Raw genomic sequence first — 72089 nt, forward strand, 5'->3', positions numbered from 1 at the left:
TAGGATAGGTCACTGTTTTTGGTATCAGCTTGAGATCTAATTTCATTGTCAATCACATAATCTTTGCCATTATATTAAATAACCACTGAGGTTGGCAAGGGACTCAGGGGTCTTGAGTAACAGATATTGTCATGATGATATGTGGCTTAAGGTAAATTAAGAAACAACTGATGTGGTTTGGGACCAGGGAATTAGAAAGCATAAGCCAAAGGGAAAATGCAGAAACCACAGATTAGTACAAGTTACGGGCAATTTTCTTAATAAACCCCTTTATGATAATGTCAGACAAGACATTTCAAGCGTCTTCCCTATCCTCTATGGAACAAACAAATTAACAATCACAGCCAAACGTTACCTTTCAAAGACTAGTCACCATCCTAAAAAAATTATATTTTTTTACAACTTATTTGTCTTTAAACAAGCTAACACTTAAAGAACAAGAAAATAATCTGCTAAAAAATGCCCATTGATTAATAAACTCCTTTTTCAGTTTAATCTCTCCAAATTTTCAATTTTGATGTATTTTAAATAAAATAAAGCATGATGTGACTAAAAATGTAATATTGATTCCATAGCCAAAGATATTATTTACAATTCTAAAGTAGGAGGTCTTTATTTTAGCTTTCAATGTGATTGACTTATGATTTAATTTATAATGATTATTGTACTATGGGACATAGAGATATTCAGACTAGAAATGGGAAATAATGTTAGTTAGATTTTAAGAACTGATTTTGAGGAATTTTAACATCTCACAGTCCTGTTACAATAAGAAACAGTGAACCACGGAAGAACAAAAAATGGTGATGTAATGATGAATGAGATGCTTTAACAAAAAACTGGCAGTGGTAAGCAGTGCAGATTGGAGGAAAGCAAAAGGCTGTTGAAGATGCTGTGCTCTATATTCGTGACAGGCCCTTGGGCAAGGAGAGCTGAAATAGGACTAGATGGAAAGAGACAAATATGAGATATATTATTAAGGACTGAATCAGATGGCTGCAGCTAATGAAAGGAGAAATTCAAGATGATAATGCCAAATTGGCAAGCTTGGTAGCAAAAACCATGACAGTGGCAAAAGTGATGTGAAGACAAGGATATTGGAAGTCAGTTTTTTGACAGAGGAAATAGTATAGTTTTAGTCAAATTAAACTTGTGGAGTGATATGCACAATGGGAATAAGTATCTGACAGGTCTAGGTTCTGTTCAGCAGAGGGGGAACATTTTAGTCTGAGAGTTACTGATATGATGAGGATTGCTGGACATGTGTGAATGGTGCACTCTTCAAGGGAGGGGATATAAACCAAGAGGAGCAATATGTCATGCCTTAGGTGTTAATTCCCAGGATAGAGGGGCAGAAGGGAAGAAGTTAGGAATGAGAACATAGGAAGAGAGCTGAAAAGAGTCAGGTAATGGAAACTACTAGAATTAGTGAAATCCTAAAAAGCAAAAAAAAGGTAAAAACATCTCGTGGAGCATTAAAAAAAATGGCTAAAAGTCCGGTTAAATCCAATTAAACATCACTGGAAGTTTTCAAATTCCATTTCTCAAATATGAGAGCCAGTGTAGTCAAAAGTATGGAGTCAGTGTTATACAGAGAGGCAAGATTTTATAATGTATTATTTACTAGTTTATAACCATGCTTATTAGGGGAATGGGTCAATAATTCTCCTTTCTTATGCTTTTCTTGTTCTGGTTTGGATATGGCAGTTATACTAGCTTGATAAGATGAATTGGGGTATCTTTTCTCTTTTTCTCTTCTCTGCAACTATCTGCAATAAACTGAGATTATTAGTTCGTTGAAAATTGGATTAAAAATTCGCCTATAAAACCATCTGAGCCCCAGTATATACGTTAGGCTTTTTAAAAATTTTTTATTTATTTATTTGTCAGAGAGAGAGCACAAGCAGGGGGAGCGGCAGGCAGAGCAGGCAGAGGGAGAAGCAGGCTTCCCACTGAGCAGGGAGCCCGATGCGGGGCTCGATCCCAGGACCCTGGGATCATGACCCAAGCCGAAGGCAACCACTTAACTGAGTGAGCCACCCAGGCTTCCCCCCCAGTATATATGTTAGAAGGGGATTTTCAACTATGTATTTAGTTTCTTTAAAAGTTATCCAGTATTTTGAGTTATTTTTCTCTCTTGAGTCATTTTATTAATTCATATTTCTAAAAGAGTGATTATTCCAAGTTTCCAAAGATATTTGCATTAATAAATTCATAGTATGTTATGAGTTTAAAAGATTTATTTATTTACTTGAGAGAGAGAGAGCATATGGGGGTAAGGGGCTGAGGGAGGGGGGAGAGAGAGAGAGAGGGAATCTTTTTTTTTTAAGATTTTATTTATTTGAGAGAGAGAGAGATAGAGAAAGCATGAGCAGGGGGGGGGGGGGAGGTGCAGAGGGACAAGCAGATTGCCTGCTGTGTGCAGAGCCCTGACCAACCAACTAAGCAGGGCTCCATCCAAGGACCCTGAGATCATGACCTGAGTTGAAGTCATGCAGGTGCCCTGGAAAGAGAGAATCTTAAGCAGACTTCCAACTGAGCATGGAACCTGACATGGGGCTCAATCTCAGGACCCTGAGATCATGACCTGAGCAGAAATCAAGAGTTGGAAGCTTAACTGACTGAGCCACCGAGGCACCCCAGTATGGACCTATATATGTCTATTGGATTAGTTTCTTTCAAAAAATTACTATTGAGCTTGTTGATTAACCAGATATTTTTTCAGTTCTTTGTTGTAATTACTCCTTTTCTTTCTTTATAATTCCTTTTCTTCTACTTTTTAAAATTCTACTTTATTCTGGGTTTTTTTTTTTTTTTTAGATTAAAAGGTTAATGTGTGATTTTTCTTGTTTCCCAGTATTTTCATTTAAGCTTGTGAATCACAATTCTAAATCTTTATTTCACACACATTTTTATGCAAAATTATTTTATTCGGTTCTAAACCTTTTATGATATTTGTTGTGATTTTTTTCTTTAGCTTATTTATTACTTAGACATGTAGACATGGGCTTTACTTTTTTCAGGTGTATTGGCTTTGGTTTATATTCTGATTTCTAGTTTTATTAAAGGGCCAGTAAATTGCTAGAGATTACTCACTAATCTCTGAGTTCAGCAAGGTTAAAGAGTGAGTTCAGCAAGGCTAAAAACTGAATTGTCCAAGATAAAAAAATGACAGAAGCTTGGACCATGGTGGTGGGGTGGGAATGGAAATAATTGGAGTCTTAGGAAGTCATTTAGGATTGAGACTTCATGACTGACAGTAGAAGGTGAGGGTGAGGGAGGAGTCAAGTATGAATTCCTTGATAGATTCTGGCTGGAGCGGCAGAATGGTGGTGTTACCCTTTATCGACCTGGAGAAGGTTGAGAAGGATAGCAACAGTTGCGTTCAGGTTTGGACAAGTTGTGCCTGTGCTACCTCCAAGATAGCAAGTAGGAGATAGCAAGAATGCAATAAATATACAGTCCTTGAGATTCCAAGAATTGCTCAGGCTAAATATATAAATTTTGAAGTCATCAAGATGTAGAAAATCATTGAAACTATGGCGGTAGATCAGTTTGCTCCAGAAAAATTTGTAGACTAACAAAAGTGATGAGACTGAAAGCTTGAGCAATTCCAGTGGTCTGCTAGAAGAGGAGTTGGCAATAGAGATTCTGAAGTCACAGATAGATTGAAGAGGAAGAGGACTTGTGGTATCCTGGTACACAAGAGAAGGAGGTATTTTGAGAAAAAGAAAATCGTGAGCAAAGAGATGTCATTAACAATAAAGTTAAGATGAATAATTGAAAACTATATTAATGCTTAATATATATTATAGTAAATTGAATTATAAACCTATGATTTTCAAACTGAAGTACCCTTAGTATTATGACTAATACTAATTACGACTAATACTAGTATTATGACTATTACTAACAAGGATTTTAATTTAAGAAAGTCCTATGAATTGTACATATTTTGTTGACAGGATTAAATGGAGTTGTCAGATCATTACATCTAGTAGAAATTCTAATAAGAAAATACCATGTAGTGAGTGTCTACCATGCTTCCACAAGAGTGATAATCACTTTACACAAAGCAACTTTGAAAAAATTGTCATTTCTGGAGCACAAAATGATTTTAAACAAATGCTTTAATATAGTAAATCTCTCAATTTTGTTTTGCGATTTCTACTTTGCCAAGCACTTTTCATGTTGCTTAATTTGTCACTCTTGTTGAAAGAAAAAAAGAGATCTCATCTTCTCTTCTCTTCTCTTCTCTCTTCTCTTCTCTTCTCTTCTCTTCTCTTCTCTTCTCTTCTCTTCTCTTCTCCTCTCCTCTCCTCTCCTCTCCTCTCCCCTCCCCTCCCCTCCCCTCCCCTCCTCTCCTCTCCCCTCCCTTCCCCTCCCCTCCCCTCCCCTCCCCTCCTCTTCTCTTCTCTTTTCTCTTCTCATGTATCTGCCTTAACCCTAGAGAAGGACACTTCTGTCGACAATTCTAACTTCTTTCTTCAGTCCCTTTCTTGTGTCTGCCCATAAGAAGAGGAGTTGGTCATTGACTGTACTGAACATGAGTCAGCTCATATTTTGCTGGTAGGCAGTTTCTTTTCTGTAAGAAGGAGGCAAATGCCCTGCTTTCTCTTTAACTTCTTGAAATCAGGCGCCAAAATCTTTATACTTCCTATTCCCATGTGAAAAACACAGCTAGTCACATAGTTATGAGGGTCTAACTTTGCAGTGCAGGCCATACATTTACTCTCTCTCTTCTGTCTGTGCTACAAGGTGAAGGAGAGCAGCTATAAACAATCATGTCATTAGTTGAATAAGTGGAAGTTGTTCCACAAAATAGCCATTCTAGATTTAAAGAAATCTCACTTAGATATCCAGTCCTAAGTACATTCTCTCTTCATATTTTACTGGAGTAACCCTGTGTTGGAGTTTATCAGGTGAACACCCAAATTAGCACATGCATGTGCACACACACACACATACACACACACTCGTTTCCTCATTGGCATATTATTTTTGTATGTGTGTACACTCCCTTAGCAAGTAAGCTCAGGAGAAGAAACAAATTATTATTCATATATTACAAATTTAAAAACTGAAGTCCTGAGGTCTTAGAACTTAACCAAGGTCAAACTGTTAATAAAAACCAGACCTAGGATTTAAATCCAAATCTTTTCAGTTTACTTTTAGTCTTCTTATACCTAATCTGTATTTTTTCACACAGACATTATGTAATTAGTTAAATTTGATTAATCAAAATGTCTGTAGCATTTTTTACATTCTTATATAAGATCTTTGTCATTTTTATTCATCAAGAACTCAAGTATATTATCTATTTTACTAACACCCAGTAATATATGGACTTTATGGATTTCAGAAAAAAACAGTGTTCCAAACTGGAGGAACAGCATTTTGAAAATGGGAGTGGAGTGAGAGAGAGGGGAGAACAAACATTAAATGTTAACATAATTTCCATACCTGAATAGGAAATGAAATATTATCCTATAAGTCACTGGCTTGTCATCTTTACACAAACATTATCAAAATACGAGGTCCTGGCTGATGTTCCCACATCAAAACCTTTACAGATCAGAAAAGACAAGGAGAACAAATGCAGAGTCACACTTAACAAATAGAACAAAACTACAACCATCTCAACCTTGAAATATTATAGTCAGAAATGGCAGCTGATAGCTTCATGGGAATGATAATGAGTTCACAGTAAAAATCCATGCACCTTCTGAGGAGTGTAAACATTCTGGGAGATAAAAAATGTATTATCTGATACTAGAGAAGATAGAGCTAATGGAACAGAAAAAAACAAATATTTAAAACATGGATATAAATATTCTTTGAATTCTAAGGGAGGATGTTAGAAAACAAGAAGCAAGAATTAGAGATATTGGTTGTCAAAAATTTAATAGCTGAAGTAAAAAAAAACTGAAAGAATTAGATAAGAGAATGATACTGCCTAATATTGATATGGATGTTAGGCAGAGACATGTCAGTACTTTCATACTAGGAATACAAGTAATGAAGGAAAATAATGCAAAGAAAGCAGTAAATTAAAAGAATAACTGAGAATTCCTTATATTGAAGCCATAAGATCTTAGACTGAAAAGCTTGGTAGAGTTTCAAGCCTTACAGGGAAAAAAAATCTCAACATCTTAAAGACATACTGATATATAAGAATATCAAAGATAAAACCTAAAGGATTCAAGAGCATAAGAAAGTAGTTTTTAAAAGCAGCAAAGAATCAGATTGTTAGCTCTTCTCGATCTACAGATATGTTGGACTATTTCTTAATAAAAATAAAAATACTAATTAACTTTTCATCTTAACCTATCTTATCCATAGGAGCATGGGTAGATCTCTCTCTCTCTTTTTAAAAGATTTATTCATTTATTTGAGAGAGAGAACATGCAGGGGTGAGGAGCAGAAGGAGAGGGAGAGAGAAACCCAAGCAGACTCCGTGTGGAGTGTCTGGAGCCAGAAGCAGGCTGATCTCACTACCCCAAGATCAGACCTGAGCCAAACCAAGAGTCAGTCACTTAACTAACTGTGCCACCCAGGGCCTAGGAAGATTGGTAGATCTTTATTTGTTCACAAACTTCCCAAAACTGCTTTTTTGGGGATTTAAGAAATAAGCTCATAACATTTTAATTTGAAATGGGTCTTTATCAAATTGCACTTCTTTATTTTTTATAGCATGTTCTTCAAAAAGTACACAGGGACATCATAACTCTCCTTTATAATACCATCAAACAAAAAAGTATCTTAGTTGTGAATAATGGCTTTCAGAATCCTACTCTTATGATTGTACTTCTCTTCCATTGGCTTCTAAAACTGCTTCCTCTTACGTCCACAAATTTGAAGGATAGACTATTCTAGACCTGGTTGGTATTTAAAGCAAATTAAATTAGCCTCATGCTAGAAAGTCATATTAATACCAAATGTCATATTTGCTGAAACATATTTTTTCACGTTTATTTTAAAGTAAAAAGTAGAATCACAATTCTCAATCAGAATGTGGACTATTATTAAGAGACACATATCCCTTACTTAAATCTGGCTCCATTAAAAAAGTCTTCAGGAAGCCCCCTCTAGTGTCTGAAGGATGCAACAGCTCACTGGCAGAGGATTTGAGAGACACACGGATGTGAGAATTTTAGATTGTCTCCTCTAACTTGGCTCTGTGGGACCACGGAGATCATCAACCCCAGTATCCATTCTGTTTACAAATTGGAAAACTAAATGTCCAGTAAGAAAGTGCCTTGTCTAAGGTCACACTGAAAGTCAACAGTATTTATCATGTAGTAGAACTCAGGTCTCCTGACTCAGAGTTCCCAGAAAAATCTATTCTGGCCTGCAGACTTGCATTTGGGTCAAGCAGGCCCAGAGCGAAATATAAGTAAGGAGTTTTGAAGATGTGGGATTTCTTTTTTTTTTTTTTAAGATTTTATTTATTTATTTGACAGAGAGAGACACAGCAAGAGAGGAAACACAAGCAGGGGGAGTGGGAGAGGGAGAAGCAGGCTTCCCACGGAGCCCGGAGCTCAATGTGGGGCTCGACTGTGGGATTTCTTTTAAATGGAAAAGATATAAAAATGAGGAAAGAGCCATTGGGATAAAGGAGATAAAGGAGAAAAAAAGAAAGTTAGCAAAAAGGGCAAAGGAATCATAGTTCTTTAAAGAAGAGAAACCCAGGGATGGGGGAGAAGGATGATGAGTTAAGATTTAACATACTTCAGAATTCATTGGTAGGTGATTGGAAATATTCTTAAAATATTTTATTTGTGGTTCTGAAAACAAGATCACTAATGAAATTTAGCTACTCATTTCCCACTTATTAAAAGTTGTCACCTAGGGGCACCTGGGTGGTTCAGTCGTTAAGCGTCTGCCTTCAGCTTGGGTCATGATCCCAGGGTCCTGGGATCGAGCCCCACATTGGGCTCCCTGCTCTGCGGGAAGCATGCTTCTCCCTCTCCCACTCCCCCTGCTTGTGTTCCCTCTCTTGCTGTGTCTCTCTCTGTCAAATAAATAAAATCTTTAAAAAAAAAAAAAGTTGTTACCTAGCAATTATTTTTATTCTTGTCACCTGTCTCAGTAGAGTTTACTGATAATGCAGAACATGCAAATGTCATTAACAAGCAAGAAACATTGATTTTCCACCCCACACCAGTTCATGATGATGGACTGGCAGTGGTGGTGTGAGCTAAGCTAAAAACAGTCCTCATATATTATCATTGAATAGAATCTGCAACTTTTGGTCTCTTCATCCTTCCCTGAAAATGTATAAAGGGCAAGGCTCCTCTGGAAAATACTCCAAGAATTACCCCTAAAAATGTCAAGTTTGAAACACCCTAGTTACTTTATCCCTGAGTATGACTTTTCTCTGCATACTATTGCTAGGATTAGTCTGCATAAAATATTTAACTATTTCTTGTTAATGAGCATTGAATGTGATAGTGTGCTGTAGGGGTAGAGATGTGCACTGGGGAGGTCATGGTCTCATGGGCAAAACACAAAAGTATGGAAGAGAAGATAGGAACATATCGTGTCTAGTACCTTTTAATTCCAGCCTTTTCTATGCCTTAGAAATGATGGAATGTGATGCTGGAGCACTCTAGTGATGTGTTCCCAATATTGCCAGGTACTAAGCACTCTAGTGATGTGTTCCCAATATTGCCAGGTACCTTACATATGAGTTCCTCCTCACCCATGATACTGGTGTAGAAGGTGAGTGAACAAAGAAGATACATCTTGAACAGCAACTTGACAGAAAGATAAAAATGTTTTAGAGAAAAAGCTGCCACATGGAACAAATAGTATGAGCAGTGAATTAAGAAAGTGCTAGATATGTTTGGGGAAGAGCATGTAAATGGATGAGAATTTCTCAGTCTCTATAATATATTTCATGGGATGGAATTACAAAACTCCTTAAGACTGGCTTATTTACTCATTAATTGAGCTGGTCTGTGCCGGACAAGAATGGTAGGGACTTGGAAATAAATGAACTGTGGTTGCCTCTACTGAATCTATCTATAACCACTCTCATCATTTGCATCACACTGCTGTAAAGTCCCTTTTAAAAATAAAAAGGACTTCATAGGAATTTCATTCTCCACCTCATCTTCAATTTTCATCATCATTATCATAGATGAAGTTAAATACCAAATAAGTAAATTATACTGAGAGCCAAACCTGTGCCATGCACTGTTCTGGGTACTTTCACATGCATTGTCTCATCTTATTTTTATAAAAAACTCTCATCAGTGGGCAGTCCTATTGGCCCACTGGTAAAAGAGAAACAAATAAAGCATCAGAGCATTCCCAGCAAAGGTTCTCCATCATATCTCTTAGCAAGTTGCTATATTTAAGATAGTATATACAATATTGTATGATTCCTATATTTATGAAAGATTTTATTTATTTATTAGCAATAAAAAGCACAAGTTGGGGGGAAGGGCAAAGGGAGAGAGAGAAGCAGGCGCCCCACTGAGCAAGGAGCCTGATCCAGGACTCATCCCAGGACCCTGGGATCATGACCTGAGCCGAAGGCAGAAGCTTAACCGACTGAGCCACACAGGCACCCTTGATTCCTGTATTTTTGTGAATCTCACAGAGTTATACCTATGAAAATTTTATAAATCTAATTGGAATACCATTAAAACTAAAATGCTATAAACATTTTTCCAACCAGCGAATGACTCTATCGTGCTTTAAGATATATGATACCTACTTGCAAAGTACAAGGAAAGTATGATGGGTACACCCACCCTGGTGGAAGATGCGACACACAAGAGATCTAAGTTCAAATTGCAATTCTACCCCTATGGCAAATAATATTTCCTTCAAGATTCCATTTTCCTACTTTTTATTTTTTTAAAGGTTTTATTTATTTGAAAGAGAGAGAGAAAGCATGGGGCGGGGGGGGGGGGGGGAAGGAGCAGAGGAAGAGGGACAAACAGACTCCCTGCAGAACAGGTAGCCCAATACAGAGTGAGGACTCCCCACTGAATGAGGACCCTGAGATCATGACCCAAGCAGAAGTCAGAAGCTTAACCGACTGAGCCATCCACGCACCCCTCCATTTCTCTACTTTTTAAAACACAGTGGAATAACCACCTCATCTCTAAACCACATTATAAAAGCTCTAATTACATCAAATATTGTTGATTGTTTTCACTCTTTGCCACAGCTTCCCTTTCTTACCCACACTCACCATCCTACCCAGAAGCATTCATTTAGTCATAAGAGGGACCCAAATCCAGCAAATTATTCTACAAACGAGTACTCTGAAGGGATGGCTAAAGTAAGTTCTACACTGTATTCAAGAGGAAGAGATCAAAATACATTTAATTAGCTTTGGGACATCTTTCATAACTTCATCTTGTCACATTATCTGACAATAATCCACATCTTTCCAGTATTTTGCTCACTTATTCTTACTATGTTTGATTTCTGCCTTCCATAAGGCATCTAGTTTCTCAACTGTTCTCCCCAATTCTTTCAGTTCTCTTGAGACATTTTTCCTTTATGATCCAACACTCCTACCACTCCTTTACCAAAACCTTCAAATCTGTCACTATATTGAAGTTCCTATAAAACTTTTCAACTAGGGCACCTGGGTGGCTCAGTCATTAAGCGTCTGCCTTCGGCTCAGGTCATGATCCCAGGGTCCTGGGATCGAGCCCCGCATCAGGCTCCCTGCTCCGCAGGAAGCCTGCTTCTCCCTCTCCCACTCCCCCTGCTTGTGTTCTCTCTCTCGCTGTGTCTCTCTCTGTCAAATAAATAAAATCTTTAAAAAACAAAAACAAAAACAAAAAACAAACTTTTCAACAAACCATCAAACATAGATCAATCCATACATCCTTTTGATCTGTCTCTACTCCTATGTTACTGATCACATTATTTAGTTACTATACACCCATGGTCTTTCTCTTTATCTGAACCCTAGAGCTGATGGTGCTTGCTCTCTTTTCCTTCTGTGGCAATTTTTAACCTTCATAGCTTTCTACAAGCCTGTATCTCTATCTCTCAATGGATTTATTGTGTCCTTCTTTGTAGAGAAAAATAGAAATTACCAAGTAGATACTTTCTTAATCTTCTCTCAAGAGTTGTGTCACATCAGTTTTCCACATCTTTTTATCACTAATTAGCCCCTCTACTTATTGAAGTTCTAACCCCTATGCTTTTTATGGATTTTGACTCATATCCTTTCTGTCTTGAAGGGCACTTATTAAAATTTTGCATTTGGATACCCTATGTTCATGTTTATAAGACACAATGTTATTAGGATAACAATTCTTCCAAAAATGATAAAGAGATTCAATATAATCCCAACCAAAACCCAGCAGTCTTTGGAGGAAATTGACAAGCTGACATTGAAATGCAAATGGCCAAGAATAGTCCAGATATTTTTTTTTTTTTTAAGAGAGAGAGATTGAGAGAAAGAGAGTGCGAGAGGTGGAGGACAAAAGGAGGGGGAGAGAGAATCTTAAGCAGGCTCTATGCCCAGGGCAGAGCTGGATGCGGGGCTTTATCTCCTGACCCTGAGATCCTGACCTGAGCTGAAATCAAGAGTCAGAAGCTTAACTGACTGAGCCACCCAGGTGCTCCTAGCCTGGATATCTTTTGAGAACAAAAGATAAGATTTCAAAACTTAGTATAAAATTATAGTGATTAAGACAATGCATTACCGAAGCAAAAAACAAACAAAAACAAGATGAATTGAACAGAATAGGAAATATAAGTTAAACTCAAATATATGATCACTTGATTTATGACTTGTGAAAATGGTAACACTAAAGTGCAATGGAGAAAGATTTCAATCATCTTAACAAAAATACTGAATCAAGTGGATATCTCTGTGGAGAAAGATGAATCTTAACCTCTACCTAACACAATAAAACGTTACATCAGATAGACTTCAGATATAAATGCACAAAGTAAGACAACAAAACCTTCAGAAGAAAAGATAAGGGTAGCCAAAGATTTGGGGTAGCCAAAGATTTGGGGTAGCCAAAGATTTTTAAAACAGGACACAAAAGAATTACCATAAAGGAAATATCGATCAATTAAACAATTTTAACATTCAGAATTTCAGGACATCAGAAAACATCAATCGGAGTGCAAAGGTAATACACTAAGTAGGTGAAGATATTTTTGTTGATAATGAAGCAAATGCTCCCTTAACTTTTGATAGGATTAATGTATGATAAATGGATTTTTGGGTTCTCATTAAATATTTGATTACTTTGGAAACTATTAAGTGCCCAGTAAATGACAGGAGCAGGGTACTAGCATCTTTACACATATTATTTCATTTATTCCAAATCATAACCATGTAAAACTGTGTGGTAATATATTTATAAAGAAATTAAGAAATATATTTATAAAGAAGGATTTAGTAATTTGCTCCCAGTCTCACTTCTAGTAGGAGACAGAGCTATGATTTAAGCCACAGTCTGAATTCAAAGTGCAAATTCTCTATAATGTGTCTTGGTTGACTTTATTCAATAGCTAGATGTGTGCATATTCTGTGTGACCCACTTCACAGATAGAGTGTATCTTAAATTCTAAATAGAAAGAGATTTGAATGTCATTTTTATGCCATTATCCTCAGTGGATTCTTAAATTTGAATAATCTAACAGCTAAGTGGATTTAAGACAATGCTGAAGGGAAACCAGAAGAAGAAAGGAAAACTTCAGTGAAAGAGAAGAAAAGGGGATCCAGAAAAACTCTGATATAGAAAGACATAGAAATGAATGGGAAGACATTATATAGCCCAGAAACAGAAAGTGGTATTTCTGTGTAATGGAAAGACTCTACTAGCCTAGAAATATGGAGAAATATATCCAAGAAAGAGCTGTGCTAGGGTCTCAAGTGTGAGCCTGGCAAAGTCCCGTGATCTTTCTGCTAGTAAGTTCTCTGTCTACAAAGGAGAGAAATGGACCAAAGGATCTCAAATGTTCTTTGCATCTCTGATATTAAATGCATCTCTGTGTGTCTACCAAGTGCTACACATAGGGCAAAGGACATACAGAGCCATTGCAGAGTAAACCAAATTTGTCTACAACTGATGCTTTTCTTTTCCATTTATTTTTCAAAATTATGGATTAGTCATATTTAAGTCAATGCTTTAAAGAATTATAAATCACAATGTTTTTTTTTTCTATAAACTTTTGGTTTCACTTCTATCAGGCATGTGTTTTATATTAAATTGTATTGAGTTCAGTATTAGGAGGACAATGATACTGATTTAGTGGCCCATGTGACTATCTTGGCCATTTTAACATACACTTCTTTCACATGTACACGTTATATTTAGATTTCTTTTGTGTAGATAAATACCATTGTGCAAATCTCTGGGCCACATATATACATGCATACGTGCATGTATGCATGCATACATTCATACATAAATAGAGTGTGAATCAGCCAAAATCCCATAGAGGGCAGTATGGTTTTAGCTGACACAGTATTAAATCCTATTTTGTTGTATAGAATGTAATAACTCTTTTCTTTAAAAAATAAAAGGGTGAGGGGCAGAAGACTTCCAATTATAAAGTTACATATAATCATTGTAAAACCTTTGGAATATGCCAAAGTAAATATAAATTTTAAATAAGCAGTAATTGATGTTTTAAAGACACACACACACATATATATAATCATTTCAGTAATATATATATATTGAGTAATACATGGTAATACATACATATATGTATAAACATTTCAGTAACTCTAAACGGTGAGCATCAACAGGTATTTAATGCTTTCTGGATTAAAAAATGGTTAACTTTACAGAACAAGCAAGTTAAACAAAGTAAATATAAAGACTAATTCTTCTGATTTCTTGGATCTTAGAAAGATCAATGTTCATCAGTATGAAAATAAAATGAACATTATTCTGCTAAAAATAGCAAATCAATAAAAGCATAAAACAAAATGAAGCATACAAATGTTTTATCAATTATTACTTAAATTAGAGATGGACTGCAGTCTCCCATAAAAATACTTGTTTTTAAACTGTATTAAAAAAAATCAGTTTTATGCTATTCATAAGAATCAGAATGAAAATTAATGAAAATCTTAAAGCAAAAGCAATTGAGACAGAGGAAAGGAATAGCAATGTCAGAAAGTCGATTTTATAGTGAAAGCACTAAAGAAGATAGAAAGTGGTCTGGCATGTATTAACAAAAGACATGGGGACCTGGGTGGTTCAGTCAGTTAAGCCACCGACTCTTGATTTAGGCTCCGGTCATGATCTTGGGGTCATGAGATCAAACCCCGCTTCAGGCTCCGCACCCATTGCGGAGACTGCTTAGGATTCTTTGCCTCTCCCTCTGTCCCTGCCCCCCTTGCTCTCTTTCTCTCTCTCTCAAATAAATAAATAAATAAAACATTTTTTTAAAAAGACATTTTGTGAGGAAGATATGCAGTCATAGACCTTTGTATGACAATACAGTAGCTAAATACATGAAGTACATATTAGAATATTGGCAACTTGATGAAAATATACTTAAAATAAGAACTTCCATTATGTTTCTTTTGAAATTTGAGTAAATCTAAGCACTTTGTGAAAATTTACTCATTTAATCCTCACCATAATAACCCTGTGAAGTGGACACAATCCTAACCTCTATTTACATTTGAGAAAAAATACAAAAAAAAACTATTTTTTTAAGAAGTCCAATAAAAATGATAAAGCCTTCATAAGCCTGTTTAAGGACAAAAGAATGGGAGTAAAATATGTAAGATTAGAGATAAGACTTAACTGCAGAGGATATTAAAAGAATAATGTTATGATACATAATTATAGGACAACATATTTGAGAACCTAAAGAAATGAATGATCCTTTGGCAAATTATATAATTACCACAACTAAATGAAAAAATAAGTGGAAATTTTTAAACGATTACTAATAACAAAAAAAATTGAAGGAGTGAATTAGATAGAGATATTGAAAAGAAATTTGATAAAATTAAGTGGTCATTCTAATAATAACACCAAACAAAATTAGAAGAAACTATTAGATTTAATACTTCACTATGCAAGTAAAACAAGACATATTGCTATAAATAGCAAAGCTTTACATTGTTTTATGTAAGGCAACAGACTGGCTAGGGAAGCCTGCTTTTAACATGAGTTTTCAATATTGGCTGGAGGTGTACTGAAAGCAATAGGGTAAGGAAACAAATTAGTATTAATATTGGAAAAGAGAGAGTTTCACTTCCTTCTGCTGTTTTCTATGATTGTATCCATCCAAGGATATTCTAGAAAAATTTATTAAAATTAATATGAGCATTTGTTAGAAGTCTGGATGCAAGACATACATTAAAAGAACAAGTGGTTTTTCTCTTTAGCCCTGAAGCACGTAGGAATGGAAAGAGAAAAAAAATCTCATAGTCATAATAGCACACATACATAGACAACTGAAAATATTTAGAAATTAGCAGAGTAGAATAGGACCTATATGAATATATGTATTAAATATATATTAAATTATATATGAAATATGTATGTATATATGTAAAAATTATGAATACATAAAATATTCTGAACAAATGAAAGAAGGTGAAACCTGCTAATTGAAATGTGAAGTATTGCAGCCAATTTAAAAGAAGCAATCTAGCAATATCTATTAAAACTACAAGCCCTTGGGGCACCTGGGTGGCTCAGTTGGTTAAGCAACTGCCTTCGGCTCAGGTCATGATCCTGGAGTCCCTGGATCGAGTCCTGCATCGGGCTCCCTGCTCGGAGGGGAGTCTGCTTCTCCCTCTGACCCTCCCCCCTCTCATGTGCTCTCTCTCTCAAATAAATAAATAAAATCTTTAAAAAAAAAAACAAAACTATAAGCCCTTTGACCCAGCAAATACTCTCCTGGAAACCTATCTTTAAAAAATAAATCACTCCTATGTAATGATATATGCATGGGAAAAGTTTATTATATAATATTTATGGGAAAAATATGGAAATAATCTGAATATCCTTTGAGAGAAATCATTGAATATATTATATAATATTATATAGCCCAATATAATATTTTAGCCAATATATTATTTTATAGCCAACAAAATAAAATATATTAAAATTATTCATTATTTCATTTCTACAACGTATCAGTGAGTGAGAAAAGAAATATTATATGGACAAATCTATATACTATCTTTCTATTCTTATGTAACATGATGTTAAATGTAAAATAATGTTAAAAAGAGCCGTACATGGTATGTGTGCATGTATTATATATAGATGTCTATGTATTTAATTATGCAGGCATGGATAAATTATTTATATGAGGGGTGTTGGTGGGGGACAATGTCCAGGACAGGGAGAGACAAGTGATCACTATGACTGTATAACAAATAACCTTAAAACTTAGTGGCTTTCATCAAAAAAAAAGAAATCTTGCCGTTTGCAACGATGTGGATGGAGCTAGAGGGTATTATGCTGAGCGAAATAAGTCAATCAGAAAAAGACATGTATTATATGATCTCACTGATATGAGGGATTCTTACTCTCAGGAAACAAACTAAGGGTTGCTGGAGTGGTGGGGGGTGGGAGGGTGGGGTGGCTGGGTGATAGACATTGGGGAGGGTATGTGCTATGGTGAGCACTGTGAATTGTGTAAGACTGATGAATCACAGACCTGCACCTCTGAAACAAATAATACATTTTATGTTAAAAAAAAAAAAAGAAGAAGAAGAAGATAGTAGGAAGGGAAAAATGAAGGGGGAGAAATCGGAGGGGGAGACGAACCATGAGAGACTATGGACTCTGAGAAACAAACTGAGGGTTCTAGGGGGGAGGGGGTGGGGGGATGGGTTAGCCTGGTGATGGGTATTAAAGAGGGCACATACTGCATGGAGCACTGGATGTTAGACGCAAACAATGAATCATGGAACACTACATCAAAAACTAATGATGTAATGTATGGTGATTAACGTAACATAATAAAATAAAAAAAGATGTAAATAAAAAAAGTTAAAAAAAGAACAAAAAACTTAGTGGCTTAAAGCAGTGATTCTCAGTTGGGGCTGATTTTGCCACCCCCCAACAGACATTTTTTGATTGTCATCATTTACAAGGGGGTTACTATAGGCAGGAGGCCAGGGATGCTCATAAATGTCCTGCAATGCACAGAATAGCCCTCCACAACAAGGAATTGTTCTGTCCAAAATATCAGTAGGGTGAAGCTGAGAAATCCTAGCTTAAAGAAATGACAATATTTATTTTGCTCAGGAATCTGCAATTTGGACAGGGCAGAGCTCAGGAGAATGGCTCACTTCTGTTCTACCCTGGGTCAGGCTAAAAGACCAGGCTGAAATCATGTGAATCCTCTCTCACGCATGTGGTTTGGTTTTGATACTGCCCATAGGTTGGGACCTGAGACTGTCAACTAGAATGCCTATCTCCTGTAGCCTGGTCTTTCTCGTAGCAGTGTGGCTGGGTTCCAAGGTTGAGTAGTGAGAGGAGGAGACAGAGAAATTAAGAAAGAAGTCATAACACCTTGTGATGTTTATTTAGTTGAGGCAGTCCCAAAGTCCCATGCAATTTCAAGAGGAAGGGAAACACACTTACGTCTTGATGGGAGTGGCAAGTTTCTAAAAGCACATACGCAAATGGAAACACTACTGTATCTCTTTTTTAAAAATATATCTGCCACACAAGCAACAAAGAATGATACATATTTTTAAAATAACTTCCATAAAATTATCTATAAACTGCATGTGGACATTTTAGAATTCCTGGTAAGGTTAACAATTTTACACATCAGTAACCATTTGTTATTTTCTTCTATGAATATTCGTGTCTTCTGCACATTTTTTCTATTGTGATTTTAGAATTTCCTTATTTATTTCTATATATATTTTATTATGAATTTTCCTCCACATCTTCCAGAAAAACATTTAAACTTCTTAAAGGGATAGAAAAATACAAGAATCTGGCATAGAAAAAACAGGAGAGACAGAAGAAATTAAAGAAACGCAAAGTTGTTGATGAAGACCAGAAGAAGGGTAAAAATTAGTGTGATGAAAACCTTTACCTTCCTATAGGCTCTACACTTACACAGCCAATGGAAGGAGGGAAATCTGGACCAAATTCTCAATATACATATTTATTTTGATATAAAAGACAAAACTGACCAGGGGATGGGTGGGGAACTGTGAGAAAAGAATATAATATGTAATGAAATACAATGATTTCAATGAAATGACAAGCTTCACAGCTGCTCTTAACACAGAATTGGAAACCAAACCTTCCCAATATTGTGTGCCTTGCCCTTTGTTCATAATGTTATTTATGGAATATTATTCAGCAATAAAAAGGAGGAAATCTTGCCATTTGTGACAATATGAATGGACTTGGAAGGCATTATGCTAAGTTAAATAAGTCAGAGAAAGATAAATACTATATGATCTCACTAATATGAGGAATCTAAAAACAAACAAACAAAAAACCAAATTCATAGTTGCAGAGAACAGATTGGTGGATGCCAGAGGTGGGGGGTGGAGGGGTTGGGGGAGTGGGCAAATGATTGAAGATGGTCAAAAGGTACAAACTTCCAGTTATAAGACAAGTAAATCATGGGGATATCATGTCTAGCATGGTGACTATAGTTAATAATACTGTATTGTATATTTGAAAGTTGATAAGAGGGCAGATCTAAAAAAGAAAGAAAAAATGTTTTTATGCTTAGAAAGTCCTCCTGCAGCCAGAGTCCAGATTAATATTAAGAATATAGTGCTTTTTGTGTTAGAAATAGACTAAATAATGATGCTTAAACAAGTGGCATAATATGGCTAATATAACTGCACTTTAATTTCAGGATATTATATAAGTTTTTCTAATGTTATTTAGAATACTCATTAGAATAACTTTTTAACAGTTCTGAATTATTATAAAAGAAAAACACAATAGCCCAGGACTTCATATTTAAAATGTGATTGCCTAATAAACACTGCAGAATTATTACAATCACTAATCATTCATAAAATAGCAACATTAATTAATAGCAAGATTGGAAGGACGTTTAGAGATCCAGGTTCTGATTCTAGCTTTGCATTAAACAATAAGTAGCCTTGGGCAACTCGTTAAAACTCTTGGGTGTGTCTTAGGAGATGAGAGATCAGATGAGATGAAGTCTAAAGCACCTTGCTATTCTAAAAATTATGAATCTACATATCTTAAACTTTGGGAATAATACAGGAAGAATGAAAAAGGATATTTTTGTATTGTTTTTAAATGAGAGCTAGTTCTACACAAGGTTTGGGGACCTGTATTGTCTAAGGTATAACTGGTTGGAGGAAGCACCTCAATTTGTAGACCCTCAAATTTGCAAGGCCATTCTTTTATCCAGTATTTGAAGATTTGGAAACAAATCTAACTGCACTCACCTTGTTAAAACCTTTCAATAATTTCCCACTGCTGTTAAAACAGAGCATGATGCTGACATGACTCTGTCTCAACCTACCACTCCAGCCCCATTACTCACCAACGTTTCTGTTTCCGGTATGTGTTTCAGGGCTTTTGCAGGTGCTCTTGAGTCTTCCTGGTTGCATATTTGTCTCTCCTTCTCCACCTGTTCAATTCCTACTCTTTCTTCAAGTTTTTGCTAAAATATAGATTCCTCAGGAAAATGTACCTAGACACCTCAGTCTACTCTTAGCTTTTTTTCCCTGGGACAAATAGGTTAGGGATGCGGTTCAACACTCACAAGGCACTTTATAATTCCTCCCTTTTTGTGCTTATCACAGTTTTAATTTATGTAAATATGTGTGCAATATTTCCTCCTAGGGTACAAACATAATTAAGACAGAGACTATGTATATTTTGTTCAGTGCTTTCTCCCCAGTACTTATGTAAGGCAGCATGAAATGGAAGAGAAGCTCACTTACTTTTTGAGGGAATCCGTTCTTGCCTTCATTAACTAACCTCCCTACTTTCTGACCTTTTAAGGAGTATCTCCAGGGTTGGAGAACCCACAAATGCCCAAGAGAAACTTTCTTTTTTGACAACTCTATTAGAAGGAGCTTTAACTATTGAACGTAAAGCTATATCCCTGTAATTTTTATGTTTCTGTTTTGACCTCTGCCTTTACATAGAAAAAGTGATTCTTGAGGGTCATCAACTATGTAGGACTTTCTCTGTTCCATACATATATTTTCAGCTAGAACATAATCGTATTTCTAATGTAAAAGAAATAATGCAAGCATCATGCCTGTAGGGAAATGGCTAACTTTCGAAGAACAAAAGATGAGACCAAACTTTGTTCCACAAACAGCAAAAGCAATACACTTAACTCACGGTTTATTAGCCTCGATAAAATAGAGGATTTAGTGAACCAGTTTTCACATTCTTCTTCTCTTCTGATTGCCCACTTTTTGGACAATTTCCTCCTTATATTCTTTAATTTATTTTTTAAATTTTACATTTTATGCAAGATATTGTCATCTACGTTAACTGTGTATTTTTTTTTTAATTTTCTAGAAATCCTGGTCTGCTTACAATCTCAAGTTTTCACAGGCATCAATGTGGGAGGAAGCTCAATTTGGTGACTTTTACCTTTAACTTGAACACTGATAAGGGATCTAAACCTGAAATCATCTGTATGATTTCATATATATTTGGATAACTTTTTTCTGATTATGAAAGCAAAACATGTTTCCTTTAAAATTTCAGGAATATGCAGGAAGGTGAAAATAGAATAATAATCACACTTCCCTTACAAAACCACAAACATCATTAATATGTTAGTATATTTTCTCTTTATTTCATTTATATAAATATGCTTGTATGCTTTTAATACATTTAATATAATATTGTTTGTCCATATCTTTAACTTTTTCCAAAAACATTTTCTATGGATATGCAATCCATGATATGGACATACTGCAATTTAATGAAAGAGTTTCTTATTATTGGATGTTTAGAAAGTTTTTACAAGTGTTTTTTATACTGATAAGATGAACAAAGTTGTACATGATTTTTGTTCAAATTTATTTCTTTTATAAAAATTTTTGTGCTTGCTGACAAAATATATGGATAGTTTAAACTTCTCAAAATATATTTGCATATGGCTGAATTCCATGTATATTTTTTCTCCTGATTAATTATATTTTATTACATAGCATACAATTATTTCTTCATATATTTCTTTACATATAATCACACTCCTTTCTTTCTCTACTATGTTAAGAAACAAGCAACAGACACAAAAGGCAGGCACATGGAAATAAATGTTACCTTTATCACTTCAAGAAGTTTACTTGTCAAACATGACTTACATTTGTAGTTTTAATAGGCTTCCTAATATGCATTTCTGAATACTATAGATTTAATTGCCCTATCACAGGTGACACTGACCAGCCAACCCCCAGATGACGCTGTCTAACTGGGACAGAGCCTTCCCTGAAAGCTTTCTCCAGGGGAAGATGCTGTAGATGTTGACATTAATGTGGAAAACACATTTCCTTTTCTTCTTCCAATTTTTTTTAAGATTTTATTTATTTATTTGACAGAGAGAAACACAGAGAGAGAGGGAACACAAGCAGAGGGAGTGGGAGAGGGAGAAGCAGGCTTCCCGCTGAGCAGGGAGCCAAATGCAGGGCTTGATTCCAGGACCCTGGGATCATGACCTGAGCCGAAGGCAGACGCTTAGCGACTGAGCTACCCAGGCGCCCCTCTTCTTCCAATTTCATCAGTCAAATAAATCTGTTTTTGTGGGAATCATTGCCCTTGTATAGAAAAGCCTGGAGTGGAGAATGAGTCTTTGTTTCCCAACACCTTTACACTGCCATCTGCAAGTATTTCAAAGCAGTGGGCCTCAGGGATTTCTCCAGATACATGCACGTGTATATATGCAAATATAAAAACATGTACAAAGATAGAATATGCAAAGAATATGCAAAGAATAATTGCTAATAAAAATTTTTAAAAGATGCAACTTCTACTATATCCAACCTGAGTTTTTACCAAGTGTATGCTAGGATGGTAAACTGTTTTTTAAAGAGCTTAGTCAATTTGCTTGCTTATTGACTATAAATGACTTCACCTATAAATGAAGCTATTAAAATTTCTTTGTATGTTTAAGATTGGCTATGATTTGGTCATGCAGTGCTAACCCTGCTGTTCCAAAGGTGGCAGCCAGTAAGGCTTCTGGTTGGATGAAGCAAAAACTGTGTTCACCATTGCCCTCTAAGGATTTTGGAGTTTTACTTTATTGCTGGCATGGTACTTTATTCATATTCGAATGCTTCTCTGTATTCATTCTAATGGCATTTGGCATTATTAATTTCATAGCAATTACAATTCTTGGTATTTTCTCAGATTGTTTTTTTTAATTTTATTGTTATGTTAATCACCATACATTACATCATTAGTTTTTGATGTAGTGTTCCATGATTCATTGTTTGTGTATAACACCCAGTGCTCCATTCAGTACGTGCCCTCTTTAATACCCATCACCAGGCTAACCCATTCCCCCACCCCCCTCCCCTCTAGAACCCTCAGTTTGTTTCTCAGAGTCCATAGTTTCTCATGGTTTGTCTTCCCCTCCGATTTCCTCCCCTTCATTTTTCCCTTCTTGCTATCTTCTTCTTCTTCTTTTTTTTTTTAACATATAATGTATTATTTGTTTCAGAGGTACAGGTCTGTGATTCATCAGTCTTACACAATTCACAGTGCTCATCATAGCATATACCCTCCCCAATATCTATCACCCAGCCACCCCATCCCTCCCACCCCCCACCACTCCAGCAACCCTCAGTTTGTTTCCTGAGATTAAGAATTCCTCATATCAGTGAGATCATATAATACATGTCTTTCTCTGTTTGACTTATTTCACTTAGCATAATACCATCCAGTTCCATCCACGTCGTTGCAAATGGCAAGAATTTGTTTTTTTGATAGCTGCATAATATTCCATTGTCTATATATACCACATCTTCTTTATCCATTCATCAGTTGATGGACATCTTGGCTCTTTCCATAGTTTGGCTATTTTAGACATTGCTGCATCGGGGTGCATGGGGTGCATGGGGTGCACGTACCCCTTTGGATCACTACATTTGTATCTTTGGGGTAAATACTCAGTAGTGCAATTGCTGGGTCATATGGTAGCTCTATTTTCAACTTTTTGAGGAACCTCCATACTGTTTTCCAGAGTGGCTGCACCAGCTTGCATTCCTACCAATAGTGTAGGAGGGTTCCTCTTTCTCAGATTGTTTTTTGAATGTATAAATGCTTCCACTGACTAGAGGTTGGCATTATGCTTTCATTTTGTGAAAAAGAAATGTGCAAAACAGAGTTTGGCTAGAAACAACCAAATTTCATTATTACAAACTTCAAGTTTCTTTGATTTGACTACAAGTAAGGTGATTTTTGTCACAAATTATTGGGTTAATAAGAAACCAGTTAACATTTTGTAGATTATGGATTTCAAAAATATGGAACTTTAAATTCACTATAGCTTAACATTTTGTATGTAAGTATATTTCTTTGTCTTCTGTTCATGAAAGATGTCACAATATTGCAGATTCTCTGATAATTCTAGGGCTAGAAGGAATCCAGTCCCAGCTGTCCTGTTTTGCTATTACACTCTGAACTAAGCTTTTTGAAGAAACCAGGCAGTGATGTCCTTATTTCTATTATCTTCAGGATAAAATTGGATGCCATAGTCACTGCCAATTCACCTTTCTGGTTTTTAATGCCTCATCAGCAATTCATCTACCAATCACTAGATCAAAAATCCTTAAGAGGGATTTCAGGATCAATAAAGGCTCTGAAGCCTAGTTTATGAAAATACTAGTGTAACGAGCATAAATTCCTTTTTTTTGAGGATTTATTTCTTTGATTGAGAGAGAAAAAGAGAGAGAGAGAGAGAGAGACAGCGGGAGCATAGAGAGGGCGGCAAAAGGAAAGAGAACTTCAAGGAGACTCCAGGCTGATCTAGACCCGAGATCATGACCTGAGCCCAAACCAAGAGTTGGAGGCTCAACTGACTGAGTCACCCAGGAGCACCAGAAATTCCTTATGTTTCAAATCACAGCCAGATGAACATATCTCTGATGTATAGTAATTATAATAAGTCATTATTTTCATTTTTTCTAATGTGGTTGGAGTAATTGAGGAATAGAGTTGTATTTGGTTTTTTGTTTGTTTGTTTGGGATTCCACATCTCTAACCTTTGTAGTAATGTAAATTTAATTTCATTGTTTTGTATGTATTTTTATACTGGTGTTGAGATAATTTTATTCCAGTTTGGCCAGACAGGTTATCACAGAGCAGAGTTTCCCTCCTAGTGCACCAAGGCATGATGAGTTAAAGCCCTGGGAGATATTGGTGCCCCGTCCTCAGGGTGGCCTGACAGCATCTAGAAGAAATGGAAACCCCCAAGCCTGTCAGGATAAACCTCAATTATTTATTCCAGCATGCCCACAAATATTATTTTCAAGTGTCATTTTATTGGAAAAGCCAGAAAACAATGCTACAGAGTGCAGGAAAGGCCTGCTTCACTTTGTACAATGAATACAGATCTTTATCCTTTTGCTAGTTATCCCTCAAATATGACATAGATAGTTAATATTTGAAAAATCTACCCTTAGACTTGAGAATCTTCAAATCTGTGAATATTATTATAGTGTATGATCTGCCTTAACATAATACAACCAAATACAACTGAAAAATTAAGCAATCACTTAATGAGTCAATAAATAAAGGGTTAAAACTGGTTATAAAGCTATTGAAATAAATTCTGGCTGGAACATCCAGAAAGTAGTATCATAAATTTTTATCTCCTTGCCCCGCCCCCCCCCCCACACACACACACTTAGCTCTAAACTACACAAATCTAGTCAGGCCCTAATTAAATATTTCACTCTTTAATTTGTTCAAGGCCTTTCTCTTTTCTGGCTAATAACCTGATATAATTTTCTCCAACCTATTTTGTTCCTTTTCTGTTGCCAGAATTAACCGTTGACTTTCTTTTGTATAAATACCTTTGTTCATGTAGAAACAGATTTACCATGGCATGTTATCGTATGTGCATGGTTACTAGAAGCTCTGCTGCCTGTGCTGGTAGCTAGTAGGCAAGACTCTGCTCAAACCAGCATGATTGATTTCCACACATGATTCTGGAAGGGTAAAACTCAAAACTATGCCTCAATGAGCTAAACATGTCATGGTTCTCCAGACTTGCTAAAATAAAATATGCAAGGGGTAAGTCTCCCAGTGTAAATCATCTACTGAACTGAATTTTCTCTAAGGGTTCTGCTTTTCTTTCCTGACATGTGAAAGCAGAAATACAATCTTTTTTATTGCCTGGAGATTCAGCTGTTGAAGCTATAGGGAAAGGCCATGTTTGTAAAGAGAATTTCTATATTGTTCTTTTATTATATATGCTACTGAATTCACTAATGAGGTAATCAAATAAAGTGTCCTCCAGGGGTGAAATAAAAGAACATTCCATATGCCAATCTGTTTATTTCCTTGGTCCACCACTGATCACACACTACCCTTTCCTGTCTGCAGACTTGGTTTGTGTGCAGGTCAAATTACCTTCTATTTTATTATTTCTTTGCCCTGGCAGGAGGTAGTACCCCAATTCAACAATTGGGCTGTTATTAGCTACCTCCCTTTTAACACCATCTCTTCAGCCACAATACAAAAGACAGTTTTTACTGATCTTATTGTTTATAGAAGAAAAAATAATCACCAAAGAAGTTGCACCTCTTTCTTTCAGAAACGTGAATAAAAAATGGCCAAAGGATTTCACATTATTGCTTACTTGACTCATTGAAGAAAAAAAAAAAAAAAAAACCTTCAAATAAACAAAAAAAATAAGGCTTATACCCAAGCAGTACATCTTTTGTTTTAAAATTTTATTTATTTAGGGCATCTGGGTGGCTCAGTTGGTTAAGCGACTGCCTTCAGCTCAGGTCATGATCCTGGAGTCCCAGGATCTAGTCCCGCATTGGGCTCCCGGCTCAGCAGGGAGTCTGCTTCTCCCTCTGACCCTCCCCCCTCTCATGTGCTCTCTCTCTCTCTCTCTCTCATTCTCTCTCTCAAATAAATAAATAAAATCTTTTAAAAAAATAAAATAAAATTTTATTTTATTGAGAGAGAGAGAGAGCGGGGGGGATAATATTACTCAATCCGTAAAAGTGCCCATTACAGGAATTGCTATAATGTGCAGTGAGAAAAAAATAAAATAGAATTATGATAGTTAAGAGCAAGGATGCTGGAGCCAGAGGTTCAAATCCAGAGTCTGCTACTTGCTAATTGTGTAATCATCGGTCATGTTTCTTAACTTCAGTGCTTCATTCATCATCCACTGAAACAGAGTGGGGGGGAGGGGCAGAAGGAAAGGGAGAAGCAGGCTCCCTGCTGAACAGGGAGCCTGAGGTGGTGCTCCTGCGACTAAACCACCCAGACGCCTCCCCCCCCCACCCAAGGAGTAGATCTTAAATAAAAAGATACGCTTAAATCAGATCTTAAGGATTTGGAAAATTTTCCATCGGTTTATGATTTCAGGTAAGCTTTATCTTGTGACTTATGTTCAATTATCAATAGCTTTTCACGGTTTAACTTTAGGGATCCCCTTACACCATATACACTCCCACTCCCACTAAGCTAAAGTAGCTAATGATTTCTGAAATGTCTCTGTGCTAAAATCCATCAAAGACTTTTAAAAAATATGTTTAGCTCTCAAAAAATCTGTTTAATAAATGTAGCTTTTATTTTCAGTTATTTTTAGCAGGCAAGACACAGCAGCATATACGTTCAGAGAATCTTCTACACATAACAATATGGGCTGCTATTTGTGATTTAGGCAGTGAATTTGGAGTTTTCACGCATTAGTGGTCAGCTTTTTAATAAGCTTCTCAGATACATAATTCTTCCTTAATTTACCATAGGAGCTGAGAATTTAGAGACCATGATAATATAGCCCCAGGTGTTTCAGGCTCAGAGAGTAGAACAGACCGCCGGTATATTTGGACCCAAAGCCTACACCCTTTTGTTTCATGTCATGTTTGCTCAATTGCCCACTTTGTGTCATTTTTAGAGTCAAGAAATCGTGTCTTCCAGAGGTTCACATATCCAATTTATGAGTTTCCAAAAACAAAACAACTCAATTCTCCTTTTTCTTCCCCTGGCTCTCATCAAAAAAATGATTAGGATTTTCTTTGCCATCAACAAGATCATCAATTCTCATAACCTAAACGGGTTTTTATCTGTTTCCCCCATCATCTCAGGGTCATATTGCCAGGGTATCCCCACCCCTTGTGCCACCCGCATTTAGTCACTCATTGAAATGCGTCATGTCGTGTAACCCCGTGTAAGACCCATGAGTCCTGCAGGCAGTGATCCTCAAAGCTGGTATTATTCACTTAAAAATGCTTGTGAACAAGCAGTGTGAACAGGAGAAAGGGTATCGATCAAGTCTGGTGTCTTCCTCCTCTTCCTCTTCTATTCCTTCCTTAATGTCAGACACAGAACACTTCAGGAGCATTTGCCGTGTCAGCCATTGCTAAGTTTTTTGGATGCTGAGTACAATCCAGTGCAAAATGAATGAAGGTCAAACTGGTTTAGAAAGAGGACTATGAAAGCCAGATTCTGAAGTTTTCTCAATCCCTACACGATGCCTGGATTAGTTTGCTAGGGCTTCCAGAACCACAGATGAGATGGGTTAAACAACATTTTCTCACATTTCCGGAGGCTGGAAGTCTAAGACCAAGGTGTCAGTGGGGTTATCAGTTTCTCCTGAGGCCTTTCTCCTTGAGGCAAATGGACACCTTCTGGCTGTGTTCTTACATGGCCTTTTTTCTGGGTACATCATCTTCCCTGGGTCTCTTTCTCTTCTTACAAGCACCAGTCTTACTAGATTAGGGCATCACCCTTATGATCTCTTAACCTTGATTCTCTCTTTAGAGCCCCTATCTCCAAATACAGTCACATTCAGGGTTGGAGATTCAACCTACAGATCCTGAGATAATATTACTCAATCCGTAAAAGTGCCCATTACAGGAATTGCTATAATGTGCAGTGAGAAAAAATAAAATAGAATTATGATAGTTAAGAGCAAGGATGCTGGAGCCAGAGGTTCAAATCCAGAGTCTGCTACTTGCTAATTGTGTAATCATCGGTCATGTTTCTTAACTTCAGTGCTTCATTCATCATCCACTGAAACAGGGACAATAAGAGCACCGGCCCCCTAGGTTATTGCCAGTTGAAATAAGAGTTGGCTATTAGTAGTAGATGGATGGTTTTAAAAATGATATTACTCTTTTTTCTCCTGTGGATTATAACATCATAGGAATCGTGAGAATAAAATGCAAGAGAAAAGATGGGGGGCGAACCAAATACTTTGAGAAGTATTTTTCTTAATTGTAATAACTTATTCTATATAATCGTAGTTGTGAAGATAGGACCAACACAGACACAGAGACTTTAGGTTCTTAAATTTGTAGCTTAATTAATTCTTTACTGAACACCTATGACAGGTTAGGAATAGTTCCAGGCACTTTGGAGACAACATTGAACAAAATGGATAGGAACGGCTCTTCCCCCGAAACTTTCATTCTAGAATGGATACAGATCATCTTCACATTTCACACCCACTTCAGGAGTTGAGGAAAATTAGATCAATCAAATAGTAGGAAAAAAGCCAATCAATTCACAACGTCATTCAGTAATTTGGTATTGATCACGTGGCCAGGAAATACACAGGAACAGTATTAAGTCTGGGGGCTGCTGCATCTGCACCCCAAGTGCTGCTCTGATCCCTGAGACCCTGCTTTAGGCTTTCTCCGACCCGAACGCCCTGGCGGGCAGGACCGACTAGTCCGCCCCGCCCTGCCCGGGGAGCCGGGTTCGCCCCGTCGGGCCGGCCGCGCGGTCCCCTCCCACCCCAACTCCCCGCAGACCGCGGGCAGAGAGCAGGCAGCGAGCGGGCGCCGCGCGGGTTTCGAAGCCGCGCAGCGCACCGGGACGCTGAGCGCCGCGGCAGGTCTCAAGGTCCCCGCGCGGCGGTCGCCGTGAGTGCCAGTGACTTTGGCTTCAGGTCTCCTGACCCACGTCACCAGTTTGACAGCCTCGCACCAAATCAGAAGGCGGCGCTCGCCGGGAGTCCCCGGCGTCACTGGGAGCTCCCGCAGATTAGAACTCGCCTCTCCTAGCTCCTCCCCTCAGTCCCATTTAAAGCTCCCACTGGCTTTCCGAAAAATTGAGGGCTCAGTTTCTGCAGCGCCTTCTTCCACTGCAAGATGGTAAGTGAGGAGCCGGCGTTTAGGTAATGCGCTGGGGAAACCTGGGGGCTCTGAGAGCTAGTAAGCTTTGCATTTATAATTTCTTCCGCCTTGGATGCAAGATTTCTCTACTACCTGCCCATTAAAAGGGCCTTCTCTGCTGCCCCAGCTGCTTTTGCTTCTCCCCTATCTTCTCTCTCTCTCTCTCTCTCTCCCCCTCCCCCTCTCCCTCCCTCCCCCCCCCCATTCCCCATCTCTCATCCTTTCACCCGCTGTGTTATTTCTACTCTCTGTACTTTCTCTCAACTTTCTTTCCCTCTATACTTGCACTCACTTTTCTTTCCACCTGTTTTCTCTAGATTATGTGCATATTTGCAAACACTTGGATTTGAGTTAGTCTAAGGGTATTTGAGATTTGTTTTCTTCTCAGGTGTCAATTGCATAATAGTTCAGATTTGATTTCAATAATAACCTCAGGGAAAGAGCCTATGAACATGCTTTTAGAATAAAAGAAAATAGTCCTTGATAAACTTTGGGCTGAATTTCTTTGGTCTGCACTGCCCAAGCTGGACTTGCTTCAAGACTGGATTTTTTTCAAAACTTACTGGGAATATTAACAAATTGTGACTTAATTAACTTTTCTCTGTGTCTCTCTCTTATTATTATTTATTTTCTCTCTGTTTATATTATGCCCAAGAAAGTCCTCAAGTCAACAAAGGACTTGTAGTGGTCAAAAAGAGTTTGTCCAAAGCTGGGCTCTGCTGAAATGAATGGCTTTTTACCTGATTAAACATTGACAAATAATTAAGAATGGGCTGTTGTACAAATTAACCCAGGAAGGCTGCATACCTGCCCCTGCTTGGACATTTGGAAAGAGTGTGTGTTTGAAGTTTAAGGAGTCGGGGGCAGGAGGGTGTTCACTGGCTCAGAACACAGTGGAGAATACATGCCAGGCAGTTAGTAGTGGCAAGATAACTTTGGAAGGGCATAGAGACCTAGTGCTGGAGAGACCTAGAGCCTGCTATCTCGGCTGACTAACATATTTCAGCTTTGATGATATGTTTACTTGGAGTGACTATATGTGACTGTGCTTGGGGTTAGGAGCAAAATGTATTTAGTTATCTCTGGAATATATCTATATGTCTATACATCCATATCAAACCATTTGGACCACTGTAGGATCCAGCAGCATTTAAAGCCAGAGGAAGGAGGAAGGAAGGAATGGGGCAAGTTTATAATTGAGAAACTAAGAAGCTAAAATAAGGAGATTTCCTTATATGTCATGTTCAGTCCATTTCAGCCTTAGCATTCTGGGCTCTTTGTCTTTCAAGGTTATTAGAAATATAATTAAGGTATTTGCTAGAAAGAGCTAAATAGTTCTTACATCTTTCAATCAGTAAGTAGAATTCCTTTTACTTAGATCCTGGATAGCCTGTTAGATGACTCAGTCATGGCAACAGAAAATACTCTTGGATATTTACAAATTTGGTCCATCCAATACTAGCCTGTTCTTTGCTGGGAGGTCCTAGGGAAGGTACTGGGTAAACCAAGATGCTGATTCCCTTTTAGTAATTATGTATTTTGACCACTTGAATTAATCTGGAATCTATGCTTAACACCTGTACTGTTTTTGATTCATTGCATGTAATTTGTGCCCCTTTCTCCCATCCTTATTCCGCTCCAAATCCCAATCACCCCATCTCCTGGGACCCTCCCCACCCCCGCCCCAATCCCTCATACTGACTTTCACAGAACACTGTTCTGCCTTGCCAAGACCAGTACTTTGTAGGAGGCCAGAGCTATAATTGCCCGTATTCCACTACAACGTCAGAATCTAGTGTTGACGTTTCCACGGAGACTTGGGTCTCTTTCTGGGCTGCTGGTCTCCTGGACAACAAAGAGCCCCAACAAGCACCACAGGCACAGGGTAAGTTCTGCTCTTCTGCTTTCCTGGTAGGTCTGAAGCCCTTTTCCAGCATCCATAGTTGCAAAGCATCATGGCCTAGAACCCTGTAGAAGAAGAGATTCTATGGGAAGTTGAAGAAAGCCCAAAGACTCCTGCATTTTACAACCTAAATAACCTGCTTTTCTATACTTGCCAGATAGTGAAAATGGGAATCACCCCCTTGTCCACTGGACAATATGTATTTCTCCCCACACTTAACAGTTCCTGGAGACTTCCAACCCACTGAAGGATTTTGGGTTGGGTCAAAGTTTTATAAACAATACTATGAGATGCTTTTGGAGTCAAGATACCAGTTGGAGCATTTCTTTTGGAATTCAGGAAAGTTTCCCTGGGTATAAGAGAGAAGCAAGGAAAACCACTAACTTACTCTTTTATTTCCTAAGGAAGTCCCATGAACAATGTCCTATAAGTAGAAAAAAAATTATTCCTTTTTGCCCAAAGAAGACTTCAACTTTGGAGGGAGAGATAACCCTGTGATGGAAAATTATGTATTAATTATCACCTGAGGCTGAGTAAATAGTATTTATAAATATTAAAGGAATTTATATATTAACACTCTGGTTTCTAGAAAAACTGGTAGGCACTTCAGAATTAAGTATCTATCTGTATTCCTGGTTCTACCACATTATTTTGTGTATGTGTGAATTTGAGGAAAAACAAACAAAAAGCCCCAAAATATTGAAACACACTTATATGTCCGGAAGGGAGTTGTTCAATTTCAGCTTTCTACCACAAACAACAGAGAAGACAGAATGCCCAGGAATATGAAACCAAACTGCATAAAATTTGATTTCTGTCTCCTTACTCATCATTCTAATTTAGTCAAAAATATTTCAGTAATATGTCAGTTTCAGTAGAGATGGGCAAGAGGCAGACTGTACTAGATGAGGAAAATAAAATAAAAGTAAACCAATATAGCATGCCCATGCATAGTTTTTATTCATAGTTATAGTTTGCTATCAAATATGGAAGAAAAAAACTCTACAAAAGCATGAAAGACATACAAATGATGACATTTGAAATACATGAGTTCAGGGTACAGTTTTGAGATTTTCATCAAGGTCTTCAGAGAAGCAAGGTCCAAATTATTTTAAAGTAGGAAGTGCTACCACTTATAATTCTGAATACACTCCATCAGTTTTAACTGGCAAGCAAACAGGCAGAGATTTTCATCTGGGGAAAAAACGGTAGCATCAAGAATAGCATTTGATTCTAGAGCTAAACACTACAAGCACTAAACCTTAGAAAATAAGATAGAAACTTGCAAAACATAGTGGAATTGCAATGTTATGCCGAGTGGGGGAAGGATCAATAAATATTTGAGTGAATTCATAGTGCAGATAGGATGGTTTTTGTAAACTTAGCCAGTGGGAATTTATATGTAAGGAAGAAATGTGACCTCTTAGCTCCTAAATATTCACCCCTTCAGCCATTTTGGCATAAAGTCTGTAAGTATTTGTCTTTCGTAGCATGCTTATCCCTTCTGAAAGGCTTTAAATATGTTGTTTCTTGTGTAGAGGCAATAGCTATTTTTAGAAAGGTAATTGAATCTATTAAACTGTCTGAAATCCTTCAGTGAGCCCTGTATTACACAAAAACTGCAAGTGTATTTTCTCAATTATCCATTTGGTATTTTCACAAAGAATCACCCAGTGACTCCGGTTTCCCTATTCCTAACTCATGTTCGTGGGAAGAGGCTCAGCTTTCCTCCCAGCTCTACAGAAACAAGCAGGTATGTGTAGATCATCAGAACCCTGAGACTGGACTGACGTGCTCTATGTAGTCTATTCTTCTTCTTTTCTTCTTTTTAGTTTTATTTTCTGTTTAATTTCTTTTTTTTTTTTTTTTGAGTTAGTTTCAGGTGTATAACATAGTGATTCAACTTCTCTATACATTATACTCATCGCAAGTGTGGCTACCATCTGTCACCATACAACATGACGACAGTATCGTTAACGGTATCCCCTATGCTACCTTTTATTCCCGTGACTTATTCACTCCATAACTAGAAGGCTGTACCTCCCTCTCCTCCTCACCCGTTTTGCCCATCCTCCTACCTTCTACCCTCTGGCAGCCATCAGTTTGTTCTCTATAGTTATAGGTCCGATTCTGCTTTTTGTTTGCTTATTCATTTGTTTTGTTTATTAGATTCCACATATGAATGAAATCATATGGCATTTGTCATTCTCAGTCTGACTTATTTCAGTTCCCATGCAGTTTATTCTTAACGTCGTCCCTTAATGTCACCTTCCTTCTTTTCCCTTGTTAAATTCATATGTTGACTTTCAGCTTAGAACCAAAGTGGATATATGTCCAGAGGGATGGACGTGAAGATAGGTGATCAGTTTCACAGGGAGAAACAACAACAGAGTCAACAACAATATCCAAAACCCTCTAGGAGGACCTACAGTCAGGCCCTGACTTCATACATTGTAGTTATATGACCTCTTGAATCCTCTTTTACCTTACCTATGACACTGAAAGATTTATGCTGCCTTCCTCAGAGGGCTGTTGGAAAGACCAAATGATATACTGAATGTGATTGTATTTTTAATCCATAAACATAGCTCATCACTTGGAGAAGGGAGGATGATTATAAAGTTTTGCAAAGACTGCTTCATTTTCCATGTTTTATTTGTTGTTGTTCCTGACAGAGTAATTTAATCTAGTGGATATACAAACAGATCAATCTGAAGATGAGGGAAGCCAACCCCTCCCCCTTGTTTTTCTTCTTTTCTTAACGTGCAAGGAAGGAGTCCAGTGAAATCTTTCTAAACACCTTTTTCTATATTTAAACAGTTGCACGCAGCTCATTTTCCTACAGACCTTCCCGATTCCCTTGTGGTTACAATCTTAAAAGTCATATAATCTCTTCAAATACTTTGCAGTGAATAAAAATTTCAGAGCACAAAAATGAACAATGGGGTGGTAGGTGGGTGTAGATTGAATTTAGGCCTTAGAGGACAAGGGCCCCCTGAGGTTTGGTTCATAAATAGAATAATAATCAAGTTTAAGCAGGTTAAGGATCAGTGGCATTATTATAAGGTTACAAAGTCAATATAGTAAAGGAGCCTTCACCATTGTATGCTTTTTTGCAGCTCCAAGATACTCTGGTGCAGAAGGAAGAAGAACTTGCTAGGTTACATGAAGAGAATAATCATCTCAGACAATACCTGAATTCTGCTTTGGTTAAATGTCTTGAGGAAAAGGCCAAGGTATGTAACTATCCCCTTTATAAGAGCAAAGCAGTGATCTGAGAACAGAGACCATTTGGGTAAAACTGCTTGATTAAGTGTAGGAGGTGTATTGAACAGCATGGCTTCAAAGGCATTCATAGGCTAGATGGATTTTTCTGAAAGAAATATGGCACTTCCTCAAGAATTTTTATGTATCATTTCTTGGAAGTATCTAGACTGCATATTTTAGCCATTTATTACAAAAAGAGTTGCTTAAGAATCAAAAGACAGTCCAGGGAATTGCTAAGACAGCAGAGGTTAATCAAAAGACAGAGTTAAATGGATGGACCACTGGAGTGGGAATCAGATCTGAAAGACACTCTGTTCTTTTAATTATCTGCTTGACTTTTGGTAAATCTCTCTGTCACTTAGCTTCACTTACCTTCATCTGTAAATGCAGGGGCTAAAAGATCCTTTAAGAATCTCTCCAGCTCTAAAATGTTATGAAAAGGACTGGAGCCCAGATCTCTTCCCTGACAATTATATATTGCCAATTACATTATCTTTTAGTGAACGTTTTTTCTTATACTTTTAAAATGGACTATTTCTAACTCAAGGACAAATAGCTTGTCCACAATCTCTTTCTATTCTTCTTCCTTTCTTTTGGGTTTTGTATTTTTGTTTTCTTTTTGCCATTCTGTTATCATTATTGCTTCTGTCATCAATCTTTACCTTGCCGCTAGACAAGCTGCATTATTTGATATTATTTAATTTAAATTGATGATGCATCTTACCATTTTCACTGGAACTAACAGTTCAGAGAAAAAAAGGGTACCATATCTGATTCCTTTACAATTCAGTTACAATCCAGTCAGCTTTGTTAAGAAAAGGAGCACATTTCACAGTTATTAGCTTGGGCTCCTAACTCCAGCCACCATTTTATAAAAAAGGACATGTATTAAATTAGTAAATGATATTGATTAGGCAGGTTTTTTTCTCTTTTCCCCAATTGTTCAAGATGTGGAATAATACATATCACATGAGAGTGCTATGAAAGTTAACAAAATAAGAAGAAGCAGTGTCATTGTTTCAATCAGTTGCTCTGTCTAGATTCAGATGACTTAGATTTAATCTAGGCTGCATGATCCTCAATAAGTCACATAGTGCCACTATATATGCCTGAGGCATATCCACTAAAGTGGATTTAATAAAATGAGATTACTATGCATGTAGTCAGTGTTCAATACATGATAGTTGCTATTATTGTCATTATTATAAAAATAATTAGTTCCCTGAATTGAAAATTTAAAGACATTATTTCTTTCAATGTTTTTAAATGATTCGTAAATAACATGAATTGTGGTTTCCAGGTAGTTACTTGTCATTATAGATTTTAATTTAGAAATAGAAACCAATCCAATTACTTTTACATATGTGTGTGTGTGTGTGTGTGTGTGTGTGTGTGTGTGTGAGAGAGAGAGAGAATAGAATTTTAATCACATTTTCTAAGGAATTAAGGTGACTAATAAATATATGAAGGAGTTTTAATTAGACAACAGTAAAGAAAATGATCTTGGTTGACTATCTGACTGTATATTTTCAAATACTACTTCCTTAGAAATTGCTGTCATCAGATGAGTTTTCCAAAGCATGTGGACAATTCAGAAAGGGAAAGAGGAAACCCAAAGAGCAAAGATATTTTCCTCCTGAGATCCCCCATCACAAAAATGCCAAGAGAAACCTCTCTCGTGAATTTGCTAACTGTGAAGAACAGCCTGGGCCCCCTGTGGACCCCTGGGTTCTTCAAACACTTGGGTTAAAAGACCTCAACACCATCGATGACACTTCATCAGCTAACTACAGTGCCCACTCCTCTCATCCCAGAAGAATTGCCAGCACATTTCCCCCATTTCTGGATGATGCAGTTGATTATGAAAATGTCCCCAGGGAGGATCTGCCAATTGACTATGGAGATGACCGAGCAACCCGGTCACATAGCACTGCCAGGCACAGGGAAGATTTTCACTTCCTTTCTCAACTTTCAAATCCGCCAGGAGGGCTGCAAACTCCTCCTTACTATACTTCTGATGTGTCACCCAATAAAACAGAGATGGCCTTTTCCACATCCCTAAGCCCTCACTGTAATGTGAAAACTCATTCTTTCCACCAGGGACAAGCCTTTGTTTGTCGAGATGAGGAGGGAGGCTGGAAGTTTACCTGGGTCCCTAAGCAGTCTTAGTGACCCCCTTCTATCACAAAAGGCTGCCATAAACTCTGTTTACAACGAACCTCTCTTGCACTTGAACCTGACTTTTTGGAACATGGAAGCTTTTGCCCCGACTGTCTCCTACCACTTTAAATGTCACTCTCAATTACCCACTTAAACCTGCAGAGAACAGCTTCCAAGAATCCATAATGAAACATGCCTACTCTTCTTTCACCTAAATTTTACTTGTTTACACACCAACACCTGCTGTTGACTTCCTCCCTTCACCCTGTACCTGAAAAGGTATTTTCTGATTGCCTGAATATTCCTTTGAGGCCTACATCTACGGTTCTAATTATAGCAAGTCTTAACAGCTTTTCTCCTTTCATCAAGCAGTTTAAATGTTCACAGCCTCCACCCTCGCACTTTTATCCTGCCCTGCTCCTCTTCATTTCTGAAAACTGCCTTTAGAGTGAACACTATTATTGCTCCAGGTGCCTGTTATTGAGTGTTCAGATTGTGGGGGTGAGGTAGAAGCAAGGGTCTCTGGCCATCATCATTCCCAAAGACATAGTATATAGATGTGAGCAGGTAAGTGTCCTGTGGTGGAGTTGACAAAGAGCCTCTTCAAAGAGCTGTAACTCTACTGAATAAGAAATACTACTGATAAATTAAAAGATGAAAGAGAATTAAGAGGACTTCAAAAGGCACCACGGTATATCAGCTTCTGCAGGCACTCGGCATTGCCTCTTTAGCCAACATGACTCAAACTAGAACATGTTGAGGGACGTTTGGTAACAACAAGTCACCATCCGAATTGCCCAGATGCTGTCAAGCTTCTGGTACCGCAAGTGTAGTCTAGCCCGGCTCTGCCATTGTCTCCCTCATTCATTCACTTATTCATCTCATCATTTTTTTCATTCATTGGCCCATGCAAAATACTTGTACAACACCTACCATGCACCCAGGGCTGTGCTATGGGGTGGGGTGGTGATAAAATAAATGTGAGAAAGCTAGACCTTGTGGCCATCCTCATGAGACTTAGAGCCACTTTTTTGCTGTGACCTTGAGAAACCCACTTCCCAAGTGTGAAGATTCAGTTTTCCTGGCTGCAGAATACAGAAGCTGGATGAGATCATCACTAACATTCTATAAACTGAGGCTGGGTCCGTCAACTTTACTCCAACACTGCCATCCCAGCTCACTCTTCTCTTTAGTTTTGATAGACACTATAGGTATACTGGGTGAGATTGACATACAATTTTTTTAAACGTGAGCCATTTGTAGTTGACACAAGAAACCATTGTCTGATCACAGTATTCTTTTCCTGGCATGAGCCCATGTTGTAGGTTAATTCAGTCTAACTATGTGAGAGTAACTTGCATCTAACAAATAGAGACATTAATTTTTAAATAAGGGTGCATAAATTTAATGAAAATGTTGACATCAAAGATTTCTCTCTTTCTAAATAAAAAAAATATATTCTTAGTGCTCCTGTTAGTTCTCCTCAAGCTCCATATCTTTCGTGGAATAATTTACATGTCAAAGATATGCACCTCTGTTTTTTTGGAGAAAACTTCAGTTAGCGATAAAATCCACCATGTTGAACTTCTTTCCTGTTTTTCTGTTTTCCACCTCTCGGTAAGTCATGTTGTACCATCAGTGCCTGAAAACACGAGTGTGTGCCCTTTGGGATTCTTTGTAACCAAGACATGACTTTTGTTGTTTTTGCTATTTGGTTTTTCTTTATTTTGGTGATTGTGAGCAAGTAATCTGTTTAGAAAGTTTCCTTACCACCTAGTTTTCTTTATAATCCATGAAGGAGAATCTAAGATATTAACTAATATTACTCTCCAGAGTATTTTCATGACTTAGGAAGAGATAGAACACATTCTATTTTCTAAAAAACAAAAAACAAAAACAAAAACAGTAACAAAGAAGTGCCTTTTACACTGCAGGATCTGTGCCCTTGGTGGGTGTAATTTATCTTTTTAAAATAACAAATTTAAGATAAGATTAAAGAATTAAAATTGGTTGTACTTTAATACCCTAGGAATCAAGAAAGCAACATAACTACTTTAAAATTTTAAATGATCTAGCTGTAAAACAAAATTGATCATTCAAAAAATATTTATTTCGCATTTTTGTGTGCTTTATCATGTGCTATGTACCATGAGGAAACACCCAGGCTTCCCACAATGCATTTAGTAGAAACAGAGCCTCATAAAATGTAACCATTTTTAAATGAAACTTGGTCTCAGCCTGGTTTAAAGAAATTATAGTACACTTGTGATAAATTATGGTAACTTGCTCTGGCTTATACCATGGATGAAAGAAAATTACCACATCTTCTTGAGACTACATATCTATAGACATTTGATACTCATTTGCATTATGTATAAAAATTCTTTTGTTGATGTTTGAGAAACTGAAAATTTGTCTCACCTAAGTATATGTTCTAACTATTATGGTTTTACCATGCCAATCCACTAAATCACAGTTAATATCTTATTAATGTAAAATGAGAAATAAAAACTTAATACTTGTGCTTGTGATGGATACCTTTATATTGTGTATAACATTTTCCAGTCATGGATTTTCTTCTCCTAGGTTTTAACCATGATCCTATTGATCTGTACCTTTTTTGTATGATGTGTATGGCCAGACCAATCTTCAGCATTTAAGATTGAAGGGTTCTTTTCCTTATCTACGATACATTAATAAGGCTTTCAGATGTTAAGGGGCCTAAAGAGTCAAGTGCTTTGGGGGCACAGCAACCTAACCTCCCATAAAGACAAGTATCTGACATCAATTTTTAAAATTTGACGACATTTCCTATATTCTCTGATCATCTGAAAATAAAGCTTACTTGTATCTTGCTAATATCTGGAGAATAAGGGCACTCGAAAGCCTCAGTTATGCAGGTGACACTTAATGAATGGGATTATTTTTTTTTTTTAAAGATTTTATTTATTTATTTGAGAGAGAATGAGATAGAGAGAGCATGAGAGGGGGGAGGGTCAGAGGGAGAAGCAGACTCCCTGCTGAACAGGGAGCCCGATGCGGGACTCGATCCAGGGACTCCAGGATCATGACCTGAGCCGAAGGCAGTCGCTTAACCAACTGAGCCACCCAGGCGCCCTGAATGGGATTAATTTAAAACTGCAGTGATGCTAAACTATAATCTTGAAAAACTGGAAGAAAAAAGAACTGAATCAATGGGAAAAATTGTTCTATTTTATCTATTTCAGAAAAAAATATTTTTTTTCAATGTGACAAATGAATTCAACAACCAACCTACATCAAAGGTTCAAAGAAAAGTGTAGAATTTAGACACCCAGTGATAATTTTTTATAAGCCTACTTCTTGTCTATAAAGTCAGGATACACAAATTTACATTTGTTTCAGTTTACCAAAAGATTCATGTGGGTAAATATTAGATGCATCATTTTTTCTTTATTTTTCATGAAACCGAATAAAGTTGGTTTACAAGCTATAGATGCATGACATAGTATATTTCTTAACATATTTGTCATATTTTTATCTGCATTTTTTGTTATGTGAGCAAAACCAGACGTCCAGTTTTAATTCTTATGATGGATATTCTATAAATGTAAAATATAATTTAACATTTAATATTTTAAGTGACTTTGATTTGTGATTTAAAATATTTCTAATCATATGTGAGTCAATTTTGTAATGAATCCATGTCTAATAAATAAATAAATGGCAAAAGCTTACTTGCTCCTACTTTTGTCCCTTATTTTAGAAATGTTTTTCAATGAATTGAACAACAGACTAACAAAAAGTTTTCTGTTCTCATTTCTGCCACAAATATTATGCATAGAAACAATATGTATTTTAATTTCCAAATAGTGGTAAGATTAATAATTGAGGTACTTACTCAAAAGATAATAGCCTGTGTCCAGCTCTGCAGAAGATAAAGGATAAAATATGTGCTCAAACCAACTTGCCTATAAATGAGAGAAACATAAACATGCTTAATCAAAGCAAGGGAATAATTAGCTCTCATAACTGACAAGTCTATGCTTTAGCTATGGCTGGATCTAGGTGCTCAAGGAATATTGTCAGGAATCTGGTTTGGGATCTAAAAGAAGACTGATGAATAGGAACGGATTCTGGAAGGGTGTTGAGATAGTACTTGCTACACAAAAGCATGACAAACCAGTATGGGATAGGTAATGTAAATTTGAAGAGCAGCAAGCTATATCCCATAAGATGTTCTCTAGTTTTGTGACCTCTCCTTGTCCTTCACACTGTAATTCCCCAAGATGAATAAAATACCTCAGTTAAATGTTCTAGTTACAGAGTCTGGCATATGAAAATCATGGGCAGATTTCCCCTAAGTTCACTAGCTAGGCCGTATATCCCTAAGAGGAAGATTAATATTGATAGAAGATGGTTTGAGACTTGCATATCAGGCCAGAAACCCACTGCTATGTGGAGATTCTCCTATAACCAGTCATGGATAACCTGGCTTTTATTTAGTGTCCTTACAAGGATATTTGATTGATTTTTTTCTTGGAGAACATTACACCTATGCCTCCCTCACTTTAAATGACCCTTGAATGTCATCAGGACAGGTTATTGGAAACATCAGGAAGAAGTAAGTATCTTGATCCCCATTTTACAGATGAGAAAACTGGCTCTAAGTTTTTTATGGATCATGTTATAATAAGTAGTTGAGGCCCAAGGTAAACCCTGGCACTGACTTTGGGTCCAATTCTCTTTCTACTATGTCACACAATGATGATGTTTGGGACCAGTAAATGGGCTTACAGTCCTGTCTGTTACAAACTATTGTAGGTCTCAGAGCCAGGGGCCTGGAAGTATGGAGGGGCTCTGACATCTTTGCTTACATTCACTGGAGGGCTCACCTGGGTCCAGGTCTCTTAATCCTATCATTGCTAAAAGGGACTGTTCACAAGACACCTAATTCATCCTCTATCATTTCATTAAAAAAGAAGTGAATAAATTGAAAATTATTGCAGAAATTTGAGATAAAAAGGGTAGGATGGGGAAGGTATAATACTCATGATAAAAAGTATTAATATGCTTCTTAAGTGAAAAAGGTTGGATTAATGAAAAGAGAAATATCTCTTCCAATTGCTTCTGCTAATAGAAAGGCTTAATGTAGCACTTCATGAACAATGCTCATGCAGGCTCTCTCTTCTCCTCTTGTATGGGAAATAGATTTTATACCTGTTTGAGTAATTGCCTTACTCCCTTTCCTGGCAATCCTTTTAAGTATAACTCTAAGGGACAGTAAAGTAATTGAAGAAGCATATTTACAGTGCTGATCCCACTCCTAACACACAGGAGGCATTCGATACACTCACTTTGGAAATCAGGGGTTAAATAATACCTTTTCAGGGAAACAGCAGATTTTTTTTTTTTTTCCCTCATCTCTCTTCCAAGCTTATAATCTGAAATAATAAGGCACAGAAAGGGTGTTTCAAGGTGATTTCTTAATACCTAGTGGCTGGTCCCTCTGGGATGAGACCCAGGATTTCAGATCTATAACCATGAGCTTTCTAAAGGTAATGTTTCCTCAGGGACCCCAATTGCTCTGAACCTGAGAGCAGAGGCCCTTTAATAAGTGTGCAGTGAGAAGTCAGAACCTCTTGTTTCAGTCAGGCAAAAAGCCAAAAAACACCCCCCTTTTCATTTGGTCTCCTGCGATTTGCTGCATTACAGAAGCCACAAAGTCATTCTTCCATCCCTGGCACGTAGGGGAGTTGTCATGGGTGGAAGAGGGGAGAGGCGCAGTGCAGCCCGTGGTCCCATCCATTACCAGTCGTGTGCTCCCCAGGAGTCTCAGCCCCCTTCAGCAGTGGAGCGCCATACTGCCAGAGCTTTAACCTTTCTTTCTCTTGCTTCTGAGGATCATAAATAGTTCACCCAGCCCATTCTAGGGTCCTCACTACACATTTCTACAATAGTTTTAATGAATATGCTGCTTTCTTTTGAAATGATAGAGGATGGATGGGGCTTCTTGTGAACCATCCTGTTAGCAACAATGGAAGAAAAAGGACTGGAGACCTACAATAGCCCTTTGACAAATGCAAATAGTATCCTCTCAAGGACCTTAGAGTGAGCTCTTAGGAGACTGTTTAATATCTATGATAACTCTTAGAATTTATTCATGTCAGTAGATAAGAATACAAAGATTCACACTCCCCTTTCTTATAGTGAAGTGATATCATGAACAAAGAGCTCTGCTCAACAAATCAGATTCCTTCACTCACAGCCGTATGACCTCAGAAATTCATTCAATCTTCCTTAGCCTTGAACAACATGGACGTGAACTGCACAAGTCCACTTATATGCAGATTTTTTTTTTGATAACTATAGTACAGTACTAAAATGTGTTTCCTCATCCTTATGACTTTCTTAATAACATTTTCTTTTCTCTAGCTACTATATTGTAAGAATACTGTACATAATACATATAACATACAAAATATGTATTAATTGACTTTATAATATTGGTAAAACTTCAGATCAATAGTAAGCTATTAGTGAAGTTTTTGAGGGGTCAAAAGTTGCACATGGATTTTCCACTGTGCAGGGAGGTCAGTACCCCTAACTCCCATGTTGTTGAAAGGTCAAATTGTATTCACCTGTAAAATGGAGATAATGTTTGCTCTATCCCACAAATTTTTGAGTTAATCTTGTAATATTAAAAGATCACGTGTAAGTTAAGATTCAGTCATAAAAGTCCATTTCCATTTAATTTTTGAATGGAAAACTTCATACTTCATAAAATGCAACACTAAAAATCAGTTATACATATTTCTACTGATACACTTCAGTAAATACTCACTGTTTTCCCACTATGTTCAAAGTACAATTTTATGTTCTATGGCCCATGGCCCATGTCTTAAAAGAGTTTACAAGTTGGTAGTGGAAGGAAATTAGGAAAGGATTCATTGAACACTTGATGTCAAAGACATTCATTGGGTATAAAGTTAGAATTGCATCAGTAGAGGTAAAGGTAGGAGGAAAAAAAAGAGAAGAAAATCCCAACAGGCAAAATATGAGGAATATTCAGAGAATGATGACTAGCCCAAGTGACTGCAGGGTAGATTTTTATAAAATAAAGTATCTCTTTTGGAATCCAGCAAAAATTTCTGTACAATGAAACATGCTGTAACCTCTAACAATGTTCTGTTAATAATAAAAGTAAGGTGAAACCTATAAAATCCAAAAAGGTAAGGACAATAACTTAGCTATATTATTTGCATCCTTAAAATCAACTCAGTCATCACCTTTCATGCTTATTTACAATGGTATTAGAATAGTAACTAGTAAGTGTCACTTTTTATAGATTTCTTTTAAAATGCTCTCAATTTCTTAAGACTGAGTCAGGCTGACCCTTCACAGACAAAGGTACGGGGATGTAGGTAGTAGAAATTACCACTTGTCCCTGATTCATATCACCAGTTTGGTTTCAAAATCCTAAGTTTTTTGTTTGTTTGTTTAATAGGCTGTTCTAAACTTTCTTTGAAGATCTTAAATGTGCCGCACATGTAACATGAGGACGAGGGAGAATATATAGTGATAGTGATTATATTTTTGGAATCTTCACTGATAAAAATGCCTACCACAAGCACTTTCCCATTAAAATTAAGGTAAGGGAATTTCCCCCTTGGAGCTAATGTAGGTATGGAAGAGAATCATGTAAAGATTAAAAAACACAAGTGAAAAAAAAGATGTGAACTTTTGCTTCTTGGATAGACACTGGCTGCCGCAGTATGATCTTGCATGCGAGGGAAATGAAAGAGGAAGCAGCAGAGCAACTGGACTCCCAATGTTGTTCAAGGGAAAGGGATTCCTGGGGGGTTGATCCACATGGCAGAAGCTGCTGAGTTTGAGATCTCCATCTCCTAAGCAATGGACGTGAGAGGCAAGAGACTCTAGGGTAGACATCTGGTGGTATGAACTGAAGTTAGAGGAAGAGGGTTTGTTAGAAGGGATTAAGTCAAAGCTGTGTAGAAGTTCTTCTCCCCTAGAAAGTCCACATAAATATATCCCACAAGGAGCATGGTCATACAATTTACTGTCCAATCTGTGACTTCTTTAGAGTGATAAATACTAACCTGGAAGGAATATTGGGACAAGAGATATAACCTTACTCTCTTGCAACCAAACCAGACATATGTCCAAAATATATAGAAAAATCAACATTTGGATGTCTGCATAGAGGACATAGAGGACAACAATAGACTGTCATATGATCCAGGAAAGCAGCAACTATGAATAATCATAGGCTAAACCTCATCTGGTTATGTAGATATGTACCCAAATTAAAAGAAGAAAGCAGGAGCAGCTCTCCCTATTCTAAAATGCCTTGAAGTTTAACCTACATTTTCATGAACCTGGACTTATTTTCATGAATAAAAATGACCTAAAACTGATAAGATCCACCCCCAAATGGAAAAGGTAATTCAGTGCAACAAGGCTGAAACCATCAAAAGGGAAAAATAAAGCTACATCATCTCAATACTTCAATGAGTTCTTGTCTCCCAATAAACGATTTACAAGTGTTTGTGGGGAGCGAAAAGTAAGTTGAACAGAGAAATACTATAGGCTCTTTTGAAAATAACAGGGGCTCATTTGTAGCTGGTAATCAAAATGTATAGGAAAATAAATGTAGGTTACAATGCATCTTTCTTCTGCATTGATCAAGTGTTTAGAAGCAAGTTACAAATTACCAAATATATAAAGACCAAAAAAGAAAAAAAAATAAATTGCAACAAATTACTTCACGTCACATATTTGTATACACATTTACACATTTCATTAAAAACATGCACTGAAAAATATGTAATAAAATGTTACGTATATATACACTAAATGATCTGTATATTATATATGCAGTGTTATACCTTTCTTACGAAATACTAGCATTTTTTCTGATTATTAAATTCTTGTACAATATGATTTTCAGTTAATATTTAGTATGACTATTGTGTGAATATACTATAACATATTTAACTAATTACTTATTCTCATATATGAAGATTGCTTTCTATTTTCTTTGTTATCTATAATGTAACAGTGTAGATTCTTGTGGGAACATATTTTCCCAGTTTATTTCTTGGAATTGTAATTGCTTTATGAAAAAATATTTACACTTTTAAGGATTTGAAGATAAATAGCAAAAAATCTCCAGGCCTCATGTTGGAATCAGAGTGGCTAAAAAAGTCCCCATTTAAGCCTTCTAATTTTGAAAGACCAGAAAGAAATTCTTCAAAATCTTGCCCAGGAAGAATTTGTTGTCTTATGAGGCAAAGTCTTGTGTCTAATATTACACATTTGTGTATCTGCATTTGTTATGAGCCTCATATATTGAAAGGACACTCAAAAAAAATCTGATGAAGATGAAAATTTCAGGTATTGTTTAGAAGTTTAATTCAATAAAATCATTTCTATCAATAGGACCAACACCTATTTATTTATTTATTTTTTTTTTTTGCTAAAAGTTCTGATTAAGACCCTTTAACCCTCTAGATGATTCTGTTAATTGACAAGAGTTTCAAATTTTGAGTTCTGAGGGGTTAATTGTGAAAATAAGCTACATTCTTTTCTGATTATACATGCAATCCATGCCCTTCATTCTGTCCCAACCTTTGTATCCCCACTCCTAATTCTCCTATTCCCTCCTCTCCAAACTACCACTTTACACTTATCTTTTCTTTTGGAGGATTTAGACTTCCCTTTTATTGCAGTATCATATCACCTCACCTATGGTTCTTTCTTACTCATATGGTTTAGGAATGGAGAGATTTACTCTCCTTCTGACAACAAACTAGTCTCAGGCATGGATCCAAGAGTACCAGGCTTAACCAAGAATTGTTAATTTTGAAAATAATCTACACTATTTTCTGATTATAGATGCAACCCGGGCTCATTTTCAAGGACTATATTTTATGAGATAATTATTATAAAATGAAGGAAAGAAACAATGAATCATGGAACACTACATCAAAAACTAATGATGTAATGTATAATGATTAACATAACATAATGAAATAAAATTCATTAAAAAAATAAAATAAAATAAAATGAAGGAAAGAATCTCTGGGGAGATTGGGTGGCTCAGTCGGTTAAGGGTCTGTCTTCAGCTCAGGTCATGATCCCAGGGTCCTGGGATGGAGCCCTGCGTTGGGCTCCCTGCTCAGTGGGAAGTCTGCTTCTCCTTCTCCCACTGCCCCTGCCCCCCTCGTACTCTCTCTCTCTCTCAAACCAATAAAATCTCTTTAAAAAGAAAAAGAAAAGAATCTCATATATTGTGGGTAACAAAGTAAATTATTTTATCAACCCCACTTTTTCTTCTTTTTCCTCCAAAATATTAGAAAGTGTAAAGAGCAGCGATTTTTGTTATTTTAAATGTATTCAACTTCATTTTATATATGTGACTATTTTAAGGTTTCCCTTTGTGTTCTCTATTTGCTAAAAATATTAGAAAATCATGGCCCATCTAAAAGTCTTAAGCAATGTCGATTAGTTTTTCTCTAAGACTCTACTATCGGGGGGCAGAGCAAGATGGCGGAGGAGTAGGAGACCTGGATTTCGTCTCCTCTCAGGAATTCAGCTGGATAGGGATCAAACCATTCTGAACACCTACAAACTCAACAGGAGATAGAAGAAAAGAATAGAAACAACTCTCTGAACAGAAAAGCGACCACTTTCTGGAAGGTAGGACGTGCAGAGAAGTGAATCTGAGGTGATATTCGGGAGGATAGACGGCGGGGGAGGGGCCTCCATCGGCCGCTTCTGGCAAGTGATAGAGCCACGGAGCACAAAATCGGAACTTTTAGAAGTCTGCGCCGCTGAGGGACCTTACTCTGGTGGCTAAGTGGGGGGTGGAACCCTCGCGGGACAGTGTGGTCTCAGGACCCTCGGGGTCACAGAAAGACCGGGGGTGCCTGAGTGCGGCAGAGCTCCCAGGTATCAGAGTGGGGAAGCCGGCTGCAGAGACAGAGCCGAGGCGCGGGCTCTCAGCTCGGGGTTGCCATAAACCGTGATCCGCAGCACAGTCGGGCCACTGCTCCTCCAGCAGGGACCCAACAAGCGGCAGATCCGGGGAGACTCACCTTCTTCCCCCGGGAGGAGAGGTGCGGGAGCGCACCGCGGGGATCTGCTGGGTTTGGAGACTCCACCCGGGGTCGGGTGCCAGAGATAGAAACACGCGGTCACAGGCCGGGTGAGCGCGGAGTGCGGCGGGAGACCGGGGAGACGGGAGTGACTGACTGTTTTTCTCTAGGGGCTCGCTGAGGAGCGGGACCCCGAGTTCTCGGCTCCTCCGGGGCGGAGACTGGGAGGCCGCCATTTTCACTCTCCGCCTCCAAAGCTGTACAGAAAGCTTGCAGGGAACAAAAGCTCCGGAGAGCAAACCCGAGCAGATTACTTAGCCCGACCAGGCAAGGGCGGGGCAATTCCGCCTCCGGCAAAGACGTTTGGGAACCACGGCGACAGGCCCCTCCCCCAGAAGATCAGCGAGAACAGCCAGCCAAGGCCAGGTTTACCGATCAGTGAGAACGGCAGAACTCCAGCGTTAGGGGAATACTGCACATAGAATTCATGGCTTTTTTTACCATGATTCTTTAGTCTTTCAAAGTAAATTATTTTTTTTGACTGTCTTTTTTTTTTGAATTTTTCTTTTTCCCTTTTTCAACCAACATCTTATCAATCCCTTTTTTAAAAAAACATTTTTATTTTTCATGTTTAGAGTCATATTCTATCCCTTCATAGTAGTTACCCATATTTTTGGCATATATATAAGTTGTTCTCTCTTTAAAATTTTGAGATAGTTTCTTCTAACAGATCAAAATATACTCTAAATCTCTAGTGTATGGTTTTTTTCTACTCCCCTGCCTGATCACATTCTCTCCCTTTTTTCTTTTCTTTTTTTTTTAAATCCTCTTCTTTCTTTTTTCAAACAACTTATCAATTCCTTTTATAAAATTTTTTATAATTTCCATCTTTACAGTCATATTCCATGCCTTCATCATATCAACCCTTATTTTGGTACATATATAAGTTTTTCTTTCTTTAAAATTTTGGGAGGCACTTTCTTTTAACAGACCAAAATACACCCAAAATCTAGTGTGTGGCACTGATCTATATACCAGCCTGATCATATTTGATCACATTCTGTTTTTGTTTTGTTTTGTTCTGTTTTTGTCTGTTTTTATCTTTATCTTTATCTTTTTCTTTTTTCTTTTTTTCTTTCTTTTTCTTTTTTCTCTCTTTCCCTTTCTTTCACACTGCTTCAGGTCTTTTCTGATTTGTTTAGAGTATATTTTCTGGGGATGTTGTTACCCTGCTAGCATTTTGTTCTCTCATTAATCTATTCTCCTCTGCACAAAATGACAAGACGGAAAAAATCACCTCAACAAAAAGAACAAGAGGTAGTACCAACTGCCAGGGACCTACTCAATACGGACATTAGTACGATGTCAGATCTAGAGTTCAGAATCATCACTTTAAAGATACTAGCTGGGCTTGAAAAAAGCATGGAAGTTATTAGAGAAACCCTTTCTGGAGAAGTAAAAGAACTAAAATCTAACCAAGTAGAAATCAAAAAGGCTATTAATGAGGTGCAATCAAATATGGGGGCGCTAACTGCTAGGATAAATGAGGCAGAAGAAAGAATCAGTGAGATAGAAGACCAAATGATGGAAAATAAAGAAGCTGAGAAAAAGAGAGATAAACAACTACTGGATCACGAGGGCAGAATTCGAGAGATAAACGAAACCATAAGACGAAACAACATTAGAATAATTGGGATCCCAGAAGAAGAAGAAAGAGAGAGAGGGGGGCGCCTGGGTGGCTCAGTTGGTTAAGCGACTGCCTTCGGCTCAGGTCATGATCTCAGGGTCCTGGGATCGAGCCCCACATCGGGCTCCCTGCTCAGCGGGAAGCCTGCTTCTCCTTTTCCCACTCCCCCTGCTTGTGTTCCTTCTCTCGCTGTCTCTCTCTCTCTCTGTCAAATAAATAAATAAATCTTTAAAAAAAAAAAAAAAAGAAAGAGAGAGAGGGGCAGAAGGTATAATGGAGCAAATTATAGCAGAGAACTTCCCTAATTTGGGGAAGGAAACAGGCATCAAAATCCAGGAAGCACAGAGAACACCTCTCAAAATCAATAAAAATAGGTCAACACCCCGACATCTAATACTAAAACTTACGAGTCTCAGAGACAAAGAGAAAATCCTGAAAGCAGCTCGGGACAAGAGATATGTAACCTACAATGGTAGAAACATTAGATTGGCAACAGACTTATCCACAGAGACCTGGCAGGCCAGAAAGGACTGGCAGGACATATTCAGAGGACTAAATGAGAAAAGTATGCAGCCAAGAATACTATATCCAGCTAGGCTGTCATTGAAAATTGAAGGAGAGATAAAAAGCTTCCAGGACAAACAAAAACTAAAGGAATTTGCAAACACGAAACCAGCCCTACAAGAAATCTTGAAAGGGGTCCTCTAAGCAAAGAGAGAGCCTAAAAGCAACATAGACCAGAAAGGAACACAAACAATATACAGTAACAGTCACTTTACAGGCAATACAATGGCACTAAATTCCTATCTTTCAATAGTTACCCTGAATAAATGGGCTAAATGCCCCAATCAAAAGACACAGGCTATCAGATTGGATTAAAAAACAAGACCCATCGATATGCTGTCTGCAAGAGACTCATTTTAGACCCAAAGACACCCCCAGATTGAAAGTGAGGGGGTGGAAAACCATTTACCATGCTAATGGACACCAAAAGAAAGCTGGGGTGGCAATCCTTATATCAGACAAATTAGATTTTAAACCAAAGACTGTAATAAGAGATGAAGAAGGACACTATATCCTACTTAAAGGGTGTATCCAACAAGAAGATCTAACAATTGTAAATATCTATGCCCCTAACATGGGAGCAGCCAATTATATAAGGCAATTAATAACAAAAGCAAAGAAACACATCGACAACAATACAATAATAGTGGGGGGCTTTAACATCCCCCTCACTGAAATGGACAGATCGTCTAAGCAAAAGATCAACAAAGAAATAAAGACTTTAAATGACACACTGGACCAAATGGACTTCACAGACATATTCAGAACATTGCATCCCAAAGCAACGGAATACACATTCTTCTCTAGTGCCCATGGAACATTTTCCAGAATAGATCACATCCTAGGTCATAAATCAGGTCTCAACCGGTACCAAAAGATTGGACTCATTCCCTGCATATTTTCAGACCACAATGCTTTGAAACTAGAACTCAATCACAAGAGGAAAGTTGGAAAGAACTCAAATACATGGAGGCTAAAGAGCATCCTACTGAAGAATGAATGGGTCAACCAGGAAATTAAAGAAGAATTCAAAAATTCATGGAAACCAATGAAAATGAAAACACAACTATTCAAAATCTTTGGGATACAGCAAAGGCAGTCCTGAGAGGAAAGTATATAGCAATACAAGCCTTTCTCAAGAAACAAGAAAAGTCTCAAGTACACAACCTAACCCTACACCTAAAGGAGCTGGAGAAAGAACAGCAAATAAAGCCTAAACCCAGCAGGAGAAGAGAAATAATAAAGATCAGAGCAGAAATCAATGAAATAGAAACCAAAAGAACAGTAGAACAGATCAACAAAACTAGGAGCTGGTTCTTTGAAAGAATTAACAAGATTGATAAACCCGTGGCCAGACTTCTCAAAAAGAAAAGAGAAATGACCCAAATCAACAAAATCATGAATGAAAGAGGAGAAATCACAACCAACACCAAAGAAATACAAACAATTATAAGAACATATTATGAGCAACTCTATGCCAGCAAATTAGATAACCTGGAAGAAATGGATGCATTCCTAGAGATGTATCAACTACCAAAACTGAACCAGGAAGAAATAGAAAACCTGAACAGACCTATAACCACTAAGGAAATAGAAGCAGTCATCAAAAATCTCCCAAAACACAAAAGCCCAGGGCCAGATGGCTTCCCAGGGGAATTCTACCAAACATTTAAAGAAGAATTAATACCTATTTTTCTGAAACTGTTCCAAAAAATAGAAATGGAAGGAAAACTTCCAAACTCATTTTATGAGGCCAGCATTACCTTGATCCCAAAACCAGACAAAGACCCCATCAAAAAGGAGAATTACAGACCAATATCCCTGATGAACATGGATGCAAAAATTCTCACCAAAATACTAGCCAATAGGATCTAACAGTACATTAAAAGGATTATTCACCATGACCAAGTGGGATTTATCCCTGGGCTGCAAGGTTGGTTCAACATCTGCAAATCAATGAACGTGATACAATACTTTAACAAAAGAAAGAACAAGAATCATATGATCCTCTCAATAGATGCAGAAAAAGCATTTGACAAAGTACAGCATCCTTTCTTGATCAAAACTCTTCAGAGTATAGGCATAGAGGGTACATACCTCAATAGCATAAAAGCCATCTATGAAAAACCTACAGTGAATATCATTCTCAATGGGGAAAAACTGAGAGCTTTCCCCCTAAGGTCAGGAACGCGGCAGGGATGTCCACTATCACCACTGCTATTCAACATAGTATTGGAAGTCCCAGCCACAGCAATCAGACAACAAAAAGAAATAAAAGGCATCCAAATCGGCAAAGAAGAAGTCAAACTGTCACTCTTTGCAGATGATATGATACTTTATGTGGAAAATCCCAAAGACTCCACCCCAAAACTGCTAGAACTCATACAGGAATTCCGTCAAGTGGCAGGATATAAAATCAATGCACAGAAGTCAGTGGCATTCGTATACACCAACAAGTCAGAAGAAAGAGAAATTTAGGAGTCGATCCCATTTACAATTGCACCCAAAACCATAAGATACCTAGGAATAAATCTAACCAAAGAGGCAAAGGATCTGTACTCAGAAAACTATAAAATACTCATGAAAGAAATTGAGGAAGACACAAAGAAATGGAAAAACGTTCCATGCTCATGGATTGGAAGAACAAATATTGTGAAGATGTCAATCCTACCTAGAGCAATCTACACATTCAATGCAATCCCCATCAAAATACCATCCACTTTTTTCAAAGAAATGGAACAAATAATCCTAAAATTTGTATGGAACCACAAAAGACCCCGCATAGCCAGAGGAATGTTGAAAAAGAAAAGCAAAGCTGGTGGCATCACAATTCCGGACTTCCAGCTCTACTACAAAGCTGTCATCATCAAGACAGTATGGTACTGGCACAAAAACAGACACATAGATCAATGGAACAGAATAGAGAGCCCAGAAATGGACCCTCAACTCTATGGTCCACTAATCTTTGACAAAGCAGGAAAGAATGTCCAATGGAAAAAAGACAGTCTCTTCAACAAATGGTGTTGGGAAAATTGGACAGCCACATGCAGAAGAATGAAACTGGACCATTTCCTTACACCACACACAAAAATAGACTCCAAATGGTTGAAAGACCTAAATGTGAGACAGGAGTCCATCAAAATCCTAAAGGAGAACACAGGCAGCAACCTCTTCGACCTCAGCCGCAGCAACTTCTTCCTAGAAGCATCGCCAAAGGCAAGGGAAGCAAGGGCAAAAATGAACTATTGGGACTTCATCAAGATTAAAAGCTTTTGCAAAGCAAAGGAAACAGTCAACAAAACCAAAAGACAACTGACAGAATGGGAGAAGATATTTGCAAATGACATATCAGATAAAGGGCTAGTATCCAAAATCTATAAAGAACTTCTTCAACTCAACACCCAAAGAACAAATGATCCAATCAAGAAATGGGCAGAAGACATGAACAGACATTTTTCCAAAGAAGACACCCAAACGGCCAACAGACACATGAAAAAGTGTTCAATATCGCTCGGCATCAGGGAAATCCAAATCAAAACCTCAATGAGATACCACCTCACACCAGTCAGAATGGCTAAAATTAACAAGTCAGGAAATGACAGATGTTGGCGGGGATGCGGAGAAAGGGGAACCCTCCTACACTGTTGGTGGGAATGCAAGCTGGTGCAGCCACTCTGGAAAACAGTATGGAGGTTCCTCAAAAAGTTGAAAATAGAGCTACCATATGATCCAGCAGTTGCACTACTGGGTATTTACCCCAAAGATACAAAAGTAGGGACCCGAAAGGGTATGTGCACCCCGATGTTTATAGCAGCAATGTCCACAATAGCCAAACTGTGGAAAGAGCCAAGATGTCCATCGACAGATGAATGGATAAAGAAGATGTGGTATATATATACAATAGAATATTATGCAGCCATCAAAAGGAATGAGCTCTTGCCATTTGCAACGACGTGGATGGAACTGGAGGGTATTGTGCTGAGCGAAATAAGTCAAACAGAGAAAGACATGTATCATATGACCTCACTGATATGAGGAATTCTTAATTTCAGGAAACAAACTGAGGGTTGCTGGAGTGGGGGGTGGGGTGGGAGGGATGGGGTGACTGGGTGATGGACACTGGGGAGGGTATGTGCTCTGGTAAGTGCTGTGAATTGTGCAAGACTGTTGAATCTCAGATCTGTACCTCTGAAACAAATAATGCAATATATGTTAAGAAAGAAAAAAAGAAGAAGAAGAATGTAGCAGGAGGGGAAGAATGAAGGGGGGGGAAATCGGAGGGGGAGAAGAACCATGACAGACGATGGACTCTGAAAAACAAACTGAGGGTTCTAGAGGGGAGGGGGGTGGGAGGATGGGTTAGCCTGGTGATGGGTATTGAGGAGGGCATGTTCTGCATGGAGCACTGGGTGTTATGCACAAACAATGAATCATGGAACACTATATCTAAAACTAATGATGTAATGTATGGGGATTAACATAACAATAAAAAATTAAAAAAAAAAAGACTCTACTATCATCCCTTGCAGATTATTATATTTTTTAGCTTGATGAAAGATACAGAATGTCAAAAACTGTTTCCATGCAAAATATTGAGAAATATCTTTTCTGATGCTATTAATTAACCATCAAATAATAGTTTTATGAAAGTTCCCCTAATAATATATTTCATTTTTATATATGCATATGCATTTATATACTTTACATTCCACCTTTTATATACAAAGGAAATGAGTCATGAAATATATGCTAAATGATAAAAACATAAACATAATTTTAACTTCATTACCTGAAACAATTTAATAAAAATATATACATAGGGGTGCTTGGGTGGCTCAGTGGGTTAAATGTCTGCCTTCGGCTCAGGTCATGATCCCAGCATCCTGGGATCGAGCCCCGCCTCAATCTACCTGCTCAACGGGAAACCTGCTTCTCCCTCTCCCACTCCCCCTGCTTGTGTTCCCTCTGTTGCTGTGTCTCTCTCTGTCAAATAAATAAATTTTAAAAATCTTTAAAAAAAAGTATACATAAACAGAGCAAGAAATGGAAATGAGATCAACAATAAAAAGTTTTTTGTGTGAGGAGCGCCTGGGTGGCTCAGTCGGTTGAACAGCCAACTCTTGATTTCAGCTCAGGTCATGGTCTCAGGGTTGTGAAATCGAACCCCGAGTCGGGCACTGTGCTGAGCAGGGACTCTGCTAGAGATTTTCTACCTCTCCCACTGCCCTTCTCCCCACTCTCTCTCTCAGATAGATAAATAAATCTTTTCTTAAAAAAGTGTTTTGGGTCGGAACCAGTGGAGGAAAGGAGAACTTTGTATGACATTTTTTTCTCATTTATATTTCTGTTACTAACCAAACCAAAACAATTTGTAGAAAAGCTAAAGAGACATAATAACAAAAGATAATGAACAGAGGTCATGGTGATGAACATGTGATAAATTTATAAAACTCATGTGTGCCATGAAAAAGTGCTCAACATCGCTTGGCATCAGGGAAATCCAAATCAAAACCTCAATGAGATACCACCTCACACCAGTCAGAATGGCTAAAATTAACAAGTCATGAAATGACAGATGTTGGCAAGGATGCGGAGAAAGGGGAACCCTCCTACACTGGTATGAGGAATTCTTAATCTCAGGAAACAAACTGAGGGTTGTTGGAGTGGTGGGGGGTGGGAGGGATGGGGTGGCTGGGTGATAGACATTGGGGAGGGTATGTGCTAGGGTGAGCGCTGTGAATTGTGTAAGACTGATGAATCACAGACTAGTACCTCTGAAACAAATAATACATTATATGTCAAAAAAAAAAAAGACAGAAGGGAAAAATGAAGGGGGGGATTGGAGGGGGAGACAAACCATGAGAGACTATGGACTCTGAGAAACAAACTAATTCTGCAATATTATTTGGAAAGTCAAAGCTGAATTTCCACACTTTTTTCCTTTCATATTACTATCATGACAGCTCTGACCCTCTACCAAATCAGAGACAGATGACTCAGCTTGTCTAGAGACACAGTGTGCAGAAAATATAAATAAAAAGCATATTACTCTCCATAAAATATTTTCTTAAATCTAAAAGAACTAAGAAAGTTCTCAGTGCATATTTACTATCTCATAAATTTTTGTAATCTGATCAATAGGCTTTGGGATCTACTATAACCAACACTGAGAAATACTGACATTTTGGATGACTTTTATTGAATATTGAGTCTCCAATTCTACAAAGACCAGTTAAAGCAATCTTCACATCATGTCTGGAGTCAACTAAAACTTAAAACTATTAATTGATAAGTTCCAAAAAAGGCTGATTTCCTCACAATTTAGAACGGATTATCATTTTCTTCTTAATGGTTGTGTGGCTTTAGACACATTACTTAAGCTTTTTAGGACTTTGGCTCATTTATAATATTGACAGTATAATTGTGCCTAACTCAAGTCTCGAGGCAAAGAGTAGATCGGTTATATTGAAATATTTAAAATTGCTTTGACACATAGTTAGTACACAGAAATGCTAATTATCATTATCACTGTCATGATCATCTATAAAGGAAGGTATCAGCATAGAATATGAAAGCCTGGAAGTAAAAATTATGAGAACTGGAAGATATTTTCAAAACCATCTAGAACAACTGTTTATAGCCCCTGTTTCAAGTACAAACAGAAAGTTGGTAATTTAAAAATGGACAAGGACTCTGTGACTAGGAAGAATGGTCAACTAAATTGCTATGGCATGTTCTCAGGATATCATTATGCTCTTAGGTTGGTCTCTTTACCTTTATTGTCACTGCTGCTATCAAAATATATTAGACCCATGAGGGATGTGACTTACTTGAATCTATGATCACTGATAAGGCTCCTGCTTCACTTTAGCATTGCAAGAGCAAGCTAATGATTTATTTTTATCAAAAATATGTATTATTTTTAAAATCACACACTTATGAGAAAAATAACAGAAAATAAAGATAAGAAAAAAGAACAAGCACAACTCTGAAACCACTACGCACATTTCTCTATACTTCTCTTTCCTTCTACACACAGATGTGTATATTTTATTTTTAAAAAATCAAAGGATTGTGTTTCTTTTCTTTTTTATGTAAAATTGTTTGCTTAAAAATAACTTCAGTAGAAGTGTTTGTTCATATACAAAGGGAGGTAGGAATTTTGGAATAGATGATCTTCATGGGTTTTTTTTTCATCCTGAGGACTCTATGATTGATTTTTTTACAAAGATCTTTATTAGTGGATACTTATAGAATGATTTTGGTTGGCTTTATATCCCTTTGCCAATAACTTTTGAATATGCATTTATTGGCATAGAGAAACAATATTTGCCCTATTGAAGCCAACTTGTAGAAATACAAAAAAAAAAAAAAAAAAAAATGCTCTTAATCCTATTGCTCTGACCAAGGTGCTGAAGTGGGCCTCTGACATTGCATCCCAACTGTCAAGAGGCATAGGAAAGTGGTAATTCGGGGGGCCTGGATGGCTCAGCCGTTAAGCGTCTGTCTTCGGCTCAGGTCATGAACCCAGGGTCCTGGGATCGAGCCCTGCGTCGGGCTCCCTGCGTCGGGCTCCCTGCTCAAAGGGAAGCCTGCTTCTCCCTCTCCCACTCCCCCTGCTTGTGTTCCCTCTTTGGCTATCTCTCTCTCTGTCAGATAAATAAATAAAATCTTTTTTAAAAAAAAGAAAGTGATAATTGTTTTCCATTGTATTTCTAATCACATCCAAATGAAGCATATAGTAAGGTATTAAATAATTCTCAATATTAACTTCCCCTATCCTGGCAAAGAAAAGCAGGCTACTATAACCAAAATTATAGCTGAAGATTAATATCAAAGCCATGTTAAAACCCATTTAAAAATACTGATGTTTGGAAAACAAGCAAATTTATATGACACATTGAAGAGACCATAACACAAACATATATACACAAGAGAAATTGAAATCCTTTCTATTTCTAAAGTCTTCCCTCATTATTTACATATTTTACCATCTAAGTGTCATTAAATACATTCCACATATATATCTTAAGTGAGACAGACAACTCAGTTTCATGGCTGGTCACTCAGCTATTATGTTGTCAACATCCATCTGTATTTCATTCACTCAATAAAAATTACTTAGCACCACACACCAGACTACGTATTGAGGGTAAAAAGAAAAAAAAAAAAAACAGTGAGGATGGGGGATAAGACAAATACAAATATGTTTAATACACATGTTTTAAAATAGTACATTCCATAAGAGAAAAAATAGTGGCATGGGCACTAAATATAGAAAGAGATTAATGACTTCTACCTGGGAAGGGTAGTTATTGGAAGAGTATGAATAAGGACTGGGGAAGCGGCATTTCATCTGGGCCCTGAAGGATTGTTAAAATTTTGACTAATGGAGATTGGAAGAGCATTTGAGAGGAAAAGAAATAGTGAGAATAATATCATACAGGAAGAAATTTAGGGCACACGAATAAAGTGATGGTAAATAAAACTGGGAAATTAAGTGGTAATAAAGTTTAGAGAGCCTCCGATTCAACTAGAAAAATTTTACTAAGTTTAGACTTATCCTTTAGAAAACAGGGATTCATGCAGGCTTTTGAGAAAGAGAATTATTCACTCACAATTATATTTTAGGAAGATAAAGATAGCAATAAATGTAGTGGGCAATGAAGAGGAATTAGAAAAATAGGGAGTTATGTGCATACCTGTATTGGTAGCAATACAGAAAGGAAACTCAGAAAGGATGACATGCATTCTTAACAACTTTTCTAATATACTGCAATTCCCATAAAGAAAATACTTGAATGTTAATTATGATCATAATTTTCAAATGAACTGGAAAGTATTTATCTATCATGATAGTCAAAAGTTATTCATTGAACAAATACAATGTTAATTGAGTGTTTAATATAAGATAGTAAATTTGCTCAATTTAGGGAGTAAATACACTTACGATACATACCCTTGTCCTCAAGAAGCTTATATTCTAGTTTGGGACACAATGTATAAATATAAAACTTATGTACCACACTATATAATAGCATAGATTAAAAAACATATTGAGAGGATTTATCAGTATCATGTAAAGGAAAGAGCACTACAGTGAGAGTCTGGAAGTCTGAGTTCAAACTCTGGATGTCACTTATAGTTTGTGTGACCTTGTGTCATAAGTCAGTTACTTCAAGAAATAGATTCTGATACAGAGGTTTGCATGCAGGAGATTTTCATGAGCATGTTCTCAGGAGCAATATATCTAAGGAAAATACATGCAAGTCTTGAAAAAGAGAAAAAAATTAATGATGTTGTGGTCAAAACAAAGTTCTCAGCCAAATACGAGGGGAGGTCCAGAGCTGAGATGGCCCTTTAGAATTGAAGCAAGAAGCTCAATTTTTGTAGCCTGACCTTAAAAATAAGATTAACCTTGGGTGGGATGGCTTCCTTTTAGCTGAAGTCAATTCCTGGAGAACGTGAGGGAAGGATACCTTGATCTTGAAAAAGATTTTGGATGATGCATCAGCTATAGCACGCCTTATGATGTACTCCTTGCAACTGCTTAGATCCACTTGCTTTAATAATAAGTTCATCCCATTTGGAAGGCAGCTATGCTCACCACTATACCACCAATGCAGACTGTTCATCCCATTTGGAAACATCCCCTATGATATTCTAGTTGATATTTTCCTGGAGAACCTTAGAAGAAGAATTTAAAAACTACGGTGACCACATAGAAGCTCATCTTGGGACTGCAACTGATAACTCATCATATCTCTTATTTATTATCCATTCTAGATGCACTTAAACTTTTGCTAGCACTTCTGCTCATCTAGGTGACTCACCTTATAGTGAACCAGACTGTAATCCCTCTGTAGTATGAGGCCCTGATCACCATGATCTTCTCACCATGGTTAGCTACAACTGATGCACTTGTCCATTTACCATCAAATTGGTCAAGAGAGTACTAAGAGTTGCTACAGTGAGTGAAGGAGATGTCAAGCATTCCCTCCTTATCAGCACTGTGTAACAGTCGCCTGCTCTTCTCCTGATGACCAGGATAAACTACCCATGCCAGTGTTGTGATTCTTTTCCTTATCTCTTAGTCACTTGGCATAAGGAGCCCAAATGACTTGGCAGCACCAATAGTTTAAAGTTCAATAGGATTTGTACTGTTCGTTGTTGGAAGTGTTGCTCCTCTAAGAAGATGGCATCTAGAAAACAGAGACTAAAGCACAAATTCTCCAAGTGGGTCAATGGGAGTAAGGGTAAGTGGACCACTCTTACCTCCTCTCCTTTGATCTGGACCCATATATTCTATCTAATGGGGACCTAGTGCCATAAATCGGTCACTGATTTAGGATATAAACTACATCTTGGGGGACAACATATCATCCTTGTGGGTTGTCACCTCCAAGTTGGTGCCTCATCTGCATCTACTCTATCAAGTTGGCAGATTGTGGGTGGGGTAGTATGTGATGATTCATATGTCCACTTCCATACCTCTTTTGGTAGTTTCCTTTTTCTGAGGTAATATTGTGCAGTATTCTGAGTGCTAGATCAAAACTTCATATGCCCTTAGATAGTGGTGCTGGCCAAGGCCCTGAGGACTAAAAGGCAGGCCTCTAACTTTAATGTGTATCTGCCTCAGTCAAAATGAATTGGTGCCTTTTTGTGATGAAAATGGTCCAATGTAGTCATCTTGAAACCAAATAACTAACTGGTCTCCTTGAGGGGAGTTCCTGCTCCATATTGGTCTCTGTTGATGGCAGGTTTATATTAAGCAATGGCCAGAGCTAACTCAGATTTGGGTAGTTGAAGACCATGTTGGTAGGTTTATGTATGCATAGCCTCCATCTCCACTAGCAAGGCTGCTCCATTTGGGAGCCCATTATGTTGCACTGTAAGCCAGTGGGGCCTCTCCCATGGTAGATGGTGTTAACTTGTAATAAGATCTTCACAGCTCATGTCCATGCCAATAAGGGACTTTTGGTGTATTATTGTGTCTAAAAGTAGGGTTGGGGACAGAATCAAAGGTTTCCACTCTACTTTCCCCACTTCAATAGCTCTGGTCCCATAAGCCAAGAAATCAATATGGGGTTCTTCTAAGAACCAAATACGTCCATTCCAATTAAGCATTCAAAGACCAGACAAATAATTTCTGGGATGTCTGTGAACCACAAAGACTTAATGTCAGCTAACCCTGAGCCAGAACTCCACTTATTATCAGGTCCTCAGATGCACCTACCTTAACAGCAGGACCATGATTATGACTCAGGCTTTCAAGTGTTAACATCAGCCTGAACTGCGTTCCACAGTTCTCAAAATGTCACAGCATTCATATTTTAACAGTGTATGGTTATCTGTTTAAATAGCTGTAAGTCCTTTGGGATATTGGAGGAATCATAATTGTATACACATGCCATGATGTTCAAAATCATTCCTCATGGGGACACAGCCTCTCCATTAATCAATGGATTAATTAATGGGGTTCAAGAACTGGCTCAGATTGGAAACTGGGCAAGGCATCCGAATATTTTATTGGAGTGACTGCTTGTACCCTTGTTGGCTGACTATCTATATTTCCCATAGAAACACTGTGTCCTTTGAATCATCTACCTAATTCTTGGGCTGCACATTGACATGGGCACTCATCACTATAATGACTTCAAACTTACTGTCATCTGACTTCTCTAAATAAGAGTATCTTATCCCCATTGCTACCAGTGAGCCAAATTCTTAGCATCTCTTACCTACCCTGGATGAGAGAGGATGGCCATCACTGAGCTTTTCAAATGTGCTAGTTTCACTCTCATCAGTGCATTGCTAATGACTTTGGTAAACAGAGTCATGGGGGCTCTTTTGTAACATAATCAGCTATTGTGTTTTCTTGTCTCACTTAGTAAATCCGCTATAGCATGCCCACTTCTCTAATCATCCCTTCACCATTTGCCTTAGTATTTCTTGCATTTGTAGTTTGCTTCCCTGCAGGCTATCATTTCTTTCCAGCATCCAACAGCCATTTTAACAGTGTATTGTACCATGATTCATGGTTCTTCCTAAAGTGTAAATCTTGCATCACTTATCTTTATCAACTTTCTGCTCCTCTTTGACCCAACACATTTAAGATCCATTTCACTATGTATACCCAAGATACCCTTATGCATATTTTAAGAGAAAAGCCAAGATTCAAGGCATAGAAAGAGGGTTTATAAATGATAATTATCTGTTGAGACTTAATGTATAGCTACTGGCATTCTAGGTTAACTGGATGATCCTTATTTACATATATTTTATGCTTATAGAATGTTGGCACATGAAACATAAAGCCTGGTGCATTTTTCACTAGATCACCACTTGCAGTGTGCACAACTTTGAGCATATGCATGCATGCACACACATGCACATTCACACATTCACACATATGTATATACTACACATTCTCCTTCATCCTGGACCAAGGAGTAACAACAGGTTTAACCTAGGTCAAGGGATGAGGGGGAGAGAAGTTCCAATCCTTTAATGTTTAAGTGCCTCCAGTTATGCATGAATGAGAAGAGTGAATTCAACTTGCCAAATAGGTCAGCAGACAGTACTATGAAAGATCAGAACAGTCTGGTCATGGATCACCTTTTCCAGCACTGGTCCATTACCTTCCATTTTAATTGATGAACATTACCCATTATATCAAGCCTGGATTATCTAAGATGAAACAGTCTATGCTGCCAGAAATAAGGTGGGCACAGGAAGACAGAGAATTTGTTAATTTAAGATTGGAACTCTTTGGAACCTAACTTACCAAGGCCAAGTTAGAGCACCATGAGGTCATAGAGCCACAAGAGAAAAGCAGGGATGAGATATATTGCCAATTTCAAAATAGCTTTTACATATGAAATTAGCAAAATTGATTGTGACTAGGTGTTAAAAAGCAAATACTACTAATTGATAATCTCTTCTGAGAAACTAAGCTGATTTTTTAATGATTATCAGAGTTTCGGGGGTTCATCTTACTGCTGAACTATGCCAAAATACTGTATTTTAATGAAATCTAAGTATTTATGTATGTCTTTGACTTTCATAATTTGGCATTTTATCTATCATATTTAATCATGTAGGGTATAGTCTTCTCCCTGTACCTTTCCCCATTTCTGCATTTTGAGGAAATCAATATTGTCTTTTCAGCATAAATCTCACTCCAAAAAAATTTTTTTTTGCCCTGGTTTGGTTGGAATAATTAGTCCTTATAGTGGTTTGATAAGAACACTTGAAAATAGAGGAACATTGATTTCATTAAATGAATAAAAGGAAAGAGGGCTTTTAAAATCTCTTTAATTTCATTTTAAGTGGCTCCATTAGGAAAAAAAGTTTTCATATAAGAGATGGGGAGGTTGGCATGACTAAGGTTACCCTCATCTGTAGGACCACGTATTAAGTTGAAATTTCCATTTCTATTGAACAAATATGGCCTAATATTGGCAATGTCATATAATTTAATCTACCTGCATAGGCATCTGTAATATATTTTAATGGAAAAGTATCTGAAAGTGCTTAGAAAATAAGCTGGTAAACAAAGTATATAATCAAAGAGCTAGAAGTGGCTACTTCATATTTGGTACCATATAATTGAATTTAATATTTCTTTTCTGTGAATGCTTTCCTTGACTGTAAAATAATGCTGTTTAATTTCAAAATTGACAACTAATTCAGATCATTTGTAACCATTAAATATACTTGAGAATCAAGTCCAAATAAGGCTAATAATCATTACAAAATGCCAATCCGGCCCACAATTTGCTTGTTACTTAAAAATTCTGTCTCAGATTTTATTGAATGAAAAAACTTTCCTCTACATACAAAAGTGAATGTCTTCACCTGGAGACCTTCAACAGACTCTGTAGTATTCCAAATGTGTTAGATTAGTTATTTATAGTCCTCAGTAATAAAAGCAAAGCCTCTAACTCAGATAGGCTTCTTGTTTTTTGTGAATCTTTGCTAACATTTTTGGAACAATACTTTAGAGGAATATACATATTTGCTGCTTATCTTGAAGCCACTCCATTGAAAAATCTGTCATTTACATGTGTACTTAACTAGCCAGGTCTGTGCACCCCAGTGTATGGTGACCTACTTTTATTCTAATGGTGCAAGCAGTGAAATAAGGAGACACCTATAAACCAACAGGTAAGTGACTTCAGTGGCTAAAATCCAGTGTCTGAAATTACTAATGTCCTTCTGTGCTGCAGCAAATATAAAAGTAATTGCTCTAGAATGATTGTCTTGCAAAAGATTGTTCTCTAGATCAGTGTGCCAATTTATGACAAAGAAATATATGCCAGGGATATCTCTAGATATAGACAGCAAAGTAGCTCCTCATATTCCCCTAGCATCCAGGACAGTGATGAAAACATTTAATATGTATTCAGAAAGGGTTCATTAAAATAACAAAAGAATAAATGCATTAATTAATGAACTCTTTGGTGATCAAGTAGTACCTCATGTGTATGCAACACCTTACCATTTATCAAACATTATCAAATACATACAATATAATTGGATACTCAAAGGATGCATGATGTACTGAAATGCACATAAAACTTGGAATGAAAGGATTAAGGTTTGAGTTCTGTTTTTATAATTTTTTCTGCTAAGATAACTTTGAATAAGTAAACACGCTGAGTCTTAATTTCCACATCTGTCAATAGGATTGATGGAAACTCTACCGTAAGTGGTGTAGCAAGAATTGAGAGACTACATGAAAAAAAATAAAACCAACAACAATTTATAAAAATAATTTAAGGGTTAGAATGTCTAATCAGAGATGAACAATCTTCACCTCTGGAAATTAAGTTACTTGACCAAAGTCCATAGCTACAAATCTAGTTTCCCAGATGTAGGTTACAACAATGCCCATTTTTGTCATTTTTGTGAACCCCTGATGACATACAGTGTTCATATAGTTATAGTGGAGAAGATAGTATTTTATTGTGAACATCATATTTTAACATTTCATTCAAGGCTTCAATTTTCCCTCTTTTAATGATCATTATGGGCTTCTGTGAGTGGTTTGTATTCATAAAAGGAATAAGGACCAGATACCGAGATTTTCCTTCCCTGACTAGAGAGTGCATCATTTGTACAGGCAAATGAATGGTAGGATCTAGGAATTAGTTCCCAAGAAAACTTCCTTTCCAAACCCTATCATCAATGGACAGATCATTACTCTTCCCTCTGTTCTTCCTACCTCAACATACGTCTGTTCCTCCTTTTAATTTACATTCCTAGCTTTGTGCAAGCCTTTCTAACTGATTCTCACAATCATTCAGATATTTGTTAGTATCCACTCTGTGTGGGATTCTATGCAAACAGCACTAAGGAATACCAGGAAGGATTAGATTTTGGAATAAAATTTTGGCCTCTGGAGATCTAGGAATAGGTAGCAGTTGCTTTTTATAGTTTAATAAACAAAAAGTGCCTCTGATCCTTGAGAAGATTAAGTGTTCAATTCCATTAAACTACTTCATCTTTTCAGCTAACTTTATTTGAAAACAAGGGGATATTATCATTGATGAACTTATTAATAATTCCACATGGAAGTTTCAGTTTTTAAACCTTCTTATATTTTTCTACAGATTGCAACCAGATACAGCCTTCCCCTTAGAGAAACTTTTTCTTGTGCCTTTCAGATTAAACTAGATTCTCCCAATTTTCTCTCCCACGGGACTCTGGATATTTTCTTCATGGCAATTCTGACAGTTTGTAATGATTCACTTCATTACAGTGAATAGGATAATGTCTATTATCCTATTAGAGCATGAGTCTCTGAGGGCAGGCAAGTTCCTAATATTATTCATCTTCTTTTGGCTCAGGGCCTATGACAGTAACTGGGATATACTGTTGTCCAACAACTGTGTTGAATGACTGTATGCACCTTCCAGAGTGTTTGTCTCAATGACTTCCCCTTCTGTTAACATTCCTTATATCAACCAGCTAGGAAGGGATCCAAGGAAGATTTCGTATTTTAGCCGAGAAAATAAAAACTCCATCAGGGTTAGATATAGAACAGGGAAATTAGTTTAATGTACCAATTTCTCACAAAAGCCATGAGGGAAAAGTTTAAAGTTAAAGCCTTTGAAACTAAACAAACTCCCCCCTTTCTTCGCATATTTTTATACCATGTAGAAATCTTCCCCATCTGATTCATCCCAAATCCGAACTATAACTAAACCTACACATACCTATGATATCCTGCTTTCTCTTTTGGTGTTGCTGGTAGAAAATTCAAAGTTCTCGGAGCCTTGTCCCATCAGGAGGACATATGCAATTTTATGTGTGTGTGTGTGTGTGTGAGGATAAAGGGGACATGGGACAGCTGAGAATGACACTGCAAAATATGGCACTAGAATTGGAATGGTCAGGGGTTCTAGGATAGAAGTCACCCTGGTTTTCAACGTAGGGAAGATAGACATGGAAGTCTGGTGACCTAGGGGATTAATCTCTCCTCTAAGTGATTCTGCATTCTTTCCTTTTTATTTTTCTTTCTTTTTTACTTTTCTTCTGAGCTGCTGTGGATCTCTTTGGAATGTGCTGTTCATTTCAGCATGGATGCACTCAGCAGTCTGTGGCCCGCTGGGCTGTTTTACTTCACTGCTGGGTCATACTTGCCAGCTTTTGTTGAGAAATAACAGGAGGTCAAACACAGTGTCAAGAAAATGTTGGCATAGTTAGAGAAACAGGTATTGTATTAGTTGCAATGAATTCAGACCTACTGATGGTAGGATTAATGAAATCCATGTCTGGCACTCTCTGTTGCTCAAGGGAGCTTACAATGAGCATAGCCTAGACACTAGAGAGGCCCAGCAAGCCCCCTGGCCTGTGGCCTGCTTCATCAACCCAGATTGGCCCAAGGTATTCAGTAAGTAAGTGAAGGCCTCCTAAAACACCTACCTAGAAAAGTAGGAGCAGACAGAGGTGAAGAAAAGAAAGATGGATGAAAGAAAAGAAGGAAGGAAGGAGTGGAGGAAGGAAGGAAGGAAGGAAGGAGTGGAGGAAGGAAGGAGGGAAGGAAGTAAGGAAGGAAGGAAGGAAGAAAGCAAAGAAGGAAGGAAGGAAAATCAGAATTATATAAAATATCTATCTTTGGCAATTCCAAATTGAATTAAAATAAATTAAATTAAAATGAATTAAAAGTAGCAACACTTTATTAACTGCTTTATTGCAGACGAGTCACTGGTCTAAAAACTTTACATGTATTAATGAATGCATCTCACAACCACACAGTGGTGTAGATACTACTTATTTCCTCTTTTGACAGATGAGAAAGTGGGGCATAGAGAGACTAAAGTGAATTGCCCAAGAGTTCACCTGTAGAAAAGGGTGGGTCTGGGAGTTGAACTCAGAAAATCTGACTAGAGAGTCTGTGTTCTTATACACCGCTTCTCTCCATAGGCTGTCATCCAGACTCTGTTGGTAATCCTCAAACATGGTTTGGTGGACAGGGTGAGTAAATATGTGGGGAACAAACTTAGAAACATGGAATGACAGAACTGTGGTAGATTTCAGAAGGCAGGTGCTTTTAGAGGAATACTGGAGGAAAGGAATTTACACATCTCATGCTTTGATATGGGTAACTGATTTTTCTTCTTTTATGTGTCATGCCAGGAAAGCACAGTCCCAAGCCATCCTTCTGCTCAGTACAAGCTAGCTGCCCTTCAGTCATTCCTTTTCCTTATAGAATCTGGAGGTTATACTGCTTTTAGATATAATTTACTTAAATTCTGAATGTATGGTTAGGGCAGGTCAGAGGGAGGAAAGACCCAGGTATATAGAAAGGCAGTGGGGGTTAGAGAAACCAAGTCTCCTAAATCCTAAGTGAGTATTCTTTGTATTCCACACACACAGGGATATAAGACATAACAGTCTATCCCCAAACTGTGAAGAAAGGGAGAGACCAACATGGAAAGAAGCTCCAAGAGAGATGGACAGAAATTCATTCCCTTCTGTCAGGCCATAAATAGTAGTTATAAAACTCTTCCTGTCACTTTATTTCATGTTTATTTCACCAGCACCCAATAGCCATCCCTAACTCATTTTTCTCCTCCTTTTAGTGTTTACAGAACTTCAGGAGCATTCATGTAACATGGACATGTGCAAACATCTAGTCCTCTTACATTTAAGTTTACATGTGTAAATTCTGTGTATGGTTACAGTGCCCCCCCCTACCCCGCCAAACTTACCTGTGGTTTCTTTTTGTCTACCATCAACTGCAGTCAGGAAGCAGATGATCCATCCTTTGCCTGATGTATCTTCAGAAAGTCAACAGGAGTCTTAAGGCTACATCACAATGCCAATACCATTCACCCCACTTCCTCTCACCAAGTGGACATTGTATTATCTCATGTCATTACAAAGGGGTGAGTCTAGTAGAGTAAGATATTTTGAAAGAAAATGAGGCCACATTCTCATAAATTTTATTACAGTATATTGTTGTAATTGTTCTCTTTTATTATTAGTTGTTAATCTCTTACAGTGCCTAATTTATAAATTAAACTTAACCTAGGTGTGTGTATATATAGAAAAAAAAAAACATAGTATATTTAGGGTTCAGTAGTATCTATAGTTTCAGGCATCCTTTGGGGGTTCTTGGAATGTATCCCTCACAGATAAAGGGGGACTACTGTACTTCTCTTACCTCTCTTTCAGGATTCTCAGAATGAAACTTGAGTGCCTCCTAGGTGTCTTAATAATCTTCCAAGTTGGCTCTGAAGATCATTTAAAAGAGAAAATGGATAAAGACAAACCCTTGAACACATTTGTATTAATATGCTGAAGTCCCTGCCCTCTAACTGGGGCCAGCAGCATCCAGACATAGAAGAATTGAATTCAATTATAATTCAATAATTCAATTGAATGAATTAAAGGTCCCATTTCTTTTTCCTAAACCTATCTGTTAAACACTATGGTGAAAACATGGGAAAAGATCATTCCATTTCTGAATTGCATCTTGGACGATGTTGCTTTTAAAGAAAAAAAAAATTAATGTTGAGTGATTTTATTCTTTATAATGCAAAAATGCTGCTAAAGTGTGAATACAGAGTAAATGAAAAATGTGATATTGAAACATCCTTATAAAGTTAGATAAAGTAATATATTCAGAGCTCTGTATGAGTTTTATATGCATTATGTATAAAATATAAAATTACTTGCAAATTTGGGGGACTAGAAGACTTCAAAGTTTAAAAAGTGGTTTTCGTATCTTTTTTCCAAGTAAGTTGCAAGTAATTCTTAGTTTTTATACATTTAATTTTCATGCAAACATTTATTCATTTATCTTGAGAACAATGAGGTAAACTATCATGCAGTAGTTTTAAAGTGTATTTGGTGAGTTATGAAAGACCATCTTCTGTATATAAAAAGCAACTTGGGGGTGTTTCTATAAAATAGTAGCATATTTGAATAAATGTTTGCATGAAAATTAAATGTACAAACACTAAGAATTACTGTAAGTCATTCTTGCTAAAGTCTTTATTGAATAATACAACATTTAGTCAATAGTTTGTACTGCTACTTTTTCATATATTGCACTTGTATTTGTACTATATGTACCCTTTCTGATTATTTTTATATGTTTCTACATATCTAGGCTTTCACTTGGTATGGTTTCTCTTCATCCTGAAGAACTTCTTTTTAAGTTTTTTTTGGTGAATTTTAATGCAGCATATTCTCTAAGCTTTATATGAAATGTGTTTATGCCTTTCATTTTTTGAAAAACATTTTTGTTGTACCTAAAGTTCTATTTTGACAGTTTATTTTTTCTTTTATCATTTTAAAGTCTTTTCTCACTGTCTCTGACTTTCATTGTTTCTGATGAGAATTTCTCATTCTCATGTTCCACTGTATGGATGTCTTTTTTCACTAGTTGCTTTTAAATGTTATTTTTATGTTTGTTTTTTAGCAGTTTGCCTGTGAAATGCTGAGGTATAGTTTTTTCTGTTAAAATAATGTACTCATTGTCCTGGGAGTTTTTGGAGCTGCCTGGATCTGAAGATTGCTTGCTTGATTATATTTGAAAACTGTTATTCATTATTTCTTCAAATATTGCTCTATCTCAAGTTCTCTGTCCTCCCCTTATGGCATTCCATTTATACATATGCTTGACGAATTTATAGTTTCTAAGAGGTCATTGAGACTTTGTCCATTTTCTTCTATAATTTCTTTCTCTGTGTACTTCAGATTGGATGGTTACTATTGATTCATCTTCAAGTTCACTAATACTTTCTTCCATTGTGTCCAATTTACTCTTAATCATATTCAATTATTTTTCAAAAAAATTACAGGTATTGTATTCATCATTTCTAGGTTTCCCATTTGTTTCTTTTGTAATGTTTTCAAGTCTTTCCTTAAAGACTTCTCTCATTTCTTCACTCATCCTATCTTTTCCTGTAGATTCTTTAAAATATTTATCAAGATTATTTCAAAGTTCTTATCTAATAATTCCAACATAGACAGTCTTGTAGATGAAGGGAAATCAGCCAAGCTTTTGATTAATCCACCCTCAGTATGCCAGAATTTATTCTGGAAGAGCCCCCAAAACAAAGATAATCCTCTCTGCTAAGTTATTCTCTTACATAGGGAATTTGCTAAGTAAGCAGAAGCTAGAGGTGGCACTGGAAAGTAGAAAACATCTTGCAATCTTTCAGTTTTGTAGTTGCAAAAGCCTGCAGTCTTAAAGACTTGCAATCTCAGAGCCTTATAGGTTCCTTCAGGATCCAGTCTCAGTTTCCTAATCTCATAGACTTGCAATCTTGATATCTGACAGTCTTAAGTTTTAGAAATATTAAAGTCTAAAGTTCTCAAAGTCTTACAATTTTGAGATCTTGCAGTCTTGTAGTGGTTTACCATAGATCCTACCCAGGGTAGAATCCTGAACTCATCTTTTATTTCATTGTTTAGAGAATTTAACCCACCAAATTTCTGATATGATAATTTACTAAGTTATTCCTTGTGACCTAGCATCTAACTATTGAAAAATTATATCTATCTACACACATACTCACAAACATGATACATCTGTTTCTTAGGTTTAAAACTTAATATAGGTCTTAATTCAGTGTTAACAATTTGATTTCTGTATATCCTCATCCACATATCCTCTGCTGTATGTCATTCTACACATTCTCCTTTGTGATATAATCCACTCCCATGTTTTTAATTACCAAACACATATCTTTGAACTAAATCCCTTTCTTAAGCTTCATATTTACTTGTTTACTTGATCTGTCTACTTCAGTGTCATGCATACTTCAAATATTAGAAATGCAAAACTGAATTCTTCATCTACTCTCTCCCCATTCCACCTCAAATGGCCCTTTTCTCTCTCTCATCACAGAGAATGGCATCATCCAGTTTCCCAGGTCTAAATCGTGGACATTATCATAATTGACTCCTTTTTTCTCTCTTATCCTTACATCCAAATAATTACAGAGAACTATGATTTCTACCCTGTAAACATATTTTGATGCCATCTACTTCTCTTTAATCCCTCTACCACTAATAAGTCTCAGTGGAGCATTGAGGGACCCTTGATGGAGGCTAATTATTTGTTGTGCCTCCAGACAGGCATTTTTTATATATCTGTTCAATAATTATTTGTAAAGGGGAGAGTAGAGAAATAGGACCACTGGAGCTAGGGCTCTACCTTTCTTTTATTTTCCTGATTCTCATCTCTGATTCCAAACTCACATACAGGTCAGCAAAACAAAATTTTAGCAGCTAAGAGACTTACCATCCTCAAGTGGCATGTTGCCTTTCATCTGTGGTGACTTGAGTTTGCTGTCTGAGGCTCTCTATCATCATCCTAAGCTGCTTATTAAAGTATTCTTCCCCAAAACATACTGCATTCTCCCAGGGAAGAGCTTTGATAATTATAAATTTCCATATTTTCTTACATTTCCAGCAATGTTTTGTTACCCTGGTGATATTTTATTTGTCCTTTTAGGTTGGCATCCCCCCATAAAGCTTTATTGCTGGCCAAGCCCTTTATCCCTGTCTGCCCTTGATCCCAGCAGCAGCTGCAGCATTTCACATGAGTTTTGCAACAACTCCCTAGCTGGTCTATCTTCCAGTATGGCACCATGCTCC

General features: G+C 37.2%; 1 protein-coding gene across 1 annotated transcript; it reads left to right on the forward strand.

Annotated features, from left to right (window-relative positions):
- Positions 1 to 3326: 3326 nt before the first annotated feature.
- On the forward strand, positions 3327 to 36623 carry GMNC (geminin coiled-coil domain containing). The gene is made up of 5 exons (XM_032406264.1): positions 3327 to 3389; positions 30995 to 31169; positions 32852 to 32940; positions 34307 to 34423; positions 36003 to 36623. The coding sequence occupies exons 1-5, from the start codon at positions 3327 to 3329 to the stop codon at positions 36621 to 36623; spliced, it is 1065 nt and encodes a 354-aa protein (XP_032262155.1).
- The last annotated feature ends 35466 nt before the right edge of the window (positions 36624 to 72089 follow it).

Source organism: Phoca vitulina, unplaced genomic scaffold, assembly GCF_004348235.1.
Source record: "Phoca vitulina isolate PV1807 unplaced genomic scaffold, GSC_HSeal_1.0 scaffold8, whole genome shotgun sequence".
NCBI classification, from domain to species: domain Eukaryota; kingdom Metazoa; phylum Chordata; class Mammalia; order Carnivora; family Phocidae; genus Phoca; species Phoca vitulina.

Excerpts from the sequence above, each read along its gene's own strand:
- GMNC (XM_032406264.1), top strand. The coding sequence starts at position 3,327 with ATGGTGGTGTTACCCTTTATCGACCTGGAGAAGGTTGAGAAGGATAGC. Across the intron at positions 3,390-30,994 it reads ATAGCAACAGTTGCGTTCAG|AACACTGTTCTGCCTTGCCA; the intron begins GTTTGGACAAGT and ends TGACTTTCACAG. Across the intron at positions 31,170-32,851 it reads ACAAGCACCACAGGCACAGG|AATCACCCAGTGACTCCGGT; the intron begins GTAAGTTCTGCT and ends ATTTTCACAAAG.